This window comes from Homalodisca vitripennis, chromosome 7 (genome assembly GCF_021130785.1).
Source record: "Homalodisca vitripennis isolate AUS2020 chromosome 7, UT_GWSS_2.1, whole genome shotgun sequence".
Classification (NCBI taxonomy): domain Eukaryota; kingdom Metazoa; phylum Arthropoda; class Insecta; order Hemiptera; family Cicadellidae; genus Homalodisca; species Homalodisca vitripennis.
In genome coordinates, this window is record NC_060213.1 from 25,520,363 (window position 1) to 25,592,451 (window position 72,089).

The window sequence follows — 72,089 nt, forward strand, 5'->3', positions numbered from 1 at the left end:
ATTGCACTAGATGGCTGCTGGGTAACCAAACAGACCTCTTTTGTAGTCTAGGTGTCTCTATTGTCGAAACGATGCAAAAAGTTTGTTTTGAAAATCTTTGTCATGAACCCTTTTTTGGATCTCTTTAGACAGGTGACAGATTGCAGACGTCAAGGCTGTGACAGTGTCAGATTCCATATACACTGCACTAAACGGAAGGTAAAATGGAGCTAAACTCAACATTTGCATTGATTTCAATGTAGTTCCTACTATTAATAGAGGCGTCATCCTTATCGTAACCAAAATATTAATTCTGCTTGTCCAATTAGCCAAAGTTAATAAGCCTATCGAAATTATCTGTTGTGGTTTACTCTTCGATTGAGCAGTAAAATTTTGGCCCTCAACTGATTTTCTAATACAGTTTTTATAAGGTATGGTCTCCAATATGTAGATGTAAACAACTTCAACTCGATGGAAGCTGGTTTGCACAACTCTGTGTAATTTAGATTTGAAATTATTCTAACTGCTTTTTCAAGTTTGAACAATGTCATAAATTCAGTCTTCGAGCAGCTTGCACATAACGCTATCCCATAGGCTAGGCAGGATATATCATGAGACCATAATAAGCAATAAGAAGGATCTGACTTCAACATTTCGAAAGACTCTTCAGGACAAAAAATATGAGTACATCCTTATGCAAACGTTATCTACATGACCTTGATCAATCAAGATATATTTCATAGAAACTTCACGGATTCAGCCTGTTCAAGAATAATGTCATCAATCATAACAGTTGGATTATCTCGTCAACACAGTACAGTCTGGACAGAAATTTAGAAAGTTTGCTTTCTTACATTTGTTTTCTAAATGATTTCATAAATATGTTGGATGCAATAAATTGTTCAGTTCATTGAAAGTTTACATTTTTGAAGAAGCCCTGAAAATGATAGACATGTCACCTCGTGAACCAACCTTACTCACATACATCAAAATCAACAAAGGACTGGGAATTGATCCCTGGGGCACTAAATTTCAGTTATACTTGTGAAAAAACATTGTTGTCATATTTTACTACCATTCATGTTCTATTTTTTCAGATAATAATAATAATAATAATAATAATAATAATAATTTTATTTGTCATGAAAATGTATTACATCATTGACAAAGTCATAGTATATTGCTTATTGTTAACCAAGTCAATACAATAGTCAATAAAGTCTTACAAGTAAATTAAATAAAATAAATAAAAAATCACAAAAATGACAGTACAAATTGTCAGTAACAGTAACAAACACATTAAAAAATCAATACTTTTGGTGTTGAAGAATTCATCTAGACTGTAAAACGGATTCTCCAACAACCAGGAATATAACTTATTCTTAAAGATATCAAAGGGATATGAGCAATATTTTTTCTCCAGAAAGTTATAAATTTTCAAAGATACTACAACATGACTGGTGAGGGTTTTGCTTAATCGAAAATGTCCAATTTCAGCATTGTTTCGATTACGCGTGTTGTGGTCATGAATTTTATGTTTAAAATTTAACAAATTTGGATTTTTATGGATGTAAACCACCGAGTCATATATATACAAATTTAGAACCGTCTGAAAACGAAAATTTATGAAATGGGGTTTGCAATGCTCTCTGGTATCACACTTTTTTAGAGCCCTAATTGCCTTTTTTTGTAATACTAGTATTTCGGAAATTCTGGTGCAATTACCATATAGGACTAATCCATATCTAAAAACAGATTGGAAAAAGGCAAAGTATGCGGCTCTTATAGAATTTAGTGGTACAATATCATTCAGTCTACTCAGAAGATAAATGACTCGTGAGAGTCTTTTATTTAGATAATCAATATGTGTTGCCCATGTCAAATTTCTATCAAGGTTGATACCCAAGAATTTAACTGAGTCTGAATAGCTTTCGTCCAATGACCCAGCAATATGCCTAAGAGTAAACAACATTTTTGTTGTTTTGTCTTTATTTAGCAAAAACCCATTAGCATGAAACCAGTTTGATGCATTTTTTAATGTATCATTTGCCAACAGCTCCAGATCATGTACACTTTGACTGACATTAAAAAGTGTAGTATCATCTGCATATAATATGGTTTTCGAGTTAAGAGATAATGGTAAATCATTTATATAGATTAAAAAGAGTGGGGGACCTAGGACGGAGCCCTGTGGAACTCCCCACTCCACGAGGGCTTCTTTAGACCACTTACCATTATTAAAGACCAGTTGCTTGCGATTGTTAATATATGATTCAAAAAAATTTAGATTAGGCCCAGAAAATCCGTAATGTTTTAGTTTAGATATAAGAATTTTACTATCAACACAATCAAAGGCCCTGCTCAAGTCACAAAAAGTAGCCCGAGCAAAGCCCTTGCTCTCGAAAGCTGAGTGAATTTGTCTAACTAATTGATCTAGAGCATTAAAAGTTGATTTATCCTTTCTAAACCCAAATTGTGAAGGTTCCAGAAGGTTATTACTTTCCCAGAAAGTAGTAATTTGCTTACAAACCAATGATTCAATTAGCTTACCCAATACAGGAATTACAGAAATTGGGCGGTAGCTTTGAGGTTGGTCCTTAGGACCCCTTTTAAAAATTGGACATACTCGTGAAATCTTGAGTTGCTCAGGGAAAATACCGTCATGAAGCAGATGATTAATAGACACTGCCAGAGGTTCAGCCACACTACCAATAATACTTTTTAACAATACTAAAGGTTTTAGAGATCAGTAAATTGCATACTGCCGACAGCTGCCGTCCGCAGCAGACTTGCAGCTAAGCATGTACACAAATACAGAACTGCAAGCAAAATAGTATTTACAAAAAAGGGACAATTTGTTAATTAAGTTATCTATTTACGATTTTTTTAAATACAAAGTTTAACAAAACACGTTTTAGCGATTTGTTATATGTGTAGAGCCAATCACCTAATAATTAATGACATGGCGGGCCTCTACACATTCGGTTCGGCCGAATCAGAATCTTTATTGAATATTTGGTGGATTTGAGATTTGGCTTTGACGCTCTACTATCGTGCACCCAACGTGGCGCACAATATTTTGTAGCATTTCTACAAGTACAGACCCATATTACATACACCACAAAGCTGGGCGATTTATGAAAATGCTACGATGAATGTGTTATATTATTCTTCTATAAAAAAATGTCATTGTCATTTTAGTTAGACTTTTACTTTCCGTTTAAAATGAACCGTTTACTTCTCCTTTTATATAAAAAACACGCTGCCGTTGAATGCCAAATAAACAAATAAAATTAACGCATTACATGAACAAAAATATTGTTTACTGACTAGATATTTATATAATTATAACTTAACATTTCTAGTAATTTACTAGTGCCTTCCATTCATTACAAATTATTATTACAATTTAATAGAATTGAAGAGCAGACATAATAATGGGAATGGTGATATATTTCTACTGTAAGTAACAGTATTAAATCTTCATCAAATTCATTGTGACAAATTCCAAAGCAAGTAAATGCATATTAAGGTGATCTGAAAACTACGTTTTATGTTGATCCTGGTCCTACAGACTACAGAAAAGATATTTGCACATTATAGAACCAACGGGCAGATATAACAATTCTAGATTTTTAAAGTTTTCAAATTGAAATAAAACTCATGTGAAAATCTTTTCAAAACTAAATAACACTTAAATACTGTAGAAAAAACTGCAGTAGTTGAATAATGACAGTATTACATTAACCACAACAGTGTTAAACTAATGTATAATAACTATCTAGCTACAATACATGTAGATAACACCTTCCTTCAACAGAGTTGTCTATTACAGCCAACATACCAATCCTTACGCAGTAACCACCACCAGAAGTACGGATGTAAGGATTGAAGGCAAGGTATATTATACTCTTATGTATGCAATGACAATAAAGCATTTTAAAAAGAAAAAGAAAGACTTAAATGCTAATTTACGTTATTGACTTTAAGCAATCACTACTGTTGTCACCTCTTATCGAGTATGAGTTGCAAGCCAAGGGGCAAACATTTTCCAATGTTACAAAAAAATGTTGAAGGACTCCTCAAACATATTCCTTTACTTATAAAATACATAAAGAACTGTAAATGAACTTAAACAATAAATAATTAGAAGTTTGAATGCTACTAGAAGTCTAATTATTTTAAAATTTAACATTATATTACAACAGTAGATGATACACTATGTGTTGCAAAAACATCACTGTGAAATTTTCTTTTTCACATATACCAGGCTTCAGGAGGTTCAAAATGCCGCTATGTAAGAAAGTAGTAGTTGTCTGTATGTTTTTGACTTAAACAATAATGTAGTCATTTTACATCTGAAGTATTAACTTAAATTATCAACAAATGAATTGATAGACCCACACAAGTTCCCTAGCAAATTCAGTGACTAAAATTATAAAGATGAAAAGAAGATGTATTGTAATTGCCCTGATTCACACGCACTGACTTTGAGACATTAATAAGTAAGCAAATCATTACGTACTCAGAATCTAGTAATCTTTCACAGTTAAGTTTGGATTCAGAAAAATAACACTACTTGTAATGCTGTATCTGACTGTATACGCGACTGCTTAGATAGCCTTGTTAAAAAACCTTATTAAGGCTGCTAAATATTTTGACCTCTAAAAGGCCTTTGACACTGTCGCACTCTCACCTATTTATCAAGCTTTGCAAAAGCTGAAAATTTGATAGCTGCTATAAATGGTATTCTAGTGTTAGGTTAGTAAATCAGGAGTACCTCAGAGATCTATTCTGGGACTATTACTTTTTAACATGCATATGAATGATTTACTTTTTATTTTGCAAAACTATACGGAAATTATACAGAGCATGTAAAAAGTATGGAAACACCTTAATATTTTATTAAACATAGCAGATAAATTTACAAACTTTGCACACAGTTATCTTAATTGAAAACCTAGGTCTATATGCATTTTATTTTATGCGAGGTATTCATCATCAGAACATAACGCTACGAACAATGAAACTTTTATTAATTACAAAATGGCGGCTGTTGAAATAAGATCAATATTAAACCTTAAATGTCCACCATTTTGTATCAGATAAACGTTTTAGGAATCACTCTATTAGATATAATAGTGCACTTTGAGTGATTCCTAAAACATTTATCCAATACAAAATGGCGGCCGTTTACGAGTCCAATATGGGAGTGTTTTCGTCAGGTCCAACCTTTACTCTGTCCTTTATTCCGAAGTCGAGAGCCATCCACTGCCAGAAATATGTTCTGGCACTGGACTTATATTGAGGCACACATGGACATATATAGATCTCACTGAATTTGCTCGATAGAACATTAGCTACATCTTAGATTTATAGAATCATTAATTTCTTTAACATTTTGTTGCACAAATTATGCACATTCAAAACAGTCCTCAAACACATGGCTGTCGTCAGATGCTATTTTACATACAAAAGTTCAGCTATTCAAATCCAAATAATTTTTATTCACAATTGTACAACAAACTTTTGGTATCAATTCCTCTAAAATTAAAGAGTACAACTTAAAAAATTTAAATCTGCTATTGTATATTTAAATTTTTTAACATATTCTTCAACCGAGTATAGTATTGAGGATAACAGAAGTCCTTAACAATAAATTGCTTAAATTTAACAAAATTTTGTTCTATATTATGTAATTGATTACATCAATGACCCTAATACTGTTGAAATAACATTATAATATTGCTTACAAAAGATGAATTTATCAAGTCAATTAAATGTTTAAAAAAATGTTGGACTATAAGCATAGGAATAAAATCATAACCAACAGAGTATTTGCTATCAAATGACATTATAACTGTATTTTCTCTCTTTAGAATTTGATTGGCATTTAAAATGGACAAAACATGTAAATATTTATTCAAAAGTTTACCATTCTTATTTATTTTTGTGTACTAATTATGCAGAAATTTAAGTAACAATTTATTCATTATAAATAACCTATGTAAAAATAATGTAACCTATTATGTAGTGTTCCGTTTGTGCACTATCCTGTAATGCAGCTTATTCCCAATTTCATTGCATATAAAAATATAAATTAATACAATTGGATTTATTTTCTTGTATAGGTAATACTGAGGAAACCAAAATAAAATGTTGCATCAAATTGATCATTAAAAAAAATATATCTTAGCATTTGACGTAATAATTTTAATTTGCGTTTTAAAGGTTAATATATTTATATGCCAGAAAGTAGGCCTTTGCCAACTAAATACTTTAATGTATTTCAGATGTTTCGGTCTCCAAAGAAATCTGGCAAAAACAACACGAAATTATACAGTCTATATATTATTATTTTTCAGCTTCTTCTAAAATAAATATACATATTTTAACACTAACAATTAACACCATGTAGTTACTGAATTACAACACATTTTCAAAGATTAATCAAAATAGAGAGTTGAAATTGGCAGTGTTCTACTACATAATATATGTTAATATTACATTACTTAATGTTAATCTACATTACTAATTCAACTAGACTCTAAAGTAGGAATTATGTAGGACATAAATGTATCCATGGAGTTACCCTAAATATTAGTTTTGACAGACAAAACAAAATACATACTGACTATAAAGCTTTGATCTGCATATTTGCAGACTATAATTTATAACGTAAAAATATATTAATGAACAGTTATAGGTTACTGACAGTTTAGAATTTATTTTTAACACAATAACCCTAACATAGAAGTGGCAACCATAGTATTTCTGATGTTTTTAGTTGTTTATGAGGTGGCAGCTCTCGGATTTTGGAAGATCCTGTACTGTTTTACTTTAACTTAAGATTTATGTTTAAGGCTACTTTACACCCTAACATAGTATATATCAATGACAAGATGAGATTAAGAAATTTCATTTTCATATACAAAACATAACTGACCATTATTTGTTAGCCTACACGTAGTAAAATAAAAACTACAAGAATTCAACAAAATTCAGTAACTTTGAATAATTCCACAGATGTTATTATTTTTTTAGGAAACTTCGGAACGGTAAAACTGAAAAGTTTAATTTATATAGCAACTATGGTAAATTTAATGTTTTATGCAGAACATAATTTGTATGCAACAGATTTTTGAAATTATAACTTATAAAAAACAGTAGACGAATTATTATTTAATTTGTACACATGATATATAAAACTCTTTTTATTAATATTATTTATACTAAACTAAAGCTTAGAATCAGTAATGTCATTTGAATATTTTTGTAATTATTGTCGTTCCGTAGTAAAAACAGCCGTTTCAAAAGCAGCCATTTAGTAGGTTGTTGCATCATCCAATTTGAAGTGTGAAAACATATTGTTTTATACAAAGGCTATTGAGGAAGTAAGGAACGTTTCCACGCACCAGAACGTTTCCACGGCAGAATAAACGTTCAAAAGAAGAGTGGACGTCTCAGCATTGTGACTGCCAATACGGTCGCCAAAGTTGACGAAAAGCTTTGTGAAAACCATCGTTTCACAATAACTGAGCTTTCCCTATGTTTCCCAGAAGATTCACGAACTTTATTGATTTAAATTGTTACACAGAAGCTAGGCTACCACGAGTTTTGTGCTTTTGCACGACAATGTACGACCTCACACAGCAAACCGGACGAAAGAACTCCTGAACTCGTTCAACTGGATATTTTTCCTCATCTCCCTTACTGTCCTGATCTTGCTTCAAGTGATTTTCACTTGTACCCGAAAATGAAGACCTAACTAACAACACAGCATTATGACAACGACGAGGAGCTGAACAGGTGTCAGAATTTTATGACACAGAAATTTCATAACTTGTCCACCGCAATAACAAGTGCCTGAATTTGTATTGTGATTATGGTAGAAAAGTCGTATTTTAGTCCCTCTTTCACATGTATATAATAAAATGTTTTTCTTGTACTTGGGTTTTTAAATCCCAAAACACTCCTTACTTACTGAATAGCCCTTGTATATATTTACATCAACCGTAAATATACTGTATAAATACACTTTTCAGTCCTGTTTTATATTTATATATACACACATTCCCATTAATCATCAACTACTATAGTGCTGATAAAGTACCATGCTGTAAAGCACCAATTTCCATGATTCCAGCAGATTTTAGAAAAACCACATCAACCAAGACTTTCTTGATACTTAGAGTAAGGCATTGATAAAATAGATAATGTTTCAAATTTTGTTTTGCAATATTCTTATGGTTGAAAAATATTACAAGTTAATACTTTTTTTGAGCTAAAAATCAAATACGAATTTTCAATCCAATTTATTTTTGAAACTAGTAAGAATTCGCACAAAAAGAATTTTTTTAGCTTATTGTTTTCTATGTAAACACAAGGTAAGTATATATAATATTATACATAATTTAAGATTTTCTACAAATGTTTCTAGTAAAAGTGACATTTCTGGTAATATTAAAACCTGCCAATTACATAAAACCGACATGGTAAAAACTATTATGAGCACTTCAATAAACAAAGTGTTTCTGTGGAACAAAATAAATTTCAAAACTTTTATATATTGTGGAATTAATTACAAAATGTTGTTACTAATTTTACAATAATCTGATTTTAACATTTCAAAATAAAGGAAATTCTGATTGCCACTTCTTGGGTTAAAATACATGTAAAAATACATTATTATCCGAATTTTCTCTCTTACCATGAAATTGTGTTGTTCAATCAGCCTGCAAGTGTCTTTATGAACATTTTTCTCAATGTCACTTGAAGCCCAAAAATAGTGGTTTCAAAATATTTTCTAAACATACGTTCAAAAAATAAATTATACTTAGTAAAATATTAATTATTATGTAGGCTATAGTTTACAATTATTATATTATTAATAGCTATTGTTGTTGAGTGATGTAGATTTACTGTACTCTCTTAGAGAGACCATTGCAACATTGTGTCCGACTGTATTATTTATTCATGAAGGGTTTTCCTATGCACACAAGTGAGCATTTTTAATATTTTAAAAAACTGTGAACTTCAAGAAACTGACGATGAGCTGTCATTAATCCAAAATATGTTTTGCTAAAGAAAACTATCTTCAAGACACCTACAGGCACAGTACTAATAACACAAAATTCATGAAATTATCACATACTTATTTAAAAATCATCCAATTGATATAAATATTAAATAAATATTACTCCCTGACTTCTCAAGTTTAGGCTATTAACTCTTTTATTTGAGAGCTCCTTTAAAACTGTGATATGATTACATCAATCACTATATATCTGGTTCCATTAAATGTAACCAAATAAAGATAAGATGGAAATCTACAAGAAAAATCTTAAAACATAATTTATACTATCTTGCCTTAAGAGTAATAATACAAATTACAGATACTGCCTCTTTGGCAATATAAATTTTCATCCCTAAATAATTACAAAATTAGCCTATACAAAAATTGTAGAAAAATATCAAAAATTATGATGTACAATTTTACAATACACTTATCACTTTTATTTATCTAATACAATGAAATCACTTAAGGTATCGGCAGCAGAGTTGACTTATAAGCTAAATGTACTAAGAACTAAAGTTATAGTAATATCACAATAGAATAATGACTATATGAATACAAGTGGGACGAGAAAACTACGAGCCCATCGACTCTAGCTGATCGCTCAACTCCAAGTAAAGTCTCTGAGCTTGTGGATTGGTTGCCATTTCTTTCAGGACATCCTGTAGCAGACTCATGCGATCAATACCCTGTGTGAAAAACATTAAGTCACTTGGACTGGCAGGATAGCGCATTTCCTAATAAATTTCACACTTCTAAATTCAGTATTTATATCAAATATTTTTAAAAAGTGAAGGAAACTAAAATAATTCTTTACATTTTAAACATAACAAAATGTGCTCTAAAAGTTGTATGACACAAATAGATATTGAAGACTCTTGGAGCAATTGGAAAACTCTTTAAATATCACTACATGTTTATGAAAACAATACTTATTCCAAATTGTTTATTTTTTGGACGAGGTCTTTTGAAAAAATTGTTTATTTGTGGAGTCGCCTGATGATGAAACCTTTGGTTTCGAAAGGCCTCATCCAAAAAATAAACAATTTGGAAAAAGTATTGTTTTTATTGACATTTAGTAATATACCCAAATAGATATGTTTGTACCAAACGGTTTTTAAAATGAACGTATCCCAAAATGGGCATTTCATCAAAATGATAACAAAACATCTTATTTGTAATCTCGATATTCAGATAATATCCTTAAAACTAACCGTTTCCATAGAGTTGTAACCACCTATTTAATAGAAATTCTTACAACATATACATTGTAAATTTCTTAAGCCTTTGAAATAGATGAGAAACACTGTGGTATTCAGCCAGTTACGATACAAACTTAAATTCAGAGTACAGGATAAGAAAGGTACTAACCAACGATGTGGGGTTCCACAGGCAGTTGTGGTCAGAGTCTGTTACTTCCCTCATCAAACTCTCACACACAGTACGTAGGCGCGCCTCCATACCTGCAACACAATTACGTTGGTCGTTTATATCTCAATCCATACGTTCAAAAACAAAATTCGAAACTGTTCCATGAAATTTTGATCTCACAATTAGATCGTAAATAATCAAATTCATGTTTAGTGGTAACTTTTATTATTATCTAGCTCGGAAGTTTTGTCAAATATCTACTTTCAACGTATTTATTATATTCTAAAAGGTTACCTGAGTAATGTTGTACTCATTAAATATGTGGTTGTTTAAACTGTGACAGTAACTTTGTTCTACGTTAACACCCTCAAAAATATAGTTCTATCCAAAACCATTATGATACAATTTACGATATTGACAATTAAATAATAAGACAGTGCGTTGCGTATTGTCATTGATTAGGCTTGTCACACAGGTGTGGGGGTAAAGTGTGAATCACCTTTGATCCATCCTGAACAAAATTCACCTGATTTCAGCTCTCTGTGTAGTTTACTTTGTTTTGAATATCTACTTGAGAAAGACATGTTGGAGTGTTACAATCGGAATAAGCTTATAATTATTAGAGCAATGCATTTAATATCAAATTCCACATAAAAAGCTCCAACTGATTATTTTTAATTGTTACATAAATGTGGTGTATGACAACTGTATGTCACATACTCGAGGTATGCCACACACTCGAGGTATGTCACACACTCGAGTTATGTCACACACTCAAGGTATGCCACACACTCGAGTTATGTCACACACTCAAGGTATGCCACACACTCGAGGTATGTCACACACTCAAGGTATCCCTTCAAATAGCATACAAACAGCAAAGGGCCTAAAATGGAACCTTGGGGGACGCCATATTTTATGAACTGTTGTCTTGATTTAATTTTGTTGATTTGTTTTCCATTTTGCTTTGTTATCTCAACATATTGCTTGCGGTTTGTTAAATAAGATTTGAACCAAGCAGCTGTTTTTCTATCAATATTGAGGTTTTCCAAAATCTGTAGTAATTTAGGATGTGAGACACTGTCAAATGCTCGGCTCAGGTCAAGGAAAATGGCAGCCACTTTTTTCTTTTTATCAATATTTTCAATTATTGACTGCACAAAATCAGTTGCAGCTGTAATCACAGACTTGCCAGATCGGAAACCATGCTGTTCCTTGTCAAATAAACTATTAGATTCTAGATAAGAGGCAAATTGGTTGTACACTACTCGCTCATAGACTTTTGAAAAACATGATAACTGAGAAATAGGACGGTAGCAAGATACATCATGAGGGTCACCCTTCTTGAAAACTGGGACAACTTTGGCAATTTTCATTTGATCAGGAAATATACCTGTGACAAAAGAGGAATTAATGAGATGAGCCAGAGGGCCACTGATAACACTACCACATTGTTTTAAGACAGCCACAGACACATCATCATGGCCTGATGAGAATTTATTATTGAGAGAGGCAATTGTGGTGCTAACTACATCTGAATTTACTGGTTGAAAGTAAAAGGACTTATTCACTTGAACATTTATAGTTTGGGAATTCTCATTTAGAACAAGGTTATTAGGCAAGTTTGGTAAAATTAAATTTTCTACAGTTGATGAGAAAAAACTATTAAAACTTTCGGCTATACATAAAGGATCAGAAATTTGTCTACCATTCTACATTCAGAAGTAATTCTGAGTTACAACCAGTTAACTTTCTACCCCAATTCATTATTAATTATTTGCCAGGTTGATTTTATCAAGTTAGTAGAAGCATTCAATCTTTCTGTCAAAAAACTTTTCCTTTTCTAAAATGACATTCTGTTTTAGTTCTTTCCTTATGTGTTTTAACACCTTTTTTCTTTGGTATCACTATCTTTAGTACTTCCTAGCCTGTGCACTTAAATTACACTAATGTATAGCCTTTTTATTCCTAATACTGTCAGTTATCCAAGATTACAATTTGCATTAATTTTGACTTTGGTTAAAGGGAAATGTACATTAAAATGATACATAAATGTGGTATAAAAAACATTGAATTTTTCTTCAACAGGAGCACAATACATATCCAACCAGTTTCTCTCCGATCCAAAACTTTTCACAAATCCATTTACACTGCTTCAGAAATGTTTCTACTAAATTTATAAAAGCTATATTGGATGTACTTTTTGTTTTTACATTGTGTAATAATTCCAACAATTGTCCCCCATCATGGTCAGAAAATTTCAGTTACTATGCCAGTTACACAAGTAAGTTTTTTATCTATATTTGTTACAAAAATTGTCAATGGCAGTTCTGGAGTGATCAGTAACTCGAGTAGGAAAGTCAACTAAATAATAAAAGGTTTAAAAAAAAGCTTTCAGAAGATATTTACAAATTCTATATATGTGTTGCTATGCCACTAATACATTTATATTGAAGCACCTCCCACTACAATATTACTTTTACCATGTCTTTTTTGCTACTGTGCCTAAGAGAGAATTCAAACTTAGTTAGGAAGGAATCATCATACTTTTTGCATGGAGATCTATAAATACATACTAGTAAGTAGGAGTCATCACCAAAAAAAGATGCTGAGAAAGACAAAACATTCAAATTCTTTGTCTTTAAGCAGAGACTTTAATTTGAGGGTACATTATTGGTTTTACTTTAATATTACTGTTACTACCAGTTAGTATCATTGTTCCCCCACCACAAAACTGTGGTTTTTTCTACAGTAATAACTGCTTATTCCATAATTTGGAATTTTTTAGGTAAGCAAAATCACTTCAGAGCATTTATGCCACAGTTAAGAATAAAATGTCAGGCTTTGGCTAGAATTCAGACAAGTGTTATGTTCAAGCAGATTTCCATTCGAGATGGTAGGTGCTGAATATTTTGATGAAATATTAATAAATTACTAATGCTTATATTTGAAAAGGGTTTTTGAAACTTTTTGATTATCCCTTTAAAAAACTAGGCCTAATTTTAAGTTACTTTTTCTCTAACATTATTGTAATTTACATTTGGTTTTAATCTAAAAAAATACTGCTTGTATTATTGGACAAACTCTCACTATCTGTACCAAAACTATCAACATGGTTGAGGGTTATTTCAACTCCAGTCACCTTACATTCACTAACTCCCTCCACATTGTAAAGCTAGGACCCAACACCTCACTAACACTTTGCCCAATTGATACTGAACACCCCCCTCATCACACTGCACTGAAGACGCTAGAGGTGGTACAGGTCGTGTCGTTCGAGCAGCTAATGGCCTCATGTACTCAGGTAACCGGAGAGCCGAAAATGCTTGAAGAAAGGCAATGATATCCACGTGGTCTTGATGTTTTTGTTGTCTGCGTTGCTGGATAACTGCGATTGTTTAAATGCCGCTACATGACGATCAATGTTTGAAGGATTTGAACTTGTATCCAGATTTGATAAGGAAGTCTTTGTAGCAATTATTTGCTGGAGATGTTTAACAAAAGCAGTATGAGGTAGTCCATTACAAAGTATTCCGTCTGAGTTTTCGTTGTATGTAATAATGAGAACAGAGGCACTTGTTTTGTTTCTGAAGTTTTGAAGATTAGCTATGAAGATGTTCAGGTAAAACTCGATCTCGTACACACCCCTCGGTGAACAGATAAGTGTCTTTAAGTTTCTTGTTTTAAAAATCTTCTGCCAACTGTGCAAAGGCTGAATCATAAGCACTTGTATAGTTTGTGAAGTTTGATAGCATTCATAAAAATATTTAGGTTTTCGTCACTAACTGTAAACATTTGTCCCTTAGGCACTTTTCTGATAGGTTAAATTGCTACCACAAATAATCTGAAACATGGGGTTTTCCAAACTTTTCCCTTGAAGGCTACAGCGACACCTTTGCTCATCTGCTTGTGATGAAAAAATCACCTGAGACGCATTGGGAAAAGGCTACACAAACATCAGTACAGAATTCTGTCAATGATATGCTTCATGTCTGCTTTCCACTATTGTAATACCATGATTATTTAGTGAATTTGGGTCAAGAGGTATTGGGTTGTTAGTCGTTGAAAGAGTTCTGGCCCATTTTTTTTTAACTAAAACAAATTTCTGAAAATCCAAGGTTTGAAGAAGATTCAGTGTTACTACTGAAATAACGTCTCATAAGTAGAAGAATCCAACTGTGAGTACCAATCTCATTAGAGCAATGGATGATGGCATGGGCTAACTTTGTTTTTCCAGAACTGTTTTAAATGGAGACCATGTCTTGTGAAGTGATTTCTTGAAAGTTGATTTAGATCTATTAAACATACATTACTCAATCTGGCTGGTCAGCTCCCCAATGTAGCTATTTAGCAACTGTAATTCGGTGTTAAACAGGGTGAGTAAGTGTGAATGTCAAATCTGGTCGGAATTGTGGTTATAAAAACTGGTCTAGTCTCACTGATGAGTTTTAGTTTTTCTTCCAGGCGTGTGTAAATGTCTTGAAGATTGTCATTCAAACTATCCATTGGTACACTGAGTTCCTAAAATTACCCCACAGGATTTTCCTCATCTATTGTAGCAGAGTCAATAACTTGTATCAAAGTGGTATTAGCTCGTACATAGCCAAAAGTATCGATTTCTTTTTGAGCTTAAGTTTTCAACTTTATCTGCCACGTAGCTTCCTTGGCTGTTTCCGAACAGAATGTTAACTGCAGTTTTGGGAATGGAATAATGTTAATGTTTTTTCTAGGTTTGAATTGTTTCCTGTGACCATCAACATTTTTCAACGCTCTATTTGTAGACAGTTGTTTTCATACTTTTGTCTGTCAGGACATTTTTTTTTTCCAGGCCTTTCGGACCATTAAGGCAAAGAATGAACTGCTTTTTAAAGAGGAATGGTTTTGTAAGACATATGCTAAATAACGAGCGTTTTTGTATAATATCAGGCCTCATTCAATACTGCTTTTTGAATGAACTCAAAGTTAAAGTTTCCATCAGTGACCAACGATTCAATAACCCAGCACATTAGCACCCCACAATCATAAACCGTTTAATTGCTGTGGACATTTCACTGAGTTGAAGGTCGCAGATAATGCACTTCCACCAATATAGTTGGAAAATTTTTCCGCAACTTTTTTTGCTGAGACTAAATTGTGTAGTTGTTGTAACGAGTCAAAATGACAAAATTGATTGGTAGCTTATTCATAAAGCAAAGAAAGTGCTCCAGTGTGTTCCACTCACCTCCTCATCTAGTTTCTCTGAATCATTTACTGGCATGATTACTACATTTTTAGAGCTTAGAATCTAGTGGAATCCAACAAGATAACCGAAATCCAAGCAGTTTTTTACAGCATGAACAATTAATGGGTTCATAACTATACATTGGTTATTTGATGTTAGATATCTATCAATTTAACATTTGCAGGTAGGGTTGAATAGTGAGGTCAGAGAGCCAGTTCTTACCCAATTAGTTCATGGTAGGTTTTGATATTTTTGACCAAAGTGTAGTCAGTCTGGGTTCCAACACAAGTAAACAGACAATTTATTATTTTCCAATGAGGAAACATGTGTTAGTCCTGAAGATCTTCAAATTCACTAGATTTGTGTCGGTGTTTAAGAGTTATGGTGCTAGTCAAGTCTTGACTAAGGGATTTCATTTAAACTTTAAGTCAGAGGAACTAATTGCATTTAGTAACGCCTTTCTGTAAACCAAAATTAAAAGCCTCTATTTTAATTGGTAGATCCTTTTCGCTTTTATATATTTTTCAAGCTCTTTTTTAGAGCGAAATAATTTCCCTCCAGGCGATTTGAAGTATACATCAGTTTTACCTTTACTTAGTCCAGTTTTTCGCACTCTCTCCTCCTCTCTCATCCCATCCTTGTGGAAAAGTGGATTTATTTTCAGGTAGTTGTGTAGAGGAATCCATGATTGATGTTTTGTTATGACGGTGGGTTTTTTAAATATTACAAGATAAAATCTATTTTGATTGATGTTTGTTATGAGGTGTTTTTTAAAATATTACAAGATAAATCTATTTTAAAATGTCAGTATATTACTGCATTTATGAGAAATGTTCACTGAGAAGTAGAACAGTCATTGCTTAATTATTATTATTATTTTATTTTTTTTTTTATTTAAAATAATTTTGTTGGCAAGCAAAAATATGTGCCTCTAGAGGGATTTGAACTCTTGCCCACCCCCCCCACCATCCAGTATGGGGGGTTTTGATTAGTAATCCAGTGCTTAACCAACCTGAGCTATCAATTGCTGTGGTGATATGGATGAGATAAGATCTAGTCCAGTTCTGTCAGGAGGTCACTAACAGATTGGAAAAACTTTGCTTACACTGGAAAAGTGCCTTCCTCTCAACCCACATGTTATTAAAATAAAAATTTCAACATCAGCTGTTAACTACAGTCCTGAAAGTTTTTGTATCCTTAGGAGAGCAGTTAAATGAGTGTTTTATTTATAATAATTGTGAATTTCTACAAATAGTGCCAACTCTAAAATTGGATGATAGGTTAGAATGACCAGTCAAAAGTTTAAAAGTCTATTGCAGAGTAAATCAACATGTAAAGTAAAAAACCTTATGGCTGAATACTTTATCACTGAACCAATTGTGAGATTGAGTATAAAATTTAATGGCACTTTGAAGCAAAAATAAAGATTTGAACCAAATCAATTACTCACAGATACATCACTACCACATCCATGACACTACACTAAATTGTTACGCAGGTATACACAGCGCCTCCTGAAAGATAAAAATCGCCAGAAAGGGACCAGTAACCTGGAGTAGGCATTGCCAAGAACGCGCAAGCCACGGACTGGATTGATGTAATGCTAACACGGTACCAATCCAGTTTACCAACTTCGGGGGTGGGGAGAGGAATGTTTTTTTTTTTAGTGGGTAGGTCTGCCAGTCTGGCAGGAAATCCCACACTACGACCCCCACGTATATCTGCCGGAAGATGGACGGTGGAGTTTTAGCGATGGCGGTGTCTTTGGAAGATCTTTTTTCAGACCTCTATGAAAAAAAAAATTTTAAAAAAAAAAAACACTCAAGGTATGTCATATACTCAACGGTACGTCTCACATACTCAAGTTTACAAGTGCGACAAAATTATTTTTGTATATTTGGGGGACACGTTGAAGACAATGAATTTCTCTGATCGCCCTCTCACATCAAAAATGATTAATAAAACATTTCAAAAATTGATTACATTGTATAGAAAGAACACAAAGTTTGAATATTAAAATTATCAAAGACATCATGAACATTGGCAAGATATGGTAAGAACAATTTTGTATGTGGATTTGCCATTTAAAAAATTGCACCAAAAAAGTTTTAAAATATAGTTTTTTCTGAGAAAACACAAAACAGGATAGAAATCTTATAATAATTTCTTTTATCTTAAGAATTTTTAAAGAATAATCTGCCTATTTACAAGACAACTTAGGTCAAATTACTAATTAATATTTATAATTACATACAAACTTACAAGAAATTAGAAATATTTTTTCATTTACTTAGGTTTTTACGGGGAAATAAACCTATTTTCTTTTCTTTGTGGACTACTTTCTTTCAGTGTGGACAGTAAGACATTGTAAACCCATGGAATGCAAAATAGGAAAAAACCTTCCTTCCAACTTAGGTGTCACACTCCTTAAATGGACAGAACTAAGCAAGTGCGCAATATTCACTAATGCACTCAAAAAGTTTTGACGTTGTAAATGAATCTTAAAGAGCACTTTTTCTGGAACCTTGTAAGAAGTATTTGTATTTTACAGATTCTTAACATTACCAAAAATTGGTTTTAGAATGTAAAAAAAAAATCACGAGATTGGACTATTTCCCAATTTAGCAGCTTCAAGTAAGACTGTTTTAAACCTGTATATAGATTTCAACCTAGTCGCATCAACAGATGTGTCCCAATTCACATGAAAAATTAGTTTCAAGTGATTTCTAGTTCGGGGAATAATGATCAACAAAGCTTTCACCAATATCACTGTCACTTGAAATATACTCACAATTACTGTACAACAGTTCAACTTCAGAATCACGCTCCATCATTACAAATAATGTAAACAAACAGTCAGAGAACACAGTGTACAAGATGAGCTATCAGCTGATCAGCAGCGAAACAGCGAAAATATTTATAAAACAGGTTTGCCACAGTATAAAAACGAAATTCTTTATCTGGTTGTGGCATCTAAACACTTGGTAAGAGACATATCAACGATATATAGCGGAAATACGTTTAACTACGTAAACAGTGTAAAATTTCAACTGCAGACAACGTAACCAGCACATAACTCAGTGTTCAGTCCTGGCAGAGCAATACGTGACCAATGTGTGTGCCTACCTCAATAGGTTAAAAGGTATCACATTGTTAATTCCTTTGATTACTCAAATGATTAATAGCGAAGGGTTCTCCCGCAATTCTCAAACTCTTACTCAACTCACCTTCTTCCAGCAAGAACCGGATGTTAGTGATAAACCAAAACCGAAACTCCACAGCAGACTTGAGGTTCTTGCAGATGACCAGTTGGTCCTCCAAGAAAGACTGTGTACAGAGGGAGGTGTAGTCCATTCGGTGCAACAAACTCCTCTCGGCACTGAAACATTGTATAGACACGGTCAGCTGTCACTTCAGTCCATTGTTTGATGCAATAACAACGGCTACTGTTGAAACAACTTACCTGTTCTGACAGTAGGACTGTATGGTGCGAAGGGGCGCAGTTCCATTATCAGGCATACTCTGCCACGCCGACTGATAAGACCTGTGCGTGTTGCGTACTGCCGCATCTGTGTTGTCGGTCAGCTTCATCCTAGACACCCATTCTTTAGAGTAACATGTAAAGACATAATTCAAGATATAATGGTATCAATATGTCAAACACATAACAGGAGTTGAATTTAAAATACACAACCAGTTACACAGCTTTCTGCTACAGCCAATGTCAAATTACACAGTAACTCCATAAACAATGTCTGAAATATAACAATCAGAAATATTTCAGACAAAAATAAATCTACTTTTTAAAAGTTGAATTTAAAAAAATCCTTGAAAAAACCAAAATATTTGGCTTATTGCACAATATGAACACTCACCATGTGATACGATAATAGTTTCATAGTTAATCATTCAAAATGCAGTAGCAATCAAACTAAAATTGTTGAATTATTTAAATTAAGCTAACACCGTTCTAGTTTACCAGTTTACAGGTCAGGCATTATATAACCAGACATTATTTTAAATGTGTTACAATGGTATCAAGGCATTGATTTATCAGTGTTAACACAGGGTAGCAGTTGCTACAGTATTAAAATGTGATTAATACTAAAAAGTATTAAAATGTGATTCATAAACAAGAAACTTTAGTATATTAAATATAATTTAATAGTTTTAGTTCAAATAAAAATATATTTTTTTTGAAAGACAAAAGTTACCTACTTTTCGGTACGTATACATTTTGTAAGTAACACTCCTGAAATAGAAGAAGCAATACTAAACTAAAAATAATAAAATTGCAATCCTTCCCCTTTTGTAGTACATTATTAGAAAGAAGACAAAGAGCAACGAATTTAAATACAAATCAGAGATATTTGCTAGTTTTATACTAAATACTCCAAAACAATATCTCAAGTGGACAAATTAAGTGAATTTAAATAAAAACTTCAGAGGTAAAAAAGGAGAATTCAAGGTGAAAAACATGGTTGCATGCTCAAAAATATCCATTAAAATTTATTTTACAAACAGAAACGTCCAAACATTATTTTGATACCTTTATTGTGGGTAAAAATCCTCGATGGAAACTTTTGTTATGTTTTATCTTAAAATTGACATCAACATGGAGTGTTATTCATGGTTTACTTTTATCAGGACATTAAAGTATGACCTTTATATGTATGTAGATTTCCATTTAAAATCTCAAATCTGAACATTTATAAAACGAGTAAAACTGTAGAACCGGTAGGCAATGACAGTATTTTTCAGCAATTTGAGCACCACAGCAAGGATGTAGCCAGTGAGGATCCAAGGGATCCGGAGCCCCCCAAATTTTCAATTACTCTTTTAAAAAACAATTATTATTATTTAAATAATTCAGTATTACTGAGATGCACTACTGAAAAATCGTTCTCAACAAAGAAATGGGGAAAGAACTTTTTAAGGAACAAAATGAGGTTCCTTCACAGCACCGGTTTTCTTGTTCTATGACAGTTATAGGTTATAGAATTATATTGCTGTTTTCGTCTTTGTAGTTCTACCCCTTTTTTGTTTTTGTAAGTGTTTTATAGTTTCAAAACAAAATATTATTATTTGATATTATATTATATAAATAATATTTATATTTTATTTATTATATATATATATAACTAAATTTGTGATCTTTACATTACAAACCGTGTTTTACAGATTTTAGAAAAATAGCTTGCAAGGGAAAAAAAACGGCTGGGCATTTAGGGAAAATACTACGGGCAGTCGAAGGGTTAATATACTTATTTCTATTATAGCAAAAAGTTAAAAAATAATCTAAAATAAACAAAATCAAGATACAACGAACTTCAGACCTCAAAACTTCAGACTTCAGATCAGACAAAGATCTTAGGTTTCAACAAATCTTGATTTCTCTTCACTAGTTTATCACAATGGAGAAGTTGTTATTTGGAAATTTTGAAATGCCTCCTTCACCTTTAGGATATACCTGGAATAGCCTCCCTACAATAACCTGGAACTACTCTCAGAATTAATGATTTTATCTTCACATATATTATATGTTATTAAAATAAAAGAGATAAGATTATTTAATGTTTTAATGACAACAGATGAGCGGAGGTATTGACAATATACCAGTACTAACAGTACTAACCATGTATTGAAATCCAGCGAGTACATGAATGCTCGTCCTGAATCCAGCACGACGGTGGGCACACCAGCTTCGGTAACGGAACACCGGCCGATGCGACCTGGGGAGTTTATTATAAATAACCAGCTGGAATACATAAGAAAATAGAACTTCTTACAATTGTCTTTCACTCATTTTGTACAGCTTATAATTAACTTGAAATAACTGCTTTTATGATTAAATGGATGCTAACGTTTTTGTACTCCTGGAAGTGAAAATCAATTTTAGACCTTGGAAGAACATAAGCTAGTTATTCATGAAATTGAACTTCTACGGAGAAACTAGTTTCAGTACCTAGTGGTTGAAATGGGTGGGGTAGCAAACAGGTTAAAAGTACCAAACTCAATGATAACATTTTTAACGAGTCAAACATTTTCAATTACAATTAACAACTATCTTCTAATTACACTTACTTACTGCAATGACCTTGGATACCAAAAGGTAGTATTTGGCCTCATCAACTAGTTACTTCCACCTCTTTTGATCTACAACATCTGCTTCATCTACTGCTAATTTTCAAAGGTCCTTATGAATTTGGTAAGCTTCCATCGTTTCTCAGGTCTTCTTCCTGTTGGATTTCCTCTCCATTTCCTTTACCACTTTTCCCTCCTCTCTTCTAATCCATTTGTCCTGAACACCTTAACCTTATACTCCTAGCTTCAGCCAAACTACTCTTGGAGATTTTAACAGTTCTCTAATTCCTGGTTGTGTTTTATCCTCCATATGTAGGCCCAAATATTTTCCTTAAAACTACAATTTTGAAAGTTACTATTCTTTTTTTGCAAAAGTCGTGAGTCTACGCTTCATAAAGAATTTGTTTTATATTAGAGACATGTTTTAATTGTGTTTTACATGACAGTGCAAGCGTACCTTTAAAGGAGTCGTGCTCGCTTTTGCATTGACGTATTTCGTTGAAACAAATACCGTTGGGATTGTAATGAAATTGTTCAAACAGTTGGTGTATAGTAATTTTTGATAAATATACTAGGTTGTGTGTAATTTTACTTCAAAAATTGTCAACAGACGCCATTTTGTTAATATTAAAAAAAAACACAATTATTTTTGTAATTTATCCTCTTATCTATTTAAACAAATGTGCCAAATCGGTTTCTTTAGTTTAACCAGCATTAGAGAATTTTTTATAAAAAATAAAAAATGGTGGTTAGTGGCTAAACAAGACATTTATTGACCTATATTTATGACATTTTTTGTTTTAAATGATGAATATTATCAGCCACAAAAATTTGTGACACCCTTTCGTGTTTCGTGAAGGTGTGTATGTGTGTGTGTATACATATATTGTGTACCTATGTGTGTTAACTTATAACCGCACTTCAACACAAGTGCTGAAAAAACAATTGTGTTGAAGAATTATAAATTAACATCCTTGGTAGTGACAGAACAACGCTATATCTGTGTCACATTGAAATCTTTTAGTTTAGAACTCACCTGACACTACAGGAAAGTTACCTGTTGAATAAATTATATACTCCAAAATATTTTGATCCAAATTTGGGAGACTACATTTTAGACAGTCACATGTGTTATCTCACACTGTAACATATTATCTTTTAAAGACGACTTAGCAACAAAAATAGTACAAAACATTTAGGAAATTTATTTTTTGTGTTTGTGTACATTATTAGACAGACGCTTCAACTGCAGTGAATGTGTTGATGGTAAAATTTAGCGATGGTATAGAAACATTTACACTACTAATACCAGTTACTTCTGGTGTATACTTAACACTTTTTGAAACTGTTAACTTTACAGTTAACTAATGTTAGAATGAATCTGTGAAATGTGACGTTGGTGAACTGAGTATTAACACTACCAGAGTTGGCCAGTATGGGCTGGACGCTGACGTTGGACACCAGGCTGGTCCGCCGCTCCAGGCACCACACGCTCAGCAGACCTTCGCTGGTGATGCAGAGCAGCCTTGCACCAGCCAGCGCCAGGTGAGCAGCCGGAGCGCCCAACACCAGAGCTGGCAGCAGTTTGGCACCACTCAGTGTGTCGAATAGGTGCAGCGTTCCGTCTCCACACGCCAGGGCCACCAAGGTGCCGTTAGCACCAAACACGCACACAGCGCTTCCTGAGTACAACATTCCTTTCTGTCAAGATTTTAAAATGCACAATTAATTCAGTTGGTCATGTTTTACAACAACAAAAAACTTAAGTATTAATATTTAACCAGCTGGCAAACAGTTCAATAATTGACATTACATGAGCTCAGTGTGGCGCTACTTCCTTACGCATTCTTGATTATAAATCATGCATGCATGGATTGTGAAGGAAACAGCATTTTTCCGGACATTTGCCATCGTTCGTTCAGTGATAAAAAAAAATCCATAACACTACATTTCGAGATCTGCAATCTGATCTCTTCTTCAGGTAAAACCTGACACACAATTTCAAATTAGGTTAAAATGAACAAATCATACCAGAGCTTTGTGACACGCGCACGTCAGGAATCACAACCACCATGCTGTGTGTCAACTCTACTAACTCTAAAACATCTAACCACAACACTAATTATTAAACTGAACTACAGAATACAGGTCCCAATAGGTCTGCATTCATCGACCAACCACCTGCGACTGACCAGAGGCCAATAGTAAATAGCAGTTGTCACGGCAGAAACAAGATGGCGGCAAAAAAAAGAAGGGGACAGGAGTGGGCCCTTTTTTTATTACTGGTTCATGCTAGATGAACTTCTTAAAACCATTCTGTGACTCCGCTTGGTTTATTACAAATATCTAATCTGTTTGATACTTTTGGTTTTCTTTTTAGTTCATTTTTCAAAATTGGAAACCAAAGCACATTTTGGCAAACGAAAACAAACTTCAAACAAAAAACATGCATGGATCTTGTACAATGACACATGTTTTGGGGCCGAGCACCTAACGTTGTTGTCCTCCCCCTTCTTTAAAGTTGTTCAAATGTCTCTCTATTGTCTAACTGAGCAAGGTGAGGAAAACTTTTCCCTTGTATCACATTAAGTGTACAAGTTTGAAGACATTGTCTGTTTCGATCCTCGTTAAGGGGGGTCGGCCCCAAATTGGGGTTAAAAAATTCAATTTTTTTTTTATTTATTTTTTAAATTCCAAATTTTGTTAGCTTTAAGAACATACTTCACTTTTTAATTTCTGTCAATTATTAAACGCGTTATGAATATTATTCAAAATGCATGTCATCGCATTTTTTCATCCCAGGAGAGCATGAGGCGTTCATTTATTTGTTATAGTACTGTTATGCTGATGATCTGTGACCATAAGGCCATAACTCACCTACCAGTGTCTGTTATGGATGAAATAAAACCCATTTTCAGAGACTTGTCTAATGGAGAACTCCTTAGGAAATGCCTTCATGGTGGGACACAGAATTCTAGCGAATCGCTAAATAGTGTGATATGGTCGAGAGTACCAAAAACAACTTTTGTAATGAAAAGCACCTTGGAACTAGGTGTGCATGAGGCTGTGGCAACTTTTAACAGGGGCAACATAGTGAAGTGCCAAGTGTTGGAAAAGTTTGGTATTAATCCTGGCTCTAGATGTGTGCAAGAGATTAAACAGCAAGATCTACGCCGAATTCAAAAAGCTGAAAAAGCGCAACAAGAAATAGAGAAAAGGTGCAGAAAACAACTTTCTATTGCAAAGAAAAGGCTAGAGGATAAATATGAAGAGTTAGAGGACCCAGACAACCCCACTTATGGGGCAGGAATGCACTAGAAGTAGGCCTAATTTTAATTATCATATATTTTTTGCTTTAAACACGTTTTTTCCGAAAATCTAGTTTTTTTAACACAAAGGTACATTTATCTAAAAAACTATTGAAGGTATCTGAACAATTTTTTTTATATTTTGTTTATTAGGTCTTCCTTTACATTTTGTATGAAGCAAATTCCTTATTTTTATAGCCTATATTTAAAAAAATATATATTTTATACAAAACATTCCTGGAAAAAAAGAAGTTTGGAAAAAAATTTTTAATATCCAAAATATATATATTTTTTGAAGTTATCCTTACAAACTATGCAAAAATGTCCAAAGTTTTTGAGAATCTTTTATACCTATCTTTTATACTTTTTGAGAAAAATGTACCTTAAGTAGAGGAATTTAAACATGGGCTAGATAGGCCTGGCCGACCCCCCTTAAATGTAGTTTGTGTTTTCTCATGTTACTGTTCATTTGCTCCCTCGATACCAAGTGACTCACACGATGTGTGTGTGTGAGAGAGTGTAATGAACTGTAATTGTAATTTCCCCCTCTCCTAGCCACAACACGTTTTAATTCCACTATAATATAATTGATGTAATTACACTTTGGGTTCACTTCGAGCCATTTAAGTTTGAGTCATAAATTCAATAATTCATTAACTTTGTCATTGTCCTGTCAAGCTTGTAAAGTCTCCAAACTGTCCAGGATTACTACATGTTTATAAAGTAAACATTTTGTCTGTTTGAGGTAAAGACAATTTCCAATATACAATTATTAATTCAACATTTTACTGTAACTAAATTTAAATATACTAGTATAATATTTATCAAGTAAAATTATGCAAGTAAAAACAAATTAGAATTGGAATGATCACATAAAAACTAATCTCAGACTGAGTTTTTCAATGAATGCCACGAGCAATTTCTTTGCAGAGTACTTAAGTTTATTATTGTTAAGTTAGCTTAAGTCACCTTGATGCACTCTGTTAAGCTTAGATTTCAATGAGTGTAAAATAATTGGGATAAACTGATAACTGATCAAGTGATATGTTCCTATCATTAATTTCTTGTGAACGCTATTGTTAAAGTTTTGAATATGTTTTAATGTGTATTTTGGATCCGAAGAATACATCTTCACGTACTTGTAGGTTAAGTTACAAATAATGTATATATTTACAAGGAAAGTATTAATATACACGTGTTAAAATTTAAAATGATATAAAAGACTTTGCAAATCAAAGTCCAATATGATTGTAATATTTTTTTTTTATTTCCGCTGCACATGACTAAGTTTTGAAAAATACATTTATGCACTGCAAAATATTTTTTATGTGTCTTTATTAAAAAAACAACCTCAACACTTTGTACACATATAAAAACATTTACGACAGACAGTTACCTAAAACAGTTTCCCACAGAGGTTTCCCAGCCGCTGACAACTTGACTTGTGTGAGACGACCAAATGGGCTGAGGCAGGATTCGTTCTCGATCAGAAGACACTTCGATGTGCCAGGGATCTGAAGGAAGAGTTGATGATAATATTATTCAATGGATAGCACAACATTGTGCTCTAATAGTCTAAAACAAGAAAACTCCTTCTTGATCCTCTCGGAAGTAACAGCAGCGTGTCTTGCAGAGATGATCCCTAATTCAACAGAAACCTCTTTTTGGGTATCTGCCAAAAGCAAGGACCTGATGACAGGCAACTGATATTTATCACAGCTCTGTTTCTTTCACTGTCACAAGACAAAACGTATTCTTGTCACATTTATGACTACTGCAGATAAATCTGATTGCATTATTTTGGAATCTGTGAAAAAACCTGCATATTTCTGACTCCTAGCGCAACAAAGTAAGGAAGTATTCGATGGCTGGAAAAATTAATTACTGAACAAGTTGCAACTCATGTACAATAGGTTTTATACATACCAGTTTCTCAAAGCCTTGTATTCTGTGACTGGAAGTGAGGCTGCTTTACGCTACAATTATTTTTATTTTAAATCACAAGAAAAATCGCTGACCTCTCAATTTGCTTCTCTCGTGCTCTCTTTGTTACTTGTTTTGTCAATTTGATTAAATATATATATTAATATTATATTTACGCAAATTTCTGATCATTCAGATACTTCTATTGGTAACTGACATTACTTTTATTGTACACTAGCTGTGTTCCGCGGATTCCCACACTTTTCATAAACTTTACCTGTGCATGAGCATTTCTGGTTCAAATGAATTATATTTCCAACGCTGATGTAGAGTTTGCCTTGTTGCATCAAGAAAAAAATATAATTTATAAAATATAATGATACATCAAGAAAATCTGTCAAAAATGTATGTTTATAGCCATTGTATATGTATTTTATTCTAAAGTGATTTAACATTCAAGCTTTAAGTTCATCCAGAATTTTATCAGACAAATATACATCATAATTTAGCGCCTTCAAACAGTGCTTGGCTATTTAATATAATGTAACTGTTTTGTGGTTGCTGTTTATAATGTGCAGGCACTTTGAAAACTTTTATCTTTTGCAGTGCCGCCTGGTGGCGAGTTATATCAATGGGCATAGCATATAAACCTTCTCTGTGGAAAAATACAAAAAGATACAAATTTTCATGATTGGTCAAATAGTTTACGATTCTATAAAGGACATACAGACAAACATTCACTTTTAGAAATATATATATTTTTTTAGATTTTCCAATGGCTATTCTTAGCTTTAATTTCCTCACCAACATTGATTTTATACTTGTATTTATTTATCATTAACTATCCAATTCCTACTGGTAATATTATTTATTTCTTAACCCCTACAGAAGAAAATTTGGTCTGGATACAATTATAGCGCACATTTAGTGATTTTTTAACCTCGTTTTTGCCAAGGTTGAATTTGTTTTTCTATGAATAAGAAATAATAAACAAAATTTTTTTTAAGATCTACTGGTACTGGCAGCTTTATTATACGAGTACGTGTGCCATAGTACTCCCACGCATCGTCGTCAGGCGATATAAGAATCGCAGTTTGCTTCCCAACGGTCATAAATGAATACATTTATGCATTTCTTCACATTCCATGCTGTTTTTGTTAGTTGGAGTGTACACAATAAACTAAAATAAGACAACATAGATATTTCCGTATGCCATGGTTAGCGTGATTCCAATGATATCCAATGTCACGCTTTAAGGGTAAAGAAATACATACTTCACTATCAGCACACAATGGTCTAACACTGTCTGATTGTATAAGAACAGAAATTGATTTACACAAAACGTGAATAATGCACAGAAGTAGGAACAGGTATATCATTACATAAATTAAGATTAAAGTTGAGCATCAAATACTAAAACTAACTACAACTCTATATTTTTCTAAAACTAAATCAATGTTAATAGTTTGAAAAATAGTCAACAAAATTATCCTCAATGTGCTTACGCTTTTTCAATAAAATCTGTTTTATGTAATTTTTTCGAAATAGATATTGTCTTATGAAATTGGAGCAATTTATTATAAAGTCTAATACCTGAATCAATTTTAAGGAGTAATGATCAATGATGTGGATATTGAAAAGCCCCCCTTTTTCTTGAGTTTAAGAATGAACAATTATTGTACTTCATTGTGACTAATGAAATATATGAAGGTTTCATATACAAATAATGACGATAGTCTTTAAATATATCATTTTTTTAAAAGAAGTCTGCAAGATGCTCTCTTGGGGAAACCAAATTCCTGTTTAAGTTCTCACCTATGTATATTCCTAAAATATATGTGACTCAGAAAACTCAATTTAAATTCACCTATACATAACATCTGTGAGATTGTTTTTGGTTTGTTTTTCTTAGAATTGAATAATACAAATTTGTAAGCAAGTAAATAATAAACTATATTTTGTGGACCACTTCTCTAAATTTGACAAAGTGTTTCTTATAGCAAATCTGAATTTACTGATTGAATTTATTACAAAAAAAGGCAATTAGGGCTCTAAAAAAGTGTGATACCAGAGAGCATTGCAAACCCCATTTCATAAATTTTCGTTTTCAGACGGTTCTAAATTTGTATATATATGACTCGGTGGTTTACATCCATAAAAAATCCAAATTTGTTAAATTTTAAACATAAAATTCATGACCACAACACGCGTAATCGAAACAATGCTGAAATTGGACATTTTCGATTAAGCAAAACCCTCACCAGTCATGTTGTAGTATCTTTGAAAATTTATAACTTTCTGGAGAAAAAATATTGCTCATATCCCTTTGATATCTTTAAGAATAAGTTATATTCCTGGTTGTTGGAGAATCCGTTTTACAGTCTAGATGAATTCTTCAGCACCAAAAAGTATTGATTTTTAATGTGTTTGTTACTGTTACTGACAATTTGTACTGTCATTTTTGTGATTTTTTATTTATTTTATTTAATTTACTTGTAAGACTTTATTGACTATTGTATTGACTTGGTTAACAATAAGCAATATACTATGACTTTGTCAATGATGTAATACATTTTCATGACAAATAAAATTATTATTATTATTATTATTATTATTATTGTGACTAAAACAATTACATCAAATACAAAGTTAATTTTGATAAACTATATTTGAAGTCATTTATGTAAACAAACAAAGAGAAATGAGCCCAAAATAGAGCCCTGCAGGACTACAAACTGAACCTTGCTCCAGGAAGAAAAGTATTTCACACCATTTAACTTGATACAGATTTTTAACATTCTATGCCTATATAAGTAGTAGCAACTCATGATTTTTTTGTAATCCATTGGAGGAATAGGTAAATAAATACTTGTTGATCCAGTCGATTGTGATATGCATGTACTTACCATCTGCCTTGTGGTAGGGAGTAGCGAAGGACAGGCAAGGCTCAAACTTTTACTGCCACCAGAACTCATGTCCTTCCTGACCAACGGTGCCTTGGTCTCCGTGAACTTCTTGGACTTCACAACCAATGACAAAGCCTTGTCTAAGTGCCGCGTGAACGGTGCCACAGCCTTCTGCACGCTTTCCGAGGGCACCTCATCTGCTGTCCTGTGAAAAGGTGAGATGCTAACAAATCGAGAATCGTAAAATTCTGCAACAGTTTACGAAAATAAACACTCCAGATGCGAAACCGCTGTTCTATAATTTGCGATAACTTGGACAATAATAAGACTGGCATGTGTATCTCTGATAACTCTCTTGGAACTACACGAGCTGTGATAGTGTTTATCTGCTGGTGTCCTGTATACGTGGTTTACTGCAGAATAAATCAGACCATCAGTAATGCAGAATCTGTTACACAAATAAAACCGTACACTTTATCCTTGACATAAGAATAAAAACATGATTACTAGTAATAATGATAAAACTATGATAATAATTTGCACAAAATTACGTTATTACTTGATCTAAGCTATAAAAATTTAAACTTAAATCCTTACCTGATATATTAGACAACCATAGAAAAATGTAAGTTTTGTAGGGACCAGATAAACATTTCAAAACGGAATGAATGACAATGACAAAACCATTTTGCAGTCATGTAACCTTAGCAAAGCAACTTGGAGAGTAATTAACACAGAAACAGGATTGTTTTTAAAGATGTGACAAGCATTTTTATACCTTATAACATAATAACTTAATTTATAACTTAAGTAACAATAATTGTGAGTTACTCATGCTGTCAACAAATGCTTTTGACAGGAACATAAATATTTCAATTACTCCTTTATCTACCAATTCTATGACAGATTCTATAAAGCTTGCCACTGCAGTGATTATTTTTGTTATCTGAAGCCATGTTAAATATCTTCTAGAATATTACTACTTTCTAAAAAGTACATAAGTCTGTTGTTATATACAAGATTATTATATATGATAATTTTCAATATCTAAGGTGTTATTTTTTGTAGATTGCGACAATTTTTGCAGCTTTCATTTAATCTGGGAAAATATCACTAACAAACAATGAAATTATTGAATGAAGTAATTTTTCATATAATTATTTATTTAAAGTTTTTATGTTTGTCATTAGGATGTCATCATGGCCTACATTATGCCATAAATTTATTTTATAGATAATAATAATCTTTCATATTTCCATCTCACTTATTTATATTAAAGAAAATATGTTTCAAAATATTATAGCTAGCCATATTTTGCTCACCAATGCTTGGTAGATTTATTTTTTGTGAAGACATCACTACTCAGATGTAATTTTGTTGTTGATAGCATTCCTATAAAATAGCCATTAAAAGTATTGCTTATTTCTAATGGATTACTAATTTCCCTACCACTTTTGTCAATTTTTGATATGTAGTAATTTTTGATCTCGTGACACTAAATTTATTGTACCACAAGTAATTTTGTTTATATTTCTTGATTTGTTAATTTTATGGCAAAACATATTTTAGCTAATAGTAATCCTGATTTGTATAATTTATTTTTGTCTTTAAATAAATTAAATAAATCTAGATTATGTGGAGTTCTAGCTTACTTGTTTAGTTTAATTACATAAGTTTTTCTTCTTTTAATGTGTTATCCAAGTATTCTAGACATATTTTATTGAAATGTTTTTTGACAGTTAATTCCCAAATGTTTTGTAAAATTTTAAATATTTTCCACTGGCAGGTGAAAGAAAAACTGACTGCCATGTTTACTTCCGTATTAAATCCTCGAAAATTGCCTTATTTTCTTCAGAATGCCTTTTTTTGATATTAATGGAATTACTTTTTCGTACATTATGTACTTACAAGTTTGAGGATTTTACCATAATGGTTACATAAAAAAGTTATTACTCCAGTTACTATATTAAATTAATTAATTAATGATACTGATCCTAGAAATACTCTACTGGAGAAATTTACAACACATTTCATTCCAAAACTTTTCTAAGCATTCTCAAGTTATATGTTCACTACAATTTTTTAGGACATCTATATTTCTATCTCCAGCAAATAAAATATTTTTATACTTTTGATGACTAAATCAATATGACGTACATCTCAAAATAATTTGAATTTGAAATGGGTGGTCTAAATAAACTAATTAAAATAAACTTGAAATCTAACAAAGAAAAAACTGTGGCAAAAAACTCAAAATGTTTTTCGTAAAATTAAATTTCTGAATGAGTAATTGTTTTCACTTTATTTGCTCTTTACATACGATTATTATTCCACTTTTATTCCATTTTTGCCTGCAAAGATATGATGTTTCTTTTGCAAGTTTAAAATAAAAGTGATTACAAATACAGTAAAAGGGACATTCACAAAGCACAATTTTCTTGTCTAAAGTACTTGAAGCTCTGAACTGGAACCATTTACAACGTTACGCTTGGAGATAATTATTTTTCATCATGTCAAGATATACAATGCAAAGATTAAAATCAATATGGATTTAGGGTTGTCTGACCATAATGCTATCTTTTTAAATATACCTGGTCAAAAAAAAATCCAAAATCCGAACAAAAATGATGTTGTGATCAAAAAGAGAATATATTCAGATACTAATGTTAATAGTTTTGTTCACTGCTTGGAAAGAAGTGGTATCTCAAATTTTGACCCAGCTCTTAATGTTAATAAAAATTACAACAATTTTTTGAGTAACTTCATGATGACATTGAATAATATCTTCCCTCATAAAACTTTTAAGAGGACCACCAAGACTAAACCGGTAGTCTTGAATTGGGTTACTCTGGGTATTGATATATCTAGTAAGAAGAAAAGGGAACTTCATTGGGAAGCAAAAATAAACAGAAATCCAGAGTTTTTAAATTATGTCAAGTCTTACAAAAAAACATTCAAAAAAGTAGCAAAGGCAGCAAAAATAATGGCAAATAGCGCCTACATAGTTCAATCTGAAAATAAATCTAAAGCTGCCTGGCAAATTGTAAATACAGAACTTGGCCACAATAGTATTAAAACTAAAACTGGTATTGTATTGAATGGATCCAAGGATGGAGAAGACATTTCTAGTCCTCAAGTTGTAGCTGAGAGTTTTAATGATTATTTTTCAAATATAGTTTTAAATACCAATGTAAAGAGAGCCACCGTTAATGGAGTTCATATATCAATGAAGCTCACTTGTTGTGAGGCTGGGGTTTCATTGTCTAGCTTCAACCCTTGCAATATTAGTGAAATTACTAAAATAATCTTATCAATGAAAAATAAAACCTCATTAGGATGGGATGAAATACCTATCAAGTTGATAAAAGCCACTGTTCATATAATATCAAGGCCCCTCACATTAATTATCAACCAATGTCTGAGAGAAGGAGTTTTCCCAGAAAAATTGAAATATTCACAAATATCACCAGTTTTTAAGAAAGGCTCAAAAAAGGATTTAAGCAATTATCGCCCCATATCAGTTTTAAGTAATCTGTCAAAAATATTTGAAAAAGTAATTAACTTAAGACTTGTAAATTATTTTGAAAATAATCACTTACTTTACAGTAAACAGTTTGGTTTTCGCAAAAATGTTGGGACAAGGTCAGCTCTCACAGAATTTACAAATGAGGTGATGGTGGCACTTGACGGGTCGTAGGCTACAGCGGGTGTTTTCTGTGACCTGTCTAAGGCCTTTGACTGCGTGGACCATGGAGTATTGTTACTCAAATTAAACGATTACGGTATAAAAGAAAATTGCTTTAGTCTGTTGAAATCTTATCTCACAAATCGAAAACAAAGAACTGTTATATTGGATAACAATTCAAAATTTTTTTCTAATTGGAAGGATATATCTACAGGTGTCCCTCAAGGTTCTATTTTGGGTCCCCTTTTATTTTTAATTTATGTTAATGACCTACCAAAAGCCATAGATAGAGACTTAATCTTGTTTGCCGATGATACAACAGCATTAGTAAAAAACAGATTAAATACTGAGCTCCCTGATTCAATTTCAGATGTATCTAATGCTATGGATTCTTGGTTTAGTGCTAATGGTTTAAAACTAAACATTGATAAAACCCAAATTATAACATTCTCATTAAGGAAAACCGCTGAAACTTTAAATGTTCCAAATTTAGTACCTTCTCATAAATTTCTGGGAGTATTTTTTGACGAAAACCTTAGTTGGAAAGTACATTTAGAAAATGTTGTAAAAAAGATTAGGTCAATATCTTTTGTATTTTTGCATATGAGAGACTGTGTCCCCCTTGATACCATAAAAATTATTTATCATGCATACGTAGAGTCAATCCTGAGATACGGTATAGTTCTGTGGGGCCAATCCTCAAATATCAAGTATGTTTTAAATATCCAAAAAAGAATAATTCGCATAGTTACAAACTCCAACCCACGTAGTTCATGTAGAACTCATTTTGTAAATTTAAAAATTTTAACAGTAATAGGATTGTACATCCATGAAATTTTAACTTATATTCACTTTGAAAAAAATGCTTTGCCAGACCATCTCAGGTTTCAGCATAATTATAATACAAGAAATGGCCTCGTTTTAAGATATCCATCCCATCGCTTAGCTCTTTTTCAAAAAAGTCCTATATATGCGGGGTTGAAGCTGTACAATGGTTTACCTGCGGCATATAAGGAAATAAACCAAAAAGAGTTCAAAGAAAAATTGAAAAATGAACTATTGAACACAGCATTTTATTCATTACAAGAATATTTTGAAAATGATTTGTATCTTGGTTTTTAGGATAAGTATTTTATTTTCTCTGTAATTGTAAATTAATACTAATTGACCTTATTAAATTTTCATAAGGTTTGACGATGCACCTGTTTTTTATGTGTATGTACATATTGTAAACGTCTTGTGCAAATAAAGTATGTCTATGTCTATGATAAGAATTTTTCCATGCCTTCATTCGAAGCTGTCAGTCAGTTCCCCACCCCCCACCCCCTACCACTCCAAACCCAAAACTCCCTTCCATCCTCCTTGTAATGTCTGTTTCGCCAACATTGTCACGATGCATCAATCAAAGTGAAAGCGTACGACTTACACAATTATTTTCATATTGAATACGTCTTCACATTTCATTCATTGTTATAGTGTATTAATAGAGTGCCTTAAATACGGAGTATAAACATTATTTCACTGTTTCCAAAATCTCTGATCTATATAAACATACTCTGGAGTTAAAATTATTTTGTTGGCCCCCTCAAAAAAAAAACTTGTGTAATTCAAATTTGTTGTGAAAACAATTACTAGTTCTTTGACGTTTGAATTTTTTAAGTTCCAATGTACCTTAACTAAGTTGTTACTTACTCTTACAATCACAATATTTTTGCTATAAACTGAAAGAGCACACTCCAGTGAACAATAATCTTATCTGCTAAGGTGTCAACCTGTAGCGCACATATCGCGTTCTTCAAAATTAAGTACCAATCAGTGAAATAGTTAATTTTTGTCTCTCAATTAATGGACTGTTCAGTTGTGACATGCTGATAATACTACTACGGTACTGAAAAGATAAGATATTCACTTGATCTAATCATAAATTAAGCAATCACTGCGAAAAAATAACACTTAGCAGTAGAAAAACTCTGGTTTGATATTACTGTGATTTAACCCTTTGAGTGCCAAGTATTTATTGAGTGGGTGTACTGAAAAGTGCCAGCCCTTTTGAAGGCATTTTGCAAGGTTTCAGTAAAAAATTCACAGTTTGATTACTTAATAAGCTATCAACATTTTTTTCTCTGAAAACTAAAAAAGTAAAAGTAAAGAATGTCTTATTTTACCAGGCGAAGTTAGGGCTAAGAAGCCCTCTCTAACACTTAACCTGGGGACCAACGGCTTAAAGGTGACTTCCGAACCACCACCAATGGCCGGGCAGGCGGGCCGCTTGCAAGGACAGGATCGCTCAGCGGTCACCTGTCCAAGCAGCAGCCACGCTCGGCGTTGCTTGATCTGGTTATCTTGCAATAACCGCCGTACCCACTACACTGCGCCATTGGCATTGGCAAAACTCTGCCTAATTAACATAAAATAACAAAGTTACTATAAAATTAAATGTATGAATACCAAAAATGGACTTGCCTAAAAAAATTCCAGAATTTATTTATAAATTTTCATTTTTTAACCAAATTAACAATACCAAAAAAATTCATATCCTTTTCTTTGTCCATATCACTGGAAAAAGTATTCAATTGACTATAAATCTTGAAAAATTCAAAGCATTTTCTTCAATAATGAGTGAGTTATACAACTTTTAAGTAACTGAGAAATATGTGTCACAATCTATTGACAGTGATGTCAGTGCCTTCTAGATTGATTTTCGTTAAAGTCAATTGATCGGAAGTGTACTATAGCAATTTATTTTTAAAAGAACAGTTCTTCATGAACAATTTAATATGATATTAGTTTAAAAATATTGTTTTCGATTTTTAGTGATATTTTTCCTGAACGTCCGGAAAAATCGGATGTTGGCATTCAAAGGGTTAAGGGACATAGCAGTTTTTTAATGAAATACTTGGGAATTTATATGTGTTTAATCAAAAGTGACTAAAAAATGTCCTTTAAGTCCTATTTCATGCAATAAAAATGTACATTCTTACCTTCGGCTATTTTCCATGAGTCTTATTCAAAATTACCTGAATGACTACTCTAAATGCTTATAGTGTCTCAAAGAATAAATAATTTCTACTTTTCTATGTTCACAGAATATATTTTAAAGAGCTGTAAATATGAAATTAAAAATTCTATTCGTTGCATCAGTCTGAGGAAGAAAGTTGACAAAATCTTACCGTTGTTTAGTGAGCTGCTCCTTAACCGGTGTTTTGATAGGACTGGACTGTTTCGACACATTGGGTGGGACGACCTCTTCTCGGCGCTCAATTACGATACGACTCTTGGACTCGTTGGTACTGGAGAACGTGATTGGTTCCGAACTGAATGGGGCGGGGCCTTCGCTGTAGCAAAAGTTAACAATATTAGTCACAAATGTAATATCTTGGGGATTTTCATGGGGTGGATTAACAACACTGGAGTCTTCTTCTTGAGCTGGGTCTGCAAACATAGAAATCAACTGTGTTTAATTAAGTAACGGTATCAGGAAAAAAGTGAGTATGACAGGCCAGGTTCCAACTTGGCCTCCATCATGGAGCAGAATATCATTGTTGGGTATTATGTGTGAAAATATCAAAATCTATTATAAAATACAGATAGAGTGCCAGAATAAATAAATGAACAATATTTATTTGTCATATGAACTCTTACGAGTTATTAACAAAGTCGATAATACAGTAAGTTGAGACTAAGTCAAAAAAAAGTTCTTAAGACCATACAAGATTTAAAAATTAAAATAGACATACATTAAAATATAACATTAATAGATTTTAACATACTTTTATGGTTTCAAATAAACATACTTGCCATCATTACTTATCTTAAAAGAAAATTTATATAAAGATTGTGGTTGATCCATGTAATTAATTCCAAAATATGATTCCCACTTTTAGTTCATCATACAAATACTAGGTACTATTGTAATATAAACTAAAGTAAAGGGTGATGCATTTAAAATTTTACAACGTAATCAAAATATGGTTAACAGTTGCTAAAAATTTATGTTATACACATTGAAAATCTCATCCTGTGAATAAAACGGCATATCTAGAAGCCAGTTGTAAATTTTGTTTTAAAGTATTTAAAGGGTATTTAGCTATTAAGGTAATGAAATTTACATTTGTTGTAATTCATTTGTAATTTGTAAATTAATTTGTTGTAATTAAATTTACAAACTTATGGTAGATTTTAACTGATATGACAATATGACTATTTAAAGTTTTACCAAGTCTATACAAATTTCTTAATACATATATACCACCAAATTATATATGTAAATTTAATTACAGTTTGTATTTGCAATTTTTTTAAACAGGGGCTTACAAATGTTCCACTGAGGGTGCTTGTGACGTTATTCTAACAACTTTCTTTTGCAAAATTAGAATTTCTCCTATCCTACTGCAATCACCATAAAAAATTATACAATATCTAAAGACAGACTGGAAATAAGCACAATATGCGGCTTTAATGTAATAATACATTGAGTTAATTGTCTAATAATAAAAATTATTCTGGATAGCTTGAAAGTAATGTAATCTACATGGACTCCCCAAGAAAGTGTCAATGTTCATGAAAAAGAAATAAGAAAGTCAATAATAAGTAGTAAAGTAATAATGTTGAGATTAATTCAGCCATTGTTACCTCAGGACATTTCTTACTAAGAGAAAGGCATTTAACGATATTGAGTTTTCCTTCAGAGAAGGGTAACTAATAAACTAAATCAATGCAGTGCAAATAGGGAACAAAAAATATTAATTTCTCCTTTTTGAAACAATACTTGGTTCTGTGGATTCTAACAAGGAACAAGCAAAGTAAAAGGTCAGCGTGCATGGCTCTCGTTTTCTACAGTTTCTCGATCTTTGCAAATGTTGTATAACCATTTTTACTCTAAACAGTTGACCTTCTTTTGCTATATCTTCTCTTGAGAGAATCTGTTACACTTTAAAAAAGGCTGTTTAGAATATCTGTGACACCGGAATGTAATACTAGTGCACAAAATTTATTTTGTAATTTTGGTTTTCTTACTTTCACTCACAAGTTTTTTTTTTATGACACACCAGTGTCACTTTGGATTCCCTCTACAATCCTTTTATTAGGTTTCTATAACACACACGTTTGTCATCTCTAATTTCCTTTGTTCAATTATTCTTAAATAATACATAATTTTCCTAAACTACTATATCATGATATTTTATAAATTTTTACATTTATTATTTTAGCTTGTCTTTCATCTGGGGTTTTATTTTTTGTTTTCTTTCCAAGTTACTTTTGGATTTACACGATTAAGATATGCGTTCCTGTTAGTGTACATTAAAAATGGTCAAACGCTATTATCAAACTCATTGTCAGCTAAAAATCTGTCACCCCAATTTTCCTCATGATACATGTTCTTAAGGAAATTTGACCCTTTGACAAGCGTACCAAAAGATAGCCGCATGAGTAAACACGGCCGTCATTATCTTAGGCTACTACTGAGATATGTTTTTATCAACCTAAGCTAGAAATCTAGCAGTTTTTTAACTTGTTCAGTTCTTCAGATAGTGTCACTGTACAAATCCTTCTTCTGTATGGGAGTCGTGTTCAGTAGCTATGTTTACATTTGTTTTACATGTAACAGTTGGGCACGCTGTACTCCCCAGTGGTCTGTCTCCTGTCAAAACAGACTCTGGTATGACCTTCATAATGCACTGTGTTTCTGTACAATAAAGTTTAATAAAATAACGTATCTAGATTAAATTCTATATATAAAACTAGGACTAGGGTGGGTATTACCAACAGTAACCTGTGATCCTATCACCCAAAACATTCCTTATAACTGAAATCCCTCACTGACTGGAAATATAATCAATAAAAACTAAAATCAGTTGTTGGTGCCATCAATATGGTATTAAGCCCTTGCTCAGTAATTGTAATAAAATAATTACCGAAAAATATTTTAATTGAACTAATATTTAAATTGCTGCTTGTAATCAATCCTTACATATAATGGTGTGCAAAAGATTATCGAACAACAACAAAATTGTACTTAGAGACTCTTTTAAGCGAGAGTCCTACAAGATCAACAATAACAGTATACAATATTATCTGTCAATGCACTGAGTATATCAGCAGTTATCAATTTGCTATCTATTCTCTGGCACAACACCGACTCAGCCACATGTTGATAGTAGTACTATGACTGTATAAAGATTACAAATTTAAACAGCAGCACTGGCCACACCAGAGTTGAAACTCACATTAGTTTTCCCGTAGTTTGTCCTTGCAACTCGTATGGCTAGTACAGATGGTCGTGCTACCTTCATTGGCAGCTCAGCGGCCATATTTGTAATCTGCCTCTCCAGATCGAAATTATTTTTCAATTTCCACCGTGTAATTTGCACAGTAATTTAAAATGTTTAAACAAGAAATTAAAAATCATTTAAAGTTTGTTTTTATTGAATCTTTTGGTATCAATTTACAATAACGTGACCATGGAAAGGTATGTTCATATTTTTTTCCTGAAAACTACAATTTTTCCTGAAAATAATAGTGAAGAAAAAATTCGTCGGCAACGTAAATCAAAGGAGTTACGATTTTTTGAAATCCTCTGAAAACTCTGTTTTTGACAGTACCTCTGGCAATTTTACTGAAATGATGCTGACTAGTACGTTAATCCTGTCAACGAGGCCTGCCCGCTGCGCACTGCTTGCTCTTTTAGAAAAAAAAATTAACTCGAGCTTGCAATAGTCGAATCCAGGATCACGTGATGCCCCTGATCCTTAACCCTCCAAGTGTTGTTCGACAAAATTTTGTCGGTTATTTTCCATCCTTAACGCAATAATGCCCGAAAGGCATCAATATAATACAATAATATACTTTCCCCCCAGTTTATATGCACCTGTAATAATAATACTTGGCTATAAATGCCCAACCCATGAAAAAAGTCCATTTTTCATGGTCACGGTATTGTAAATAAATACCAATCTTTTAATATAAAGATAAACATACATTTGGGAAATTTAACTCATATGTATATTGTTAACAAAGATATGTAAATAAATGTTATAAAATGTGCTACTTTCATTGGCAGCTCAGCGGCCATATTTGTAATCTGCCTCTCCAGATCGGAATTATTGTTCAATTTCCACCGTGTTATTTGCATAGTAATTTAAAATGTTTAAACAAGAAATTAAAAATCATTTAAAGTTTGTTTTTATTTTTTTAATATAAAGATAAACATACATTTGGGAAATTTAACTCATATGTATATTGTTAACAAAGATATGTAAATAAATGTTATAAAGTAGGCCTTTAGAGTTATGTTATACTCAGACATGCACTATTTTATATTTTTCTCATTCTTTCCATTTTTTATGGAATAAAAAAACTTTTAAAAATACATACCTATGTGTAGTCAAGAATAGTTTTCACACGTCTTCTAGTAAAATTTTCTAGGTTTCTACCACTTCAGCGCCATTCATCTTTATAGGCTCACTACGCGTCATTCATTTTATTTGCACAGTCAATGTTTAGAAAAAAATTATAGGCTAATTTAAAATTTACTCCTTTCCTTAAAAATTAACTTAAAATAAAGCTGCTCGATAGGTTTCAGCACTCACCATTCATTATAAAACACAGACAATATTAGAAAATAACTGCTATGTTTGGTGGCCAGTGGTGCTGGCCTTATGAGCTATGAACATATTATATCTTGGCCAGTACAGCTGGGCATACGAGCTGAGATAACATTACAGCAAAGATTAATCAGCGCTTCCGACAACATAGCAGTGGCCATAAGAGCTCCAAGGACAAATTATAAATAATCCCTTCGAGTGCATGGGATTAGGGTTTAGAATAAAGTGATGACGTATTAATACAAATTCGTAAAAAAATCATATAAATACTGTTTTTTAGCAAAACTACCTTTGATAATTTATTTTAATTTACAATAACTTCATTAGTGAAGCACTGACGATTCTTTCACCAATGTTACTTATTGCCTGTCACATTTACTATTTACAAGAAAATATTGCCATTCTTCATTCCAGAGGAAATAATCATGCTTCATCTCTTCATAGCTCGTGCTGTGTTCAGAACTTCCACCTCGCAGTGCTCACTCTCTTATTGATCTTCACAACACCAACTCTTTTGTCCATAAAATCAATACCATGAATAACGTACTGTAGAGGAAGATGAAGTAAAACACCACATCCAACTCCTAGAGTCAAGAAACTCTAAAATTTCTTCTCATCATCTGTGTTTCCATAATGGTGAAGACCGAATGGTTTACCACGCTCCTGGCAGGAATTTTCAACGAAGCGAAAGCTTGCGAGCCTAATAACTACTGTCCTATACCACTGAGTATCAACTTTTTCAACACCTGTGAGAAGTGAAGTGGGTAAGAGAAATAAGAAATTGTTTTATTACGTATGGTTTTACGACATACAAATTAAACACAGGAGCAGACAAAGTGCAGTTACAATGTCATAAAATTGTACAATCATGGAGAATGAATAATTAAAAAGGAATTAAGATCAGCAAAAAACTATTATTTGAAAGTAATTTCCTGGAAATAATATTTACAATTATTCCTATTGACTATTTCGTGGTTTCTAAACAGAATGAAAAGTTCTAGAAGCTCAAGTAAACAATTAATGCAATGTCTTGAAAATAAACTAGGAAAATCTACAACAGAAACAAGGGAATTGGGGACTAAAAATTGAAAGCTAGGGGTACAAGTAAATTTAAAACTAGATTTGGAAGTAGACAATTTTTTATTCTATTTCTGGAAAGGTTATTTGAGTACTGTTCTCAACATAACATACTAGCCAAACGGCTTTAAAAAATGAAAATCAATGAAAACAACCATGACCAAACTCGTACAAAACATTAGAGACAATACAGAAATAGACGAACATCAAACAGGGATATTTCTGGGTCTGAACAAAACATTCAACAGTTTCATGACATCATTATCAAAAACTAGAGCTCCTGGGCATGGGTGGAACCACAAAAATTGATTCAATCTGAAGGGACTTAACTAGATCTTTAAAACTAACATCCCTATACAGCAATTTCATCACCAGCATAAACATTGCCAACTAGTTTCATATTTTACAATGGATATTTTATTTTATGTTATCAAAATGTTCACTGAAATATACTAAACATTATGTTAAAACCCTAAGATCAGTCACTATATTTGTAGCTCAATTAGGGTTATAGTAAAAAATATAAGTATTGTAATTGAATTCTGAAATAAATATTTTTAAAAATTTAACAAATCACACACATAGTTTACTTTCTAAGTCATTCAATTACTTTCTATGTAGATGTGTGTATAACATGTTTTTTTTCTTTTAATAATGTTTAAAAGCTACATATATGTTTTTGAGACAAATAATATTGTTCTATTTGGTAATAAATACATTTTTTTGACTTATAAGAGAAAAATTGGCTAACATAAAAGTAATTATGAGAAAAATAAATTATAATCTGGGAAATTTTCTTCTACTTAAAAAGAGTTGGTATATTGACTTGTATAATAGAGTAGTAGTAGCTTATAACATTTCGATGAAACCTTAATATCTACTGAAATTAAAATGAAAAGTAATTATAGACATACAAGTTGTTTTCCACACCTTTTTCTGTGCAACTGATCTGCAAACATATTGTGAAAAGAAACATAATTTGGAATTATTCAAAACCACCCGAATATTACATACTTAATGTTAACGAATACAGACACTCACCCAGTGTCAACTTCAGGAGGTATGAAGATCGGTGTTATCCTTCGCCTGCCGTCCGACGTCCGCGTCTCTATCTGCTTGTTTGTGAGCGGCTTGCTGGCACTGGCTGGTGCCTCCTTCGCCTTGGCGGGCGAGCTCACAGGCACCTCCGGTACAGTCTCCACAGGTGGCTTGTGGATCACTAACGACGGATTCTCCAACACCACGGCTGACGCTGACTGTCTGCTGCTCCCAAACGACTTGCCATATGTCTTCTCGTACAGAGCGTTCTGTCAAAGGCATTTGTGTATAACCAAACTTGCTCATACTTTTATTACAAGATAGACTTTGACTGATTATATCCGAAATTATACATTGTGTCTCTTGGATAGTTTTTTAGTTCACGAAAAGCCTTCGGAATGGCAGGAGCACAATCCAAGCTTATCGCAGTTGACTAGGAAGTATTTTTAGACAACCTAAATTCCACGGCAGGGGAAGGAGGACACCTTTCATCTAACTCTAGCCACCTGCTCTTCTGTTTTGAGCATCTACAGAACCATCATAACCAAATACATCATTGTCTGCCCAGATGATAAGATAAGATGATATACCTTATCTAAAAAACCTCAGATAATAATATGCTCTAATAATTAGTAGTTATATAGTTTTTCAGTTTTATTAGATTGTATCATGAATTTGAATTTTTTATCAAATTAACAGTAAGGCAAATGGTTATTTTTAGATTTTTATCAATAAATATGCTAATTTTAACTAAATGCCCTCTTTAATATTTTGTGTTTACCTCTTATATAGTTTATTAGTTTTGTGTAGTAAAAATTAGTTTTGAACTTAAGAAAAATATATTTTATACATATCTTGGCGTTAAAGGAAGATTATGGAATTCATTAGTGGCGTACAAAGGGTTAATGTTTTAGCCATGTTACCACTAGTTATATTGTCACTTGTCATAGAATGCAATAGATAAGAATTTTTGTTGGTGATGAGAAAACTTGTCAGCAATCGTTTTGGAGTAAATATCCTTAGTAGGGATAAGTTGCAAAAAACATTTAAAAGTTTAAATTCATAAAATATGAAGTAATTATTGTGTCACACAACTCAGAATTATTAAAAAACAAACATTAGCAGGGTATAATATTGAGCATGAGAAACAGTGATTTATAATCATCTTTTACTCAAATTGTGTTATCCAAGAACATTTTCTGAAAATTCACCAAAACTATCATTCCACAAGTTCAATTCATAAAATAATAATACTTAACTCAGCATCTACTTTTTACTAACCTCCACCTACAGTTTGAATCGTCACTAGTTTAAATTAGTTTTCATATAATTTTCGTTTCGTTGCAATACATTTTTTTTTAATACAAGACAAGTTTATGTTAATACAAACACTAGCACTTGTAACTGACCTTCTCGTCAGTGGAAAGAGGTCGACCAAGCTCATGTTCACTGAACTCAAAATACGCAACGGTGCCATCCAGCGAACATGCCATCAGCTGCAGTCCACTGGCACTCCATGACAGGTCCAACACTGGCCGTGAGAACAGGTTCTCCATCGCAAACAGGGGGCGCTTGAGTGCTGTCACCCAAACGGAGATAGAGCGGTCACGCGATCCAATCGCACAGCAACAGGCGTGTTGGGACTTGCCTGATCGTGTGAAATCCCTCTGAAGGATGTTTGAGTTAAATCGCTAAAAGAGAAAAAATTATTTTGTAACATACTTTGTATCCGATCTTTATTTTCACTTAGGATTGGATCATCACTTAAAATATATTTCATATTCTAATAAATAGGTTTTTCAACAAATAAAATCTTATTGAATGCATATTTAGTAAATATAAGCCACAAATCCTTTAACTACTTTAAAGCAAAATTACAGAGAGGAAATGAATAAATAACAGCTGTAAATACTCTTGTAAATAATGTTCTCTTAGCTTTAGAAAATAATTGTTGGGCTCAGATCACATGAGCAAGGCATTTGATTGTGTTAAGCTTGATGTACTGGTGAACAAATTTGAACTCTATTGGTTTCAAGCAAAGAATCTGAACTTGTTAAGATCATATCTTGCCAATCACAAATAGGTTGTCATAGTTAATGAAGTTTATTCCCAAGTGGTTGATATAAAGATAGGTGTGCCACAGGGATCTATGTTAGGGCCTTTTTTGTTTATTATATTTATTAATGATTTAAATTTTAATGTCGCTAGTTTTACTACTATATATGCTGATAATACCACTTTGTTAAATAGTCACACAAATTAGTAAAAACACATTGAGTATGTATGTAAAAGATTACTTAGGGTCATTTACTATTGAGTATTGCTATTGAGTAAATTTAAAAAATTATTGACACAAATGTACGTAAAAATGGCTTATTTTACATATTTCGAAAGTATGGTTTAATAATTTTGGGGTAATGGTACAGGTATTAAACAAGTGCTAGTAATCCAAAAGAACGCTGTGAGAATTTTAGCGGATACACCTGTGTTAGATCATTGTAAACTTTTATTCGTTAATATTGGTGTTTTAACTGTTATAAATGTGTATATTTATGAGGTATTCATAGATGTAAGAAAACGTCACATATGGTTTTGAAAAGAAATTATATTCATCATTACAATACAAGCAATAAATACAGTATAAGTTAACTGTAGATAGAACTAGATTAAATAAAACTATGAATTACCATACAACCTGGGGCATTAAAATGTTTAATTTGTTCCTTTTTGCTGCTCAAATTTCACCATTTCAGGTTTATAATAATATATTGTATTGCTGGCTAAATACAATAGTCCTTTCTATTAATGTTAATGAATTTTTTAGCTGTGACATAAATTATAAGGATTTCTAACGCAAAAATCGGCTAGTAATTTTAATCTTTAATATTTGACAAAGCCTACTGAAATTTCATTGAAAATTATTAATGGTCAATAAATTGTATACTGTCCATAATACTGTGATAAAAGAATGGTTAAATCTTTTAGAGAATAGTAATTCTCACCAAAATGGGTATTCCTGTATTTAGTTAAACAATCAAGCCAGTACACCCTGCACATTTATGTGGGCTACTTGAAGTCAGTCTTACTCTATTTCAACACTGCTTTTAAAATGTTCAACTAATAAGTCATGTTAAAAACCTGTATTCAAATTTTAGTTCATATTTTTAAATAACTGTATTAAAATATAACACAAAGTTTGCATTGAAACTAAAATAAAACTATGGGGTTCCTACTTACAACGCAAGTGACAGCTTTACGATGGCCAACAAAATCAATATCGTACCGCCAGCCTTCACGCTCAATAATCTGTGCGGTGGGGCCAGAACCGTTCATGGCGTGCGCAGACACCAGGTACTGTCCGTCAGGAGACCAGCTCAGTCGCAGTACCAGCGTTGTTCCAGCACACTGTGGAAAGATCAAACCGTACTTTTGTTATTATGCAATGACAATACAGTAGAATTTTGATCAGTTTCAAATGGCCTGGATTGTCTGACTGATACATCAATTAACTACAATTGTTAGTCCAGACTTAGCCTAATTATTAGTCACATATACTTGCCCATGACAAGAACTTAATATTAATATTAAATTTAAAATGAAAGTATGAAAACGCCTTTTTACTTAACCCTTTGAGTGCCAACGGCCGAGTAATCCGCCGTCCCATATCTGAGCGAGAAGTGCCAACGGCCAAGTAATCCGCCGTCCCGTATCTGAGCGAGAAGTGCCAACGGCCGAGTAATCCGCCGTCCGCAATTTGATTTTTGTTTGTTATTAAAATGATATTTACCACTATTGATACTTATATCGTAATATTCTGTATTTCATTGTCTTCAATTAAAAAAAATGTTATAGCGTCGCATAACGTCGACAGGTTAATGTTTTTCAAGGAAAAAAGCCTCTTACATCTGCCGAAAGTGTAAAAGGGCAGTATACACATTGGTACTTTGGGATTATACCGACCACACCCAGACATGAATCGTTATTTGACATTTTACTTCTACTGATAACTAGATTAGCTTAGAACAATATTTCTTCAATATAAAACAGGAATATTGTCTTATCGCAAACTCCTCCCCATCCTCAGACAGAGGTCAAAGTCGAGCGGTCTAGTAGATAACGTGATTGCAGAGTCTCGTTATCAGAGTCTCGTTATCGCGCCCCGTAATCAGGATTCTCTAGAAAGATAAGATAACAGCGACAACAATACCGATCAAAATACCTGGAAATGCTTGTTGACTGATAGAATGTTAGTTCTGTTACTCAACTACACCGTTTTATAACGTTCAAAGTTCATTGAAAAAAAGTTTAAGCGTTGGGGGCATATAACGGAATCTGACCCCATTAACAATTGATAATCGTTGTAAGTTTGTAATTAAAGAGTTTTTTCGTTCTATCATGTTTGTTTCTACAAATTTATATTTTTGTGTTCTTCATACTTGTGTAGTCGGTATAATCCCAAAGTACCCACACATTCTGGTTCCCGAAACATACTTGTTAGGTACATGCCCAAACGGACATTTTATATATAAGTAGTTATTTTATTTTGTAAAAAGTGAATTGGTTCTTTTTTGTTTTTATAAAAAATATATTATTTAAGTTGTTTTGCAACTGGAAGCTTGAATTTAATTGTTACGCCATAGAAACGAAAGCTTTTGAAAAAGTACTGTTGTATCGCATATTTTGTTTTAAGTGATGTAAATATGTTATTTGTGGATCAAATGTAATAAAACTTGGACAGTGTGTGTGCTCAACCATAGGAGCATCACTAAAAACAAATAAAAATTGACCTATAGATTTTTTTTTGTAATTGATATCTACCTTAAACTTTGAAAAAAAGAAAAAATCATGTAAGTTTATATACATATACTAAAAAAATATATATTTTGTAATGCATGACCTTATATTTTGTGTTTGAATGTTCAAATATAGTGTATTATGAACTGTTTAAACAAAGTTTCACAAAGATCTGTTCATAAATAAGAGAGCTGTAAACGTTTTCCTAAACTTCTACATTTTTTACAAATATGCCCTGCCATTTCTTGCGTAACCAATAGTGTGGAGGCCTGGCACTTTTCGCATGCAACATCAAAATAAGCCCGGCACTCAAAGGGTTAACACATTCTGAATTTTAAATTAAAATACATACTATAGTTAAAAGATTATGAATCATTATTACAAGGCATGTTTTATAAGTATACTCTTGATGTATACAGGGTGGCGCAAAAGTCACTGGACAGTTGGTTAAAACAAGACTAGATTTATTTGAAATTATTTTTTTAAATCCAGCTCAGATGCTAATCATCTGGTCGATTTTCGAGGCCTTTTGGTTACAGCTAAACATACCCGCAATAAATTGTCATCAGTTTAGACTGTTGTTGGGCGGCCAGACCTTGGTGCATCCATAACAGATCCATGTTGTTCAAATCTCTCTCGTATGTCGTACACTGTTTGTCTAGACGGTGGTTTTGATCTAAAGTGTATTCCCCATTCATTAACAAACTGCAGTAGCACCACTTTAAAAAAATGTTTTTAACGCGAAAATCCTTTCTTCTTTCGTTAACATTATGACTAATGTTTAACAAAAATTCTATTAGAAAAATAATAATTCGGGGACTACAGCTTTAAACACGTGTCACAGATGAACTCACTAGTTCAATTGTTGTGTGTTTCATTGCATTGTATTGCAAACTTAAAAAGGCATAATTACCAACATTTAGTAATACCAACATCACGGACGAAAACTATTGTACTACGTCTTGCTGTTATTTTTTTCTTCTTTTAACCAACTGTCCAGTGACTTTTGCGCCACCCTGTATATAAAAAAGTAAACTCTGCAAAAGTTTTGTTTTTATATGAAGGCCCACTTTTTTATAGCCACCAATATTAAATTAAGGCACATATCAAATTGAACAACAAGAATTGAATTGAAATATCTTTATTCATGTCAGTACATGTCAAGCATTTACAATAAAAAACAATTATATATTCTGTCCAAGGATTATACTATATCTATGTATTGATTAATATGTTCTTACCCCAAACAATGTGGCAAAAACAAATTCAGTAGAACCCTATTTTACAATACTTAAAATCTCATAATCTCAGAATATTCTTAAAATCTCATAAAAACGCAAAGCTATGCTTCAAGCTCTTCAAAATTAAATAAAATTTTGTTAATAAAATAATCTTTTAGATAATATTTCAATTTTTTAAACACTTTTCATGTTTTATGTATGTAGGAAGATTGTCGTTTTCTTTTTAGAGATTTCCAATTTATGGAATTCAGTTGCTATACTCCCCTTTTGTCTAGTATTATAACAGTGATTGTTTCCTAATAAAGGTAGTTTGTTAGCTTTCATTAATTTATTAGTGTGGAGAATAGCTTGTAATGACTATAAACTGTCATTGTACCCAAACTAGAAAATTTATTTTTTACTGTATCATTCCCATCAAGGTCAAAATAATACGAATACACCTTTTTTGTAGTATTGGTATCTTTCTGGAGGTTTGCTGCCTGATTTAACATCAACTAGAACACAGTTGTGACACCATCGTCGTTATTGTGGTGCTGACCACATAAGATGCTACTTCAGTTGCAAAAACGTGGACCATACTCTTTGCAAATCTGACAGTTAATTTCAATTGCTTTCATGGATTCATTTTCACTAAGAAAATGAATTTCTCAGTTATTGCCACAATGGTGTCTGTGCTTGCAGTAAATATAGATAGACAGTTCAGGGCACCGATCGCAGTGCTGAAGTAGGGGGGCACAAAAATGATATTTTATTTTTATAACTACAAAAACACGTTTTCATAAAGACTTTATTTTTGTATATCAGAAAATGTTGGTAAACATGTACCGAGAAGTGAAACAGTAACAGCGAAAAAAATTTTAAAGTATTTATTTTTATTATAGTTTACAAAGTTTATCAAATTACAATTTTATAAAGGGTATTGTTTTATAATATTTTGATATTGTTTTTTAATAGATTTGTGTGATATACAATTTAAAAATAAGAATAAATAACTACTTTAAAATTCAATGGTTACTCATTGGATAGTAGTATTTAATATTAGAACAATAATAGTTTTACAAGACAAAATAACAGTTTTGCTGACCTCCTGAAACGGGTTTCTGTATGACAGCCTCCTCTTCCCAGGTACCTGTGCGCCAGATCCTCAGACTCTTGTCGTCTGACTGAGAGGACAGGTACTTGCCCACAGGGTCCCAGGTGACCCCCTTCACTAGTCCAGTGTGACCCTTCAGAACTGCGACCACCTCTGTACAAAACGCCCACACTTATATACTGTATAGTAGAAGAAAAACTAAGGATAAAAAAATGTCGACCTGATGTGTCTAACGAATACGAATGGTGGCCTAACTTGTGAATGTAACCCTCCAAACATTATTATCAAGGCTTTCTGGTTTTAAAAACTGTGTTGACCCTTCACACACCGCTAATGAGTTCCATAACTTTCCTATAACATCAAGACATCTATAACTTTAAAGTTCAAAGCTTTTTTTTTAACAAATACACTAAAAGAAGTAAATGCAAAAACATATAATACAGGGCATTTTAGTTAAAATTAGCATATTTATTGAAAAAGAACTAAAAATGACCATTTACCATTTGATCTAAATTCAAATTCGCGGTACAATCTAATAAAACTGAAAAATTATATAAACTAATAATATTATTACAGCATATTCTAATTTCAAAGTTTTGTAGATATGGTCTACCATCTTATCTTATCATCTGGGCAAACAATGGATATACTTGGTTATGGTTTCATGGGAGGTGCAAAACAGACAACCAGGGGAAGGAACTAGATAAGGAGTGCTATCCTCCCCTTTCCGCAGAATTTAGGTTGTCTAAAAATACTTCCTAGTCAACCATGATAAGCAAGGAGTGCCATTTCAAAGGCTTTTTGTGAACTAAATAACTATCCCAGAGGCACATTTTGAAATATTTTCAATCTTGTTATAGACCGCCACCTATTCAATCAAAAGGAGTTGGACCAGCAATTTCTATTGAAGATTGATCTCTAAAGTGAGGCCAAAATATTTTAATATTGAATATTAGCACATTTTCAACACAGTTTAACAAGAAAATCTTAGATAAAACTGGTCCTGTTGCTTAAGAATTATGACCTTCAAACATTACCCGCTTTTACCTGTATTATAGAGCACTATGCTATTAAATTTGAGCTTGTAGCAAACATTTTTGGATTACAAAACCATTCTGTGTAATTTAAATTGCCTAAGTATATTTTCATACCAACCATTTTTATTTTTATAATACATTTTATCTACATGATCATGGTAGATAACATTATTGTACACAAAAATAAAACATTTATTACCATTTCCTTGTAAACATATGCTTGTACACTTAATTCCTAGAAGTTTGCAATTCATTCCGTTAAAAGATAAACAAATGGGATAAGATTTCATAAAAACCCAAAAACTGCAAAGGAAAGAATATTTCATACATTTTTATTTGAATGGTACACAAGTACCATTCATATAAATCGACCACGCATACGTTCTTTACTGCCCCGTCAAAGTTTAGAGGACAATGTTTTAAAACTTAAGCTATGTTCATTATAAATATTGGAAATCATCACCAAAACTATCACAGAACAAAGGTTTCTCATAATAAAAAAAACCATTCATGCTTTGTATATCACATTAAGATTTTCTAATTTTGTTATAAATATAATGCTTTGCAACTAAATTTAAAGATCGTTGCAGTATCGAATGTAAATGTTCTTCACTTTTAAGACGACTTTAAAAGACATTTTTGCAAATCTAATCCTTCTAGGAATCATCATAATCTTAACAAAACTATCAAAACATAACTTTAAAAGTGCTATAAAAAAACAAACAATATTCCTTCGCCCATTTCATATTTGTATAAAAACCAATGAGCTGTGGTAAATAATTTGATAGCCAAAATACTTGATTAGATTTTAAAATACACCTGTTCAGTGTCAAACATTTTTAATTAACAAAATTATATTCACTATTAAAAAATAGCAAAGAGCACAAAAACAGTGTCCATGTATTTCTATAAAAACAAACAAATCCCTGGTAACCTGGCAGTTTGTGAGCGTCCCAGACGATGACGGTGTTGTCCACAGAGCAGGTGGCCAGCCAAACGTCATGAGGAGACCAAGCGATGTCCAGCACATCCCCGTCATGTCTCTTCAGCGTAGAGACGCATCGCCACGACTCCACATTCACTACTCCTTTACTACCAAACACTGCACCACCACCTACGCACAAAAAACATTAACAACCACCTACGCACAACAACATTAACAACAGTTATTTTTCATAACAACTACCAATGATTAAGTTATTTCCTTTGTTTTTACAAATTATCTTTTTCTATAAATTACAATCTACATCTATGCCATTTTTCCTTACGCTTGTATTTAAACCTTCAGTTAATTTCCGATAATAAAATGTATTATTTTGTTGTTGATCAAAAAAGTTTTCCAAAATCTTCTCTTTAAATATTAGAGCACAATTTTTCAAGGGCACATGTCATTGTTTAATATAAATATATTGTTTAATAATATATGTGCAAAATATAAACTGAAAACAAAACAAAGTTATAACATTCATTAATTATTTCAAGCTCAAAAGCGTAAAAACATATTCTTAAAGGTGAATATTTCTCACAAACCATCCATACATGATGATAATAAATAAAAATAGCTGTATTGTTTGTTAACTATTGTTGGGAGTTTACTTATTTACAAGCTTAGCACTGTCATTCCCTTAAAGTAAAAAAAATAACAAGTGTTCAGGCTAGAATATTGATATGTCACTCTGCCATTCTTATATATTACAGAAGGTTAACACGTTTTCTGGCTAGAATATTGAGATGTCACTCTGCCATTCCTATATATTACAGAAGGTTAACACGTTTTCTGGCTAGAATATTGAGATGTCACTCTGCCGTTCCTCTATATTACAGAAGGTTAACACGTTTTCTGGCTAGAATATTGAGATGTCACTCTGCCATTCCTATATATTACAGAAGGTTAACACGTTTTCTGGCTAGAATATTGAGATGTCACTCTGCCGTTCCTCTATATTACAGAAGGTTAACACGTTTTCTGGCTAGAATATTGAGATGTCACTCTGCTGTTCCTCTATATTACAGAAGGTTAACAAGTGTTGGATAGAATACTGAGATGGCATCTTCCCATTTTCCAATTTATTACAAAAGTATTCTTTAACAGTTAATTAAACTTTTATTTCTTTTTATTAATATGGAACTTTTACAAGACATTCTTTGATTGAGACAACATTTATAACAGTGCAAATTCTGAATACGTCAAATAAAAACAAAAGCAATAGAATATATTTACACATTTTAATAATATGTCTGAATTGACAAAATAAATCCAAATTAATAAAAAAGGTGGTAATAGATTAACTTTGACATGTAACGGTAATAAACTTGAAAGGATGCTCTTCTATTGTCGTTTGGGACAAAACAAACGAGTATACAAGGGCTGTCTTGAATGCTAAAGATGTTTTGAGATACACAAAATTAATAAAGGAATAAATAAAATATTTTATATACATTAAAAAAATAGATTCTTAAACTGATTTTTTACATCATATTGACATTTAAATTAAGGCACTTATCATACTGTGAAACCTGTTTTTCAAAGTTGTATCTATAAATTTGAAACACTGGTTTACAACGTCATGTAGTTCTATATCAAGTTCCTCCATCACAAATCTCAGGCACCAAACACCTTGAAATTTACAAAAATTGTTTGAAAGTTCTGTTATCATTTTGCTGTTAATTTTCATCACTAATACATCATTCACAAGGCTTAATTAACCACTATTGTCTTCATCGCGAACTTTGGTATGAGTTTGACCAACTTTTTAAAATCAATGCACCATTGTCTTACTCAGCTTTCACTCATTATTATTTTCAGTGCATATTACAAGATGGCAATAAACAATTGGTTTGTGTTTTTATGGCAAAAAAACTGTTCACAGAAGTGGTGAGATTTTCTATTGTAACACATTTGAACATGTTACAGTGAGTAAAGTGGGAGGTACACATTTGGATGCGTATTGAGTATAAAAACGTTTTTACAAGATGTCGGTTCTAACTCTACTTATTGCCAAAATAGGCAAAATGCCTGTTACTGTCTAAACAGTCCTCATATTACAGCAAGAATCATTATAAATATAAACAGGAACAAGGAACAAACCTGGACATTTACTGATGACCCAGACCATGATCATCTTGTCATCACCTCCTGACGCCAGATATTTCCCGGAATAGCTCCAACGAACGCAGTTGACACAAGCTGCAACACAGTCTACATTGTAGTTTAAAGAATGAATGGGTCAGTAGCTTTTATTCAGATTAAATTACCTAAGTAAGAGATCCAATATGGTACTTAAACGTTTAATTTTTGATTTAAGAAGAAAGAGTGAATACTCTCAAAATAATAATTTAGGCTTTACGTGAAGGTACTAGCACTATGGCCCAGTAATAGACATAACATCTGGGACATTATTATTATATCTTTAAAACAACCTAAGCTATAACTTGACAATCTATTTGTTTATTTCAGATACAGTCACAAATATTATGCTGAAAAAGATGAACCATCGGTTACACTTTTTGCAGTTCCACTTTAGTAACATACCAGTACTCTATATTAGAAAATTATATTTAAAACACTGAATTTTACTACAACAAATATTTTCATTAAGATCATTTACTTTTATCTTAAAAATAAAAACTATCAGAAATCATTAGAACATAGTCATCATACTCTTATTAGTTAATTCTTTAGGAAATTGATTGTACGCTTAATATTAATAGAAAAATACAATGATTAATATATTTGTTGTAGTACGAATACAAACATTATTTATATAAAACAAAATTAAGGATGTACAGTTTATTCAGACCATAGAAAATGTTAATGTGGAAATTCCAAGACAAGTTCAAACTGAAAAGCAATTACCTAAGTGATTATCCAACTGACAAAGCATTTTAGGTACTTTCTCGTTCAGTTCCGCAACTTCATCAGCAACGGGAGCCATGTTCCAGATAACCACTCGGCCAGAGTCCTCACCTGCAGGAAAACACTTTCTGTATTATCACACAACTGATTCTCTTACATTCAAAACATCAAAACATATAACTCAACTTCAATAATTTTTCAATTACTAAATTTTCTCAACTTCATTGAACTCCTCGTAACAATCCTCTCATAAAAATGTAACACTATAACATGATATACAAGCCTCAACAAAGTGGGTCTCAAAGCCAAAAGCTACACCAAAGAATTACAAGCTGTCTCATTTCATCTCTCTTCCAACCGGCCAGCCACCTGCTGACCACTCAGTTGGACCATAGCCTTATTAATGCATCAACTACAGATTGTGAAAAATACAAACATTTTGAAAGCGCAGTGAGTTTATGTAAAAGTTTTGGTACAACTTGGAACGTTTCTTACAGAGGTCCATTCTTTGTCAAAACAAGTGAAGTCAACTCGAGTTTTTAAGTTTATAAGTAGTGTTAGTTGTTCAAAAGGTAAAACATTGAATAAACTGGAGATTGAATTCGAAAAGATTATTGATTAAATTTAAAGGACATTTCTAGATCAAACTTGGAGCTGGAGTCTAAAATATTAGTTGCAACATTATTTCTACATAGAAAAGCTTAAGTTGTTGATAATGCAAGTTCCTCCGTGAGGTGCCCCTCATTTTATTCTAATCAAGACCTGTTACACAACACATAATTCACATAATCTTAATTTGTTATGGTAATGATCAGTACACATTATTTTATTACTGCTTCTTTGGTATTAATTATGAGATATTTAATAAACTCAGTTACAACTTATATATACACTAAATTGTATAAATAGCAATAGGTAGCCTTATTTAATTTCAATAAACATTGAATCACAAATAGTACCTGCTCCACCGGGAGTCGAACCCGTATCTCTCACTTGCCGGGTGAATGTGCTACCATTACACCACAGAGCGCTTACTTTTTCCGATTCAATTATTTTGTATTTGGCCGTATCTGTCACATATGCGTTTAAATAAGCAAACTAACATATGATCGGAAGACCACATACCTGTCAAACGACTTTTATTTACATTAAATTGTATAAATGGCAATAGCCTTATTTAATTTCAATAAACATTGAATCACAAAAAGTACCTGCTTGCTCCGCCTGGAGTCGAACCCAGATCTCTCACTTGCCGGGTGAATGTGCTACCATTACACATTATTTTATATATATATATACAAATATTATATATATATATATATATAATATTTGGGAGATATTTTGTCGTATAAGTGTGTTAATGTTAGAATAAATTATAAAAAGGATCGTAATAATGTAAAAAAACAAGTTAAGATTGATTTCAGCATTTCCTTGATCAAAATATCTGGGGAACAACCAGTAAATTATTTTAGCTTTTAAAAGTCTCTAAGAGTTAATCTTAATTTTTATGATCTAAAATGACAAGCTTTGTAATCTTACAGCTATCACTGAAGTATTCACTACACAATCACACTTGCCCTTGTACTTTGTTCATTAGTTGTAAGAAAACCAACAATCACTTACGACTATTGATTTAAAACAAATTATGTGATGTGATAAATGTTTAAAAAATTAAAAATTTACCTTGTCCTCCAGTGGCGAAGCGAGTTCCATCAGGGTGGATGTCAATTGAGAATATGGGCAGATCTGAAACAGAAAAATTAATATTAAGCTGTTTATTTACTTTACACTTAACTGATATTCTCTTCTAAGGAAATGGACTGCTGATATCCTACACACGTCAGTCTCAAGGTCATTTTGTTTCCACTTGTAATTGAGTAAGGAAAGATTCTCAGTACAACTTCGACCTGTTTAAGAAGCCTGACTAAGTGCTGGAACTAACCAATGAGGTGGGTGGCTAGAGTTTGATCTTACAAATAGAAAACAATAAAAAAAAAAACAATGATCAAAACTAGCTGTGATCAATTTTGGAGTTCCTCAAGGGAACAATTTTGTGCCAGTCCAATAGTACTTACCCACAACTAGGATCACAACATCTGCATAACCTTGTGCAAATAGACATCATTCTCACTGAGGTTTCAGAGTGGGCAATTTATTACAGGTTTCACAGCAGAGGTGACAGAGATTATCTCTGTGGGCATTTCGGGTGGTCCTGGCCAAAACATTGAACCTAAAAGGAGGTAGTGACACATTTGGTTCCCAGTGTACTTCACCCCATGTCATCTTGCCCATGCACTTTGCCTGGATTTAGCATTATCCAAGCTCTTTGGATATCCATAAAGGAGCCAAATGTTACCTATTTATCTTAAATCACCTTCTTAACTCTGTTTACCAAATGATGAAGAGCTGACTCACAGGATTTACCTGATGTATAAGTATATTCACTTACTCTGCAGATGATTGGCCAACAAGTCTCCCTCTCAGATATATCTCAACAAAATCTTCAAGATTTTCAAGAAAAAGAAGAACAAGATGATTAGGTGATGCCTCAAAATCTGTGTAGGCTACCTAATCTTGGTAACATTTTTTTTTTGTTAAAAAATAGTCGCCTCCGGATGATATAAATTAATGTACCTACATGATTTTCACTGATTCTTCTGAAAAACTAGTGAGCCATCTTTTGTTTAACCCCACTGGTCCATTCGAAAAACAATAACCATATTATGATTTTTAAGGAGATTCCATCTGTGGTAGTAACATTTTTCAGTTACAATGGTTTTTTTTAGGGAAGACGATCCTAAACTGCAGTATTAACAATTTACATTAATTAACTACCCTGGGAATCAAAGCTGTGACCTCTAGGATTAAGCTGCAGTCTTAATCCTATACTATGGAAAAGTTCTAATAACTTATTCTCCCATTTATTGATATATTATAACTCGGTTCACTCACTACACTACATGGAGAACAAATTATTCATCTTTTAATCATTACCAAAAATTTTTTTTCTAACATTCAACACTTTTATTATTATAAATAATTTTTATCAACTGAGTGAACAGGCTAATTCAATATAAATCAATATAACATCATATTGGCTACTATAAACTCCAATCAATGTGTGTTTACGTTGTATTTTATTTGTAATTTATTAATTTAAAGTATGCCGACAAATTACCCTATAGTCTTTTACAAAAAAGAAACTAACCAATTGAAAATATTTTAAATGTTTTAATAAGTGTTTTAAAAACTTCCACAACACAGCATTAAGTATAAAACTGTACATCTTCAGCTCAAACAGTACGGTTCATAGAAACTAACTACATCTACTACACTGAAAGGTTTATTTAGGCTATATAACTACTAGGCTACTAGTTATTACAAAATCTTTAAAAAAATCAAATTAAAAAGTTCATTCCTATAATTTGCTATGAGGAGCTATCAGAAAGCTTCTTTTTTCGCCAGAAATTGTGTTTGGGATTTTAAAGACTCAATAATTTAAATAAAGAAAGGTTACTTTGAAAAGCTTCTTTCTTACCGTCATGAGACACCCAGTGCGGTTTTAAAACTTTCATCTATATAATTGAAAGTACAGTCCGAAGTAAATATTAAGATTAAAAATAAAGTAAATATGTTTTAAGCTCTTAAGTTATAAAAATTTTTGAAAGTTTTTTTACTATTATTGTTTATAACCAGATAAAAGGTTAATTACTATCACAGTCACAACACAACTATCAACAATAAGAATATTAGTATCCTTGCCGGGCCAGACGCCACTTTTACTAATACAGTGTTGCCAATGTTTTTCCAATATTACCATTACGACTAACACTAACATTAGTATTTACATTCAAGTATGGTTTATTTAATTAAAGCTTAATAAATTATAATTTGTAAATTTTAAAATTATTCATTTCATTCTTGAATACTTAATTACTGAATAGGTTAAATCTCCATCCCTAATCCGATCAACTGGTTCGATGTCGTCAGCAGTGTAATAATAAGTGAACATTTTTGTCACAAGTTAAAAAATAAAAGCATGATTACATGACCAAAATTGTTGTGGTAAGACAAAATATGTTGCCTTGGAAAAATTCATCACTCGACTAAAATTCTTTACTACAGAGCCAAGCTAATATGGCATGGTCTCGGGTTCTCCGCAGGAGAGATTAGACTAACGATGAAAGTACATTAAACATCCTCAGCACAATAATGGAATTAACAATCTTTCTTTTTACTAATTTTGCAATATGGTATCTTCAAGTTCTGCCTCCCTCTCAGTCCTCCCAACTTTATTTAGCTACTATATTACATTTTATTACCACAATGCACGTTTTTAAAACTTAAAATCAGACTGATAAATAAAAAGTACCAAATACTTTATACTTTTGGTGAAACTAATGTCAATAGCTAATAACTATACATTTTGGACATATTTACAAATATGTTTTTAAAAGATTAATTCATAAAAAGAAACATATTTATGAAGTTTTCTTTTCTTTTTAAATAGGAATACCAGTTAAAACTCCATTTAAACCATCAAACGAGTAAAACTCTGAATAATTTTTAAAATTATTATATGCAAACATTAAATCTTGAATCGTTTTATTTAACGTAAATAGCGGTACCTTTTACAAATTTACAAAAATAACGTTTTGGTTTAAATTGAATTAAACATCTAACTATATCCCTATTGGTTTAAGTTTTTTTTGTAATAGAGATACGGCTATTTCAGTTGTTCGGGTACATGTAAATTTTATTTTACACATGAATATAAATGTTATTTAAAAATTAAAACAACTGTTAATGATCATGAAAGGAATAATCCACCACTTGGCTCTAAGCATACCCTTTTTACCTGTAAGAATGAATAAACACTCAACCTCTAAAAGAGACGTAACTCTTTTATTTTTCAACCAGTTAACAAATTTACTGTGACACGAGTCTGTTACATGTACGGACTCTATAACAGTCGGAGTAGTAGTAATGTGCGTCCACCACATCTGTTTTATACAAATACTAGCGGACCCGGCGCGCTTCGCTGCGCATTTCAATAAGTTACCCACGGCTTCGCACGCAAATCTTAAGAACCGAAGTCCTTATATTATTTAGTAAATTTTTTTTTTTACTATAATAAATTTTAGATTAAATTAGTTATATCTCCGATGCCACGATTGAGCTTGCTTTGTTGTCTCGATCGAGAGAATATGTACACACGGAGTTTTGAGAACCATACTTCTGTCAAAAAAAAAACAACTAAGGTTGATTTTATAACATTCTTTATATTTGTAGCCAACGTAAGACAGTAATTATGATATCTGCATTGCTCTTCTGATCAAGCATGAGCATGGTTTATATTAAATAAATATTGCAGTTAAAGGTGAATTTTTACGTCAAATTTGAATTGTATTATCTGGATAGTAAAGTCTATGTTTAACAGTGATTGCAGAAACAGTTTAAACAAAATTTGTCGTTTCTCTTAAGCTTACTCTATGCTTTAAAACTATAAGTGTAATATATGTTTACAAAGAACAGCTGATTAAAAATTTGAAAAGACTCTTTCACTTAATAACATATGTTTGCTGCAATGCATTTCTTACGGGTATTTCTGTAACCAGTGGGGCGGAATCCTGAATCGGGAAAGGGATAAAAAGTATCCTATAACCTTCTACAGATCAAGACGAACAAATTAAAAAAAAAATTAGGCGAATCCGTCCAGCCGTTTGTGAGTGATGCTGTTACACACGAACAGTTTCATTTTTATATATTAGATTGATACAGTTGAATTTGACATTAAAATTGTAACAACACATCTTTTGTAAGTGTGAAAGCTTAGTAAATGTTTGTTATTATTCATCTGTCGATTTCAGTTACACTTTACAATGTCACGTTACGTACATAAGCTTCATTGTCTGGACTTATTTTTACTGGGATTTTAATCACATACAGTAAAATCCCGAAAAGGAAAGAGTGACTTTTCTCAACGTTATGCTAAGGCAAGGGCAATGTTATCTGTGTGAGGAATTGTATCTTCTCAAGAAAGACAAGTCCGTTTGGAAATCAACGCTAACAATATAGCATTATTAACGACAGAATCTTAAAAATGTATTGTACAAAGTCGATTGAACAACCTTGAGTTAGCTTATTGCATCACTGGTTTGTATCTCGTCCTGCAGACAAGCGCTCTAAAAATTTTATGTACTCTCCTAATTTTTTTACAAAGATCTTTTAGAAAAGTAACGAAGAGATACCTAATACAGTCCTTATATCTATTTTTTGGACGTTGAAGGTGGATACCTGTTAATTCCTGTGCGTGGATACTCAACCATAACTAAATTGATGATAGAATAAGAGTAGACCTCGCCCGGATCTAGCCCCGCGCTCTGATTGGTCGAGAGGGGGTCACGTGATCCAAGATGGCGGCGCCCATGTATCACGTGATCAAAAAATAGTGGTGTGGGAGAAATTCCCTCATGTGCGGGAGAAATTCCCTGCTCACACTCTTATCCTAGTGTTTTGGGGTGATTTGGGGTGTCAAAAACCTGTGTTTTTTTTTCTGTAAAATCGGTGATTTTGGGTGTGAAAATCGGTGTTTTGTTTTTCGGTAAAATCGGTGATTTGTTGGGTCCGGTGAGGGAGAAACGAGGGACGGAGGGAATTCCAATATGGCTGCGCCCATGATGAATTGGCGGGAACAGGGGAACCTAACCTCACTTTCTTGGTTTCCCGCGTATTCAATATGGCTGCGCCCAGTTGGCGGGAACAGTAGAACATAACCTCAATTGTGAAATTGGCGGGAACAGGGGAACCTAACCTCACTTTCTTGGTTTCCCGCGTATTCAATATGGCTGCGCCCAGTTGGCGGGAACAGTAGAACATAACCTCAATTGTGAAATTGGCGGGAACAGGGGAACATAACCTCAAATGTAAAAAGGGCGGGAAAGTAAACTAAACAAGAGAAATAAAGACGAATCGTACCTTATTGTGTGATGATTTAGAGCTGAGCATAGGGGTTCCAGGAGTTTAAAATAAAACATTTTTTGGGTAAAAACTAATTTATTATACTATTTCTAAACAACTATCCACATTGGCACTCTTCACTCCCGCCACACAGATAGCAATATGTGGTGGTGACGTCATCAGAGGAAGTCTGTAACATAAATAGACCTGAGTTAGCCAGTTCTGAACAAGAAAATTCCGCGCTTCCCCACTGGCTGGAATAAGCGCGTCCTTGATTGGATGTAAATAGTATCTAAGCGCTCTGATTGGTGGAACCTGAGAGGCCGGCACTCCTTCCTCTCTCTCCCGTCAGATCCGTGCGGGAGGTCAGGGAGATAGGACGTGTGTCGCTCTGAGTTTTACACAATTATTTAAACAATTACGATCTTTTGATATTACTCGAGTAAAATAATTCAATCTAATACGTTAAAATATTTTTACTTTTACTAATACTTATTTCAATTACCGTTAATACTATTCTTGTAATTATTTTTCTTAATCTAAATAGAAATTATCGTTACTAGTAGCAGTTAAGCTTTTTAATCATTTAGTTGCTTTTCTAACGTAATATCGTTTCTATAATACCATATTGTAAACATGTCTTACGAAAATATTGAAGTAGATTCTGAACCTGTATATATGGATATGGAGTTGGATCCTGTAAAAACGCTAGGTAAAAACGAGACTTACATAAAAAAATATAGGGTATACGGTACTAAGACCACCTTTAAATTCAATCCCGTCCCTGAAAACATTAATGAAATCGATTGGCTAAGGACGGGATTTTCTAAAAATTGTAAATGAAATGAAAGCAAATTGCACTGATTCGGACTACCTCGGATTTACACTTCATAGTCTAAATTTAAAAAGTAAAGATCCGGGCTACGTGGCATTTCGACCAGCTGATCAGGTCAAAGACGATGTCCTTTTTGAAATTTTCGGGGGGATAATTCAAAGTAACGCGGACTCTGTAAAATCTACCGATACGTTCAAAGTCGAATGTACGCGTGTCAATCTCCCTGTTGGTAGTGGTGGTTCCAGAAGACCTGGCTTGTACAATAATTTTCACGAAGAATGTAAAGCACGAACAGGTATTGTATCGATAGAAAATGTGGACAATCTGTGTCTGCCCCGAGCTATAGTGGTAGCAAAAGCCTACGCCAAAAAATATCCTCAGTTCAAAGCAATAAGGCAGGACAAGGGTAAGCGACAAACTCTTAGAGCCCAAAAATTGATGACCAAAGCCGGGGTCCAAATTTCTGAACAGGGAGCGGGGGTCCACGAACTTTCAAAATTTCAAGAGCACCTCAAAAAATATAATATTACAGTTTACAACTATAACAGTAAGGGTAGGGACGTGTATTTTAACGGTAATAATGAAAGTGCTCTGTATAAAATTAACCTACTGTATCATAACGGCCACTACAATGTGATCACATCCCTCACTGCAGCCTTTGCTTGTAAACTCTATTGTGAGGCGTGCCATGTCCCTTACGACCACAAAGGTTATCACAGATGCTCAAACATCTGTCCTGCGTGTCAGACAGTTTTCTCCGCCCTGTAAAGAGGAGCATGGAGGAATAGTTTGTCCAAATTGTAACATAACTCTAAAAAATCAAATATGTTTCGCGGCTCACCAGGGTGAACGGTGTAAATCTGTTAATAAATGCAAACAATGTCAAAGACTCGTATTTCTGAAACAGCGTAAATCGAAACACGTGTGCGGGGAAGTTTTCTGTAAAATCTGTAATGATTTCAAGGCCCCAAACCACCAGTGCTACATGCGAGTCGACACAGGCAAGCCCAAAACAGAAGATTATCTATTCATATTTTTCGATCTGGAAACAAGACAGGACGAGTACATTGACGATAAAAGGGTTCATAAAGTAAATCTATGTGTCTCGCAACAATTCTGTTTCAAATGTATCGGTGGTGGAAATTGTGAACATTGTAATACCCGTACTCGAGTCTTCAGACAAGATCCTGTAGTTAAATTCATGGATTATGTGATGGATGTTAGAAAAAATTTCAAAAACGTTTGTGTAATGGCTCATAACGGTCAGGGCTTTGATTTTCAGTTCATCTTAAAATACGTACTGGAACAGACAAAATTCAGTCCAGAGCTAATTATGCGTGGCACCAAAGTCATTCTCATGGAATTGGACAACGTGAGATTTATCGACTCACTGAACTATTTCCCCATGGCCCTCTCAGCACTCAACAAAGCCTTTGATCTACCCCCAGAGAAGAAGAAGGGTTACTTCCCTCACTTGTTTAACACTCTGGCAAACCAAAACTATGTAGGCCCCATCCCACCCAAGGAATACTACTGCCCTGAATCGATGTTCGAAAAAAGTTATACAGATTTTGAAAATTGGCATAATGACCAGGTCGACAAAAACGTAGTGTTTGATTTCCAAAAAGAACTTATTGAATATTGTATTTCAGATGTAGACATATTGGCGCAGGCGTGTATAAAATTCAGAGCAATGTTTCTCGAAGAATGTAACGTAGACCCGTTCATGGAAGCCGTGACCATAGCCAGCGCCTGTAACTTGGTGTTTAGACGTAAGTTCTTAAAACCCAATACTATTGGCCTGGTCCCTAACAATGGATACAGACTTGTTGACATGCAATCTCCCATCGCTTTGCAGTGGCTGACTTGGGAGGAGGATCAGCGCGGCGTCCGAATTCAGCATGCAGGGCGGGAAAGAGAAGTCAAAATTGCCGGTATGAAAGTAGACGGTTTCGACGGTGAACGCGTGTATGAATTTCAGGGTTGTTATTTCCACGGGTGCCCTAAATGTTACAAGTATGAGAGGGAAGTGCCCTTATCAGATGATCCCTCAGACTCTTTGCATCTGAGGTACGAAAGGACCAAATCCAAAATAGCTAAACTCCAAAATTCCGGATATGAAGTTATCGAGATGTGGGAGTGTGAATTTAAGAAAATGAAAAAAGATCCTAGATTGGCATACCTAAATTCATTACCAATTCTAAACACGCTCCCACTTAATCCAAGAGACGCCTTATTTGGTGGTAGAACAGGCAACGCAAGAACATACCACAAGTGTGCAGAGGGGGAGTCTATACAGTATGTGGACGTATGCTCTCTCTATCCTTTTGTTAATAAATTTAAAATGTACGTAAAATCTCATCCTAAAATCTATGTGGGTGACAGAGAATGTAGGGGGCGAGGCATGCAGGCTGAAGGTCTTCTTAAATGTAAAGTCCTGCCTCCGCTAAAGTTGTATCACCCGGTTCTCCCTACACGCATGAACGATAAATTAATGTTTGTTTTATGTAGGACGTGTGGGGGAGGACATGTACTCGGGTGACTGTGCCCACACCACGGAAGAGAGAGCATTGACAGGGACATGGACGATGCAGGAAATTAGAAAAGCTGTAGAAAAAGGCTATACCATTTTAGAAATGTACGAATTATGGGAATACGAGGTAGTGACCTATGAGGATGGCGGACTCTTCACAGACTTTGTAAATAAATTTTTAAAAATCAAGCAGGAGGCATCGGGCTACCCTTCCTGGTGTCTCACTGATCAGGACAAAGAAACGTACATTAAAAAATATTTTGAACATGAAGGTATCAGACTTGACCAAACAAAAATTGAAAAGAACGCGGGCCTTCGCTCCCTAGCAAAATTAATGCTAAATTCGTTTTGGGGAAAATTCGGACAGAGAGAGAACCAGACAAAGACATCGATAATACGATCACCCGACACATTTTTCAAACTACTAACCAGTCCCGGGACACAAGTAAATACGGTTCAAGAAATTAACGAAGAGGTTCTCCTCGTAAATTGGCAAAACATAGAAGAGGTTAGCGAGTCCCTCAGAAACCGTCAACGTCGTCTTGGCCGCTTTTACCACATCTCACGCGAGGTTAAAACTGTATGAACACTTGGAACAGCTACAATCTCAAGTCCTTTACTATGACACAGACAGTGTACTGTACATACATAAAAACGGCATGTATAAAGTTCCTACCGGTGACTACCTCGGGGAGATGACCGATGAGTTGGTCGACTACGGTCCCGGGTCATACATTGTAGAATTCGTTTCTGGTGGTCCTAAAACCTATGCCTACTTAGTGTGGTCCACAAATAAAAATTCGTTAGTTGAAGTCTGTAAAATTAAAGGTCTCACTCTAAATTTAAAAACTAGTAAACGTCTAAATTTTGAAAAAATTAAAAGAAATGGTGCTTAGTGAAACGGATCCAACTCTAGAAATAACAGAAAACCGTATTAGACGGACAAAAGACAAAAACATAGTTACCGTAGAAGAGACTAAACTATTTAAAATTACCGGTCCTAAGCGTAAGCGGGAAGGAGAGTATGAGACACTACCGTATGGCTATAGTAAAGTTTCTAAATATTAGTATATTGTAGTATACTCACAGTGGGTGTAAATATAGCCTCCTTCACTCTTCTAAACACAGACACCACAAACAATAACCTTCGTAGGTCAATACTTTTCCCCCTCATCCTCTTTAACTTCTCCCGCGATTGCTCGAGTAGATGCTGCTTCTCCTCCATCACTGACCGAGACTGAACGCTCTCCTCGCAACCGTGTACCCCCACTACCACACAGCGTCCACTGACTTTCCTGTCGCTGTGCTTGCTACCGGCCCTCGCAGACCCAAAAGCCTGAGTGTGTGTGGTGTATGGGCTCTGAGGTCCCGGACAGAGTGGTTGCGATCCTTCAGGTGGCCTAAACTCCATAATTCCTTGGGATCATGTGTGAATGTGTGTGGCAACGAGGCGGGCTAAAACCCATAGATGTACTCTTGCCGTGAATGTGCCGAGAGGTTCGTGGCCTTGGGGGTGTGAATGTGATCCTTCAGGTGGACTAAACCCCATAATTCCTTGGGATCGAGTGTGAATGTGTGGGAGATAGTGATGGACCGGATCAGCCATGGCAGATTACAAATGTATATAGTGTTGATATTACTGTAAAATTGTAAATACTGTTGTAAACACTTATCTTTGTGCAAAGTGTGAGGTCTCAGTGGGGGAGTCGGTGGTGGGAGAGTAACCGTGGAGGCAGTGGTGGTGGTGGGAGAGCACTTCATTCTCAATCATGGCGTGGAACCCAAAGAGCCTCTATGACCTTTGTCTGCGGCAAATTGCCCAACATCCTATTCGCTTCTTACGATATATCCAGATCCCCGAATCCATCCGTCGGGAAATTAAATCTAAACATCGCGAATGCTGCTTTGAATTGGTAGTCAGATACAAAGAAGTTTACGACGGACGCGGACTACGCAGACTTTGTCATATGTGTGCTCGAGACCGTTCAGCTGTTTGGCAAAAAGAATCGTCGACCGCGTATTACTTCACGGAAGATACATTTTACACAATGCGTAGTTTATGGGAGTGCACATCGTGTAACAGGCAACTCTTTTACTATAGGACCGGGCGTTGCATGTGCGATTATTCCATTGTCTAAGCAACAAGGGATGGAACAGTATTTGGTCACCGGGCGACAACCAGTTACTTCTGGACTGGCCCTCAAAATCAAATACTGTTTAACCTGGGCATCGAGCATGCTAGTGTTCGATGTGGGTGTTCCAAACCACAACCACTTAGACTAATATAAATACCGGTATACAGATTTTTTTTCTTCATTTTGAAAGATGGACGCGATAGCGAAAGAACTGCACAAACCGGCTAGGAAAAACTATCCCAGACGCAGGGTTACTCTGAAGGGACTCAATGATCTATACCAGGCTGATCTAGTAGAGATGATCCCGTATTCAAGGGTGAACAAAGGTTACAAGTATATATTGACAATGATAAACTGCTTTAGTAAACTTGCGTTTGCCATTCCTTTAAAAAACAAGACAGGTGCAGAAGTAGCTCATGCTCTAGACTCCATTTTAGCAAAACACAAAATGAAAAATCTTCAGACTGATCAGGGTAAGGAGTGGTACAACACTCACGTCAAAAAGCTAATGGACAAATATAAAATAAACCTTTACTCGACCTACTCACATCTGAAAAGCTCTATTGTAGAGCGTCTAAACAGAACATTAAAAGAAAAAATGTATAGAAAATTCACGACACGTGGAAGTTACGAATGGTTCAGTATTCTATCTGATATAGTCAAGGAGTACAATAATAATGTCCACAGAACAATCGGTATGAAACCAAAAAGACGTTAAACAGAAACACGTAAAACAAATCCTTGTCCGTTTAAACAAAACCACAAAAAGAAATAAAAAAATTAAAAATACTAAATTCAAGTTAAACGATAAGGTAAGGATTAGCAAATACAAAGGAGTTTTTAAAAAAGGTTATCTGCCCAACTGGACAAATGAAGTATTTACAGTATATGCAATAAAAACCTACAAAACCCGTAACGTACATTTTACAAGACTCCAAAGGTGAAGTATTGAAAGGTGGGTTTTATGAACAAGAAATGCTCAGGTCCACAACTGGTAATGTATATCTAGTTGAGAAAGTGTTGAGGCGGAAAGGAGACAAAGTACTTGTTAGATGGCAAGGGTTCGATAAAAACAGTGACACATGGGTGAGCAAGCATGACATCACCACACACTGAGTGTGTGACTGCAACTGCAGTCGTGGGACCGGATGCAGCTGCACCAGCCGCTGCGTGGGAGCGGATGCAGCTGTGCGCTCCCACGTTCAGGAGGGCTACCAGTTCAGCTCTGTTACTTTATATACTTTGTCATAAATAATGTGCAACTTAGTTTATCTTCGACAATGAGACTGATTAGTCAATCTGTGAAATTACCAGTGAGAAACTTTGACGAGTTTGTAGGTGGTGGTATGAATCGTACAAATAAAAACGGTCCTCTGCTACCTGACACGATTCGCGGATTAATTGTTGGACCGTCCAATTGCGGTAAAACGAACGTACTGTTTAACCTATTGGTAGATCCTAACGGTTTGAGATTTGAAAATGTTTACGTGTTTTCAAAATCACTCTACCAACCAAAGTACCAGCTACTATCCAAGATTATGCCGAAAGAGATCGGATACCACGCGTATGATGACAATGCATCTGTCATACATCCGAGTGAGGCTAAACAGAATTCAGTAATGATATTCGACGACGACATAGCCTGTGAAAAACATAACAATATACGAAACTACTTCACCATGGGTAGACACAAGAATATTGACACATTCTACCTAGGTCAGACCTACAGCCATATACCCAAACAGCTCGTTAGAGACAATGCCAACTTTATCGTACTATTCAAACAAGACGAAACAAACCTTCACCATGCATACAGTGACCACGTCAATACCGATATAGACTTTGAAAAGTTTAAACAAATATGTGCTCTGGCGTGGAAAGACAGACACGGCTTCCTGGTCATATGCAAGGACTGTGACATTGATAAAGGCAGGTATCGTATCGGAATCGATAGTTTCATTCAAGATCTATGATGGTAAGGATATACCACTACAATGACCTCAGAGGTTTCTCAATCCAGAGATCCAACAAAGTCCATTCAAACCTGTGCACCTGGTACTATGCCGATAAGAAAAAGTTTTGCGGTAATTACTGTAGCAGACGCGGACCACACGGTTTTCTCTTCAATAGGAGGTGCTGGAGACATAAGCGTGTAGGGATGTACAGTGCTAGTCTACCACCCGTAATCTTGTTAATGATTTCAGCAAGCGAACGGTTCTACAATCGCGATATATGGATAGAGTTTGTGAAAAGAAGTCAAAACAAAAGGGGTACCGCTCGAACTCGTGGTGTACCACGAGGACATGCTAAATAGTACGGTAAGAAATCCACAGAACATGTTATCCAGATTCAGACCGTTTCCCGATCAATTCGGTCAAATCGTACCGTTGAGAAACGCTCATGGTAGTGTAAACTTTGCGCAGACCTGTATAAGGATGCTCCAGTACGGGTGTAACATACCGCATGCAGCTCGCTGTATTCTTATTACAGAGAGAACAATACCAATCAGGAACCCTGTCAAGATCTACAATCGTGCTCTAGCTTCAAAGTGCTACATTGACATTAGCTACAACGTAGGTTACGGCCCCGTCCCAGACGGTTTACCGCGAGGTCAAAGGAAGAAAGATTTTGCTGGTGTAAACAATCTTTGTCAAAGTCTGTTTACGACAGAATTTCTCAAATTGGCTTTACCGACCGTACCAATGTACTGCGATAAGTTCGGAATAACACTGCGTGACGGGACTTACTCAATTACAAATACCAAACAGTTTGAGGCTTGGAGGAGTTTTACAGGAGCTAATCCAAGTGAATTCTGGTTACTCAACTCTTACATGATTCACATACACAGTAGGGTGAACAGACCTATAGAGCATCTGAAACAATATATGGAAAAGCACGTGGAGAGTGACAAGTATACTGTAGCTGAGATACCCCAGTGGAGAGACGGATGGAAAAGGACCTTTGTGTTCAGGGACCCTGATAGACCTGTACAGATACCGAGAACAGTTTACCTAAGAGGGCTAGGTACCGTGGTGTCACTAAAGCAGGTCGTACGCTTTCTAAGAAAGCATAAAAAACGAGCCCTCTTCTTTAGACAGGTTGAACTGCCATAAAGTAGTTAGTATTAAAGTACTAAAACCGAGTCACATTGTCAGTTTAAACAATGGCTTCAAGGGAGAAGGACCTTACTCTCAGTATAACTCGTTTGAGGAAAGCTATAAAGCAAAAGTATAAACAGTTCAGAGAAGGAACTCTGGCCACAGACGTATTTCTAGAAAAACAGTACAAACCTATCCTGTCAGAGTTACGAAAAACAACAGGATCTGTAAAAACTGAACCGAAAACCGAACCAAAGCAAGAAGAAGAAGAGGAAAATGAAGATGAGGCAGCCGTACAGTTCACTCCGGACGTTATGTCAACCCCCAAAACACCTGCGTTCCTGCAGGACGATGATGTGCTTGAAGCAGGACCGTCGTCACCAGACGTCAGTGATATACTCAGCACGAAAGAAGGACAACTCTCAGCATCTGCATGGATACAGAACACGTTCTCTCATCCACTAACCATAAGGTACATGACAAGTATGATGAAGGATATGTCAGGTAAACATAGTAAGATCGACCATACGTACGGACCACGCTACGACAACAATACGCTAATGGTAGGAGATAAGAAGTTATCATTTGGAGATGACGGTAGCATACTCGTAGGTGAACGGTCCTACAGACCTACACAGGGACTTTATGAATTGCTTTTTAATCGTCTGCCTGATGACAAACGTTACAACGTAAACGATATGAGAGCTTACAAGGATATATTGACACTGTCGTCTGCTCACAAGAGAAGTTACAATTATAAAAATCACGTGAACCGTAACGCTTCAACGAAATACAAAGTCATTATTTCTCAACTCTTCCCAAAGACCGGTAGCGGGTATAAGGATGTAGGAGCACCAGACCCTATCTACTATGATGACCCAAACGAACTGTGTGACAGACTCAGACTCCTCGTGTCCTCAGCAGAGACCGGTAACACGGGACATAGGAACGAAATAATAAACATTATCGAAGAACTCAAAGAATCAAAGACTATATCAGGTGATGGTAACGCGAGATTCAGATCATTGATGAGATGACCGTCAATAAGTTTTGGTCAGAGGCCACAATCTCTGAAGAAGCAAGACATTCAGAGAGTTACGAATACTGTAAACAAAAAGCTAAAGAAAGATGTAAGAAGACTGTACTCTCAAATTGCAATCCTTCAGAATCAAGCGCTTATTCAGCAGAATCAAATAAACAGCTTACAAAATACAAATGAAGAAGTTATAAGGCGT

General features: G+C 33.7%; 1 protein-coding gene across 1 annotated transcript; it reads right to left on the bottom strand.

The window, feature by feature from the left end:
• Positions 1–6,020: 6,020 nt before the first annotated feature.
• On the bottom strand, positions 6,021–59,045 carry LOC124365714 (protein HIRA homolog). Its single transcript, XM_046821660.1, has 18 exons — positions 58,832–59,045; positions 56,977–57,039; positions 55,294–55,404; positions 54,526–54,624; positions 52,372–52,551; positions 50,402–50,553; positions 46,510–46,698; positions 44,682–44,963; positions 43,276–43,541; positions 36,724–36,888; positions 29,869–30,073; positions 26,436–26,553; positions 23,153–23,413; positions 21,283–21,379; positions 19,111–19,239; positions 18,875–19,026; positions 10,427–10,518; positions 6,021–9,744 (listed from the first exon to the last, which is right to left on the bottom strand). Exons 1-18 carry the CDS (start codon positions 58,866–58,868, stop codon positions 9,631–9,633), a joined length of 2,712 nt encoding a protein of 903 aa, XP_046677616.1. The 5' UTR covers positions 58,869–59,045; the 3' UTR covers positions 6,021–9,630.
• Between the last annotated feature and the right edge of the window lie 13,044 nt (positions 59,046–72,089).

Excerpts from the sequence above, each read along its gene's own strand:
- LOC124365714 (XM_046821660.1), bottom strand. The coding sequence starts at position 58,868 with ATGAAAGTTTTAAAACCGCACTGGGTGTCTCATGACG. Across the intron at positions 55,405-56,976 it reads CTTCGCCACTGGAGGACAAG|GTGAGGACTCTGGCCGAGTG; the intron begins GTAAATTTTTAA and ends GTTTTCCTGCAG. Across the intron at positions 52,552-54,525 it reads GGTCATCAGTAAATGTCCAG|GTGGTGGTGCAGTGTTTGGT; the intron begins GTTTGTTCCTTG and ends TTTTGTGCGTAG.